Genomic DNA, 72,089 nt, shown 5'->3' on the forward strand with positions numbered 1-72,089 from the left:
GTCTCATATAATGTCCCAAAGATAGTCCAGGTAAGGAGAATACCTAGTATAGTATTCTATTCAAAAAAGAGAGAGAAAGATTTATGGCTAGTCAGTGGGAAGAATACTTGAGACATTGGGTTTTTCTTAATATATGGGTATCTTATTTTTTTTCAACATTTACCACCCAATATACAGACCCTCTTCCCAGGGATGAACCCTTCCCTTTTGACTCAGTCTCAGCTACACATGGAATAAGCAGTGGGAATGAGAACCCCCCAGACGCAGCAGGTTTCTCTGACAAGGGCATTTATCTGAAAAAGGAAACTGGTGATGCTACACTAGGGCCTCTAGAACCAGCTCTTCCCCTACCCTGTATACCTCTGTGGGGGGGGGGGGGGCATAAATCTCAAGGGATGAGTCAGCTGAACTGAGGAGAGAAGGGCCATGGTGATCACTCCCATGCTCTACAACCCTGTCTTCCAAAGCCCAATGTGATGTGGATTCCTGCCCTCACACCACCCCATGCTCAGTAGGCTTCATGGATGAAAAGTGGGGGATTGACTTCCCTCATCTTTCTGAAGAGGCCATTAAGATATGGCTGTTAGAGTATCATCTACAATGGGGATGTGTTAGATGCCTTCCCAAATGAGATCAGAAGTGAAGCAGGGATGCCCATTATCACCACAACTACTTAATATTATTCTAAAAATGGCAGTAGTAGCAAATAGAGAAGAAAAAGAAATTGAAGGGAACAAAGTAGACAATGAGGAAACAAACTGTCACACTTTGCAGGTGACATGATAGTTCAGTAACTGTAGAAAAGTTGCAGAATACAAATTAAACCCAGAAAAATCATCAGCATTCCTATATGTTTCCAACAAAACCCAGCAGTCAAAGGTTAGAAGCAGAAACTCCATTTAAAATTGCTCCAGACGAGATGAAATGCCTGGGAACCTACCTGCTGGGACAAAATCAGGAATTATTCAAATGTAACTAGAAAACTCTCTTTGCACAAATAAAACTAGATCTAAACCATTGGGAAAACATCAATTGCTCATGTGTAGTACAAGCCCATATAATAAAAATGACTATCCTACCTAAATTTATTTACTTATTTAGTGCTATACGTATCATACTACCAAAACAATTTTTATAAAAATTAGAAAAAATTATTACAAAGTTCATCTGGAAGAAGAAAAGATCAAGAATATCAAGTGAACTTATAAAATGAATGTGAAGGAGGGAGACCTGGCTTAACCAGATCTCAAAGTGTGCTATAAAGCAGAGATCATCAAAACTATATGGTATGGGCTTAGGGATAAAAGGGTGAATCAATGAAATACTTGAGGTAAATGACAACAGCAAGATAAGCTTTTGATAAACCCAAAGTTCCCATCCTTTGGGAAAAGAACCTAATGCTTGAAAGAATACTGACAGGAGACCTGGAAAACAGTATGGGAGAAAATAGGCTTAGATCAGCACCTTATACCTTATACCAACATTAACTCAGAGTGGGTAAATGACTAAATATGAAAAGGGAAACCATAAACAAATTAGGTGAACATACAACAGTATTCATCACAGGTCTGTGGGAAAAGAAGGAATTTAGGACCAAACATAAGACAGAGAACACTACAAAATGTAAAATGAATAATTCTGATAATATTAAATTTAAAAGTTTTTGTTCAAACACAACTAATGCAACCAACATTAGAAGGGAAGCAATATATTGGGAAAATTTTATGACAAAAATCGCTCACAAAGGTTGCATTTTTCAAATTTATGAGGAGCTAAGACAATTGAATGAAAAATCAAGCCATTCCTCAATTGAAAAATCGTCAAATGACATGAATGGGCAGTTTCCAGACAAATAAAACAAAATATCAATAAGCACATGAAAAGTGTTCTAAATATCTCATAATTAGAGAAATGCAAATCACAACAACTCTGAGGTATCACCTCAGACAAAGAATATTTGCTAATATTACAGTAGAGGAAAATACTAAATATTGGAGTGCATATGACAAAATAGGGGCAAATATACATTTCTGGTGGAGTTGTCAATTAATCCAGCCATTCCGGAAGGCAATTTGGAATTATTCCCAAAGGGCTTTCAAAGACTACCTGCCTTTTGATCCAGTAATACCACTGCAGGGCTAGTAACCCAAACAGATAAGACTGAAAAAATACATGTACAAAAATATTCATAACTGTACTTTTTGTAGTGCCAAAAATTGGAAAATGAGGGGGTGGCCCTCCATTGGAGAATGGCTGAACAAATTGTGGTATATGATAGTGATAGAATATTCTTATGCTATAAGAATAGATGATCTGGAGGCTTTCCATGTGAACTGGGAGAACCTCAATGAACTGATGCAGAGCAAAAGAAACAGAACCAGGAGAACATTGTACACAGAAAGTAAAACATTGTGGAAAAATCCAATGTAATAGACTTTGTACTAGTAGCAATTGTACTGGTAGCACTGCAACAAGCCAGGACACTCCTGAAGGAGGTATGTGAAAGAATGCGACCCACAATGAAAAAAAGAACTATGGCGGTAGAAATGCAAAGGCTAAACGTATGTAATCAATTATCACCTGCATAAATGTTACTGTGATTTAGGGTTTAGGCCTGAAAAAAACCACACTAGAGCAAAAATGAACAATAAGAAAATTAGTACCAGGTGACAACATTTGTACAAGCCAATGGGATTCCTTGGTGGCTCTGGGAAGAAGGAGGAAAGAGAGGAAGGAATGAAAATGAATTATGTAAACATAGAAAAATATTTAAAAATAAATAAATAGGGTATAAAAAATTTACATAACATTTTTAAAATCAATGAATTAATCAAGCTTATTCCAGGTCCTCCCATATGACTTTGTAACATTCTGAATGAATGAGTTATTTCCACTGACTGGTCAATGTTTCTTTAATTACAAAAAATCATTCACCTTTCCACAAAAAAAAAAAAAAAGACATGGGTGCTGGTTTTGTATTTTCCTTTTCTTGTTTTTGGCTGAAAAGTGTCAATATTTTTATAACTACAAAGAAGCTCAGTCATTAGGACACTGGAGGTGAACTCATCAAATGTAGTGTCAGACAATTAGTTTTGTTTCCCTGGCAAGTCAGTTAGCAACTCTACCTCACTTTCCTCATCTGTTAAATGGACACAATGATAGCTTCCCAGGGTTGTTGTATGGATCAAATGAGGGAATATTTAAAAAGTGCTCTGAGCCCATAACTACAATAAATGATATCAAGACAAAAACAGCAGAGCAAAGTCAATCAATCCAGTTCAACCCATGTCTCACTGGTCCCAGCCACATCGATTTAGAGCTAGAGAGGAACTTATAGGTCAGTGATTCTAGCATTCTCATGTTACAGATCAAGAGACTGAGACTTTGACAAGACCTGGAAAAGACTTGACTTGTTCATATCCATCAGTTAATGGCATCTGCCTCCAAAGATCCGATGACCCTCTACCTCTTGCCTCCAGAGTTACTCACTTCTCTGACAGGAGAAAAAGAATGCTGTGGAGCCCCAGCCAGGGCAGCTTTCTCTATGCTTCAGTTTCCCATACTGGAAAAAGGAGATACTAATATTACCCACTGCCCAGTGAAGGTTATAAAGATGAGATAATAAAATAATAAAATGAGATAATAATTAATCCTGGCACATAGTAGATATCATATAAAGGCTCCCTATTATTAACTGATTTTGCCTTTTGAATATTATCACAATAAGGTTCCTGTTACTCTGAATAAACACATTTGGGGTTTGCTGTATGACTGAGTACAGAGACAGCCAGGCCTGAAGAAGGGATGTCCAGGGTCCAAATTAGGCCACAGACACTTCCTGGCTGAGGCACTTGAGGCAACTCACTTAACCCCATTCCCTACAGCACTGCTCTCTTGAACCAATACTGAGTATCAATTCTGCGAAAGAAAGTTGAGGCTCTTTTAAAAATAATAATTGTTCATACATTTTGTCTTCGATGCTTTGGAAACAACATTGATGATCACATTTCATCTTTGTTTAGAAGACTTTTAAAGATTTTCTTCTTTTCTGTCATTTCTCTACTACATATCGACATTATTTTCCTGCCTTCGTTTCTCTGCATCAGATCATTCAGATGTCTCCAGATTTTCCTGCTTTCCTTTTATTTGTCACTTCATAAAGGCTCTTACTGTATCATTACCATCCATATGTCACAATTTAAGTCAGATCAGGACTATGAATTCTTGTACTTGGAATAAATTTCTCTGGAGAGAAAAGAGGTTTGGGAAAGAAGGAGGGAAATGGACAGGGAAGGTGATACTGACACAGAGTAAGAACTGCCTGACAATGGGTTCAGGCATATTGGGGGAGTGGGTAGATTCTTGCTGGGTTGGGGGTCTGGGAGAGGGGCATTATGGCAGGGACTTTAGATTGGCCCACCCTGGAAGTAATTGTGCCAAGGGACAGTTTACTATTGGCTTAAAAAATCAATAACATATCTAAGATTTAATGGATGGAATAGGGCTGATGGGGGAAACATTTGTCTCTACCAAGGCAGATGAACTACTTGACTGCTTTTAGCCTGAGATAGTTAAGCAAAAGATTGACATGATTTATATGAGAGGCAGAACCAGAACCCTGGACTTCCTGACTCCGAGGTCACCTGCCCATCCACTATATCATGCTGCCACTCCTCAGGGAGCCCAGAAGGAAAATCACCAAGCAACCCCGGGGAGCTCTGGCAGCTTTCAGCAGAAACACAAATGCCCACTTCCCAAAAAGCCATCAGTGTTCCTTCTCCTCCCTTTCCAACATGAACCTATCACTTACCATGGTGTCTTAGCAGCCTCTCTCTTCCCCAAGGCTATTGGTCTTACAGGGAGCCAGATCAGGATTATATAGAGGGTGATTGCAATCATTTCGCAATAACAAAGAGGAAATCTAACACCTCCAAAAAAAATGACAAATTCTATTGTATAAATAGGGGGCAGGAGGCCAAATGGAAAGAATGGGAGAGTATGAATTATTCCATGTATTATCAACTGGCTCTCCAACCTCACTAAAATGACCCTATATTTTTATATTAAATTTTATTTAATAGAACTATTATTAATTGTATTTAATTATATTTTTAAAATAAAATATTTAATGTAATTTAATGTTAAATTATCTGTTCCCAAAAAAATGTCGCCAGTATCGCCACATTGGAGGAAAATCATGGTCTCATGTGGTACAGGATTCTGCCTCTGAAAAACTTTTCAATGGTGTCTTGTGAGAACATGATCATCCTTTATGGTATTGCCCTGAGCAACTTGGGAGCTTCTCTCCAAACTTTCCATAATGCTCTCTAATGATCCAGAATTCATTCTAAAGAGAAATGATTCCCTAGAACTTCTTTCCCATGTCCTACCTCCAAGTGATTGCATGAGGCTCCTGTCTCCATGCCTATACTCAAAATGGCTTTTCTCCTCTTCTTATACTGTGGAAATCATTCCTTCCTTTCAATATACACCACTGATCTTGCCAGAAACTCTTCTTGATTTTCTCCTCTCTGAGAATGTCTAGATGCTTTTAGTTATGTAACCTTTGGTATATATCCTTGAGGATGCATATGACCATTTTGTTTGACTCCAGTATTCCTCCTCTTAGAAGGTGAATACCAACAGGGGAGAAACGGCTTAGGGTGTAGACGCTTCTGAGGCAGTAGGTAGTTCTGAGTTTGAAGAGTTAAGTCAAGAAGATCTGAATTCATATTTGGTCCCTGGCAAATGATGTGTGACCTGAGACATGTAACTTCACCTTCATTTGCCTCAGTTTCTCCAACTCTAAATGGGAATAATAACCACACCTACCTCACAGGTTTTCGGGGAGCATCAAATCAGATATTTATTATAAGTATTTAGGAAAGAATGTACTCCATATTAATTGCTATATAAATACTTACTCCCTTCCCTACCTTGCTGCTTCCCAGGAAAACAATTAGGTAGGAGCAAGATTGAGTGGGAATGGAGCAGGACAGAAAGTCTTTGTCTCAGGAAAGGGCCCAGAGGAGCCTTGTTTTGTGTCACACAGTTGGGTTTCCTTGGCAGCAAGCTGGAGACTGGACACTTTGGAGGATAGAAGATGGAGAGAAAGGTTAAGATTAGGGATGGAAGCAGAGTCAGCATCAGTGCCACCCAGGCTCTTGTTGGACCATAAAACTCATCTTCTCTGTACCCTGTTTGACTAGAAAAGTTCCATTATTTCTGCTTAAAATCTATACAAGGAAGACATATGCCACAGTTTCAGGATGCCTTTAGAAATAGAGGTAAATAATTCCAAGAATCATAGGCATCAGAGAGTTTTCAGGGCCCTCTGTGGCGGCTTCCTCTTTCTGTCCCTCTTTTTTCCTTCCTCCTCCTCATAGAAATTACCCTACAGAGATGCAGCCCCTCCTTTGCTGTGCCAAAGCCAGCCTGCAGCATCTCTCTCCGCTGCTGATCAGAAACTTGACTCCTTGGCCAACCATCAAAGCAGTTTTGTAGGACCGTGTCCTTCAGAGGAATTCAATAGATCATATTTAATAAGCATTTTATGACTTATAAAGATTTAACCTGGGATATCTCTGTGGGAAGCTTGTCCCTGCCTCCCCTTTTTCAATCCTCTTCCAAACAGAAATATTACTACAGAGATAGTGCTGATCCTGCTTGGCTCTTTCCTATGGCAAAGGCAACCTAGACTGTCCCTCACTGCTGCTGATCAGAAACTTGGCTCCTTTTCTGACCATCAGAGAGTTTGTCCAGGACCATGTATAAAGCAAACATTGATAGAGTAGTTTAAGACTTACAAATTTTTCTATGGAACATTTCATGTGATTCTTACAAAAACCCTGTATGACAAGTCCTCCTATTGTGCCTACTTGACAGATAGGGAAACTGAGGTTGAAAAAGGATTACAAACATTAAATGACTTGACTATACAGCTAAATCCTGAGGAAGAATTTGAACTCAGGTCTTCCTGCCTTGAAAAACTCCCTTCTGCCATCTTGCTGACTGAAATACAACAGGAAAGTTGGTATCTAAAGCTCTCTATTGCAGAATGTTGCATCTAGGTGTCTGTGCCCAGATCACTCATCCCTTGCCTTAGGAGTCTCCATATTTCTTAGATTCAGGAGGAAGTGGCCCTGCTCTTTTGGGTATCCAAGGGGGCAGAATTCCTTTGGAAGGCCTACCTGGTCTAAGTGGTGAGATTGAGAAATGGGCACAGACAAAAGAAATGAAATGCAAAGGAAGAAAAGCTGAAGAAAACACAGAGAATCCAGACCCAGACCCACTGTGGGAGGAAAGAAAATTCTATGGAAGGTCCAGGAAGGAGGCAGTTAGCCCCAAGCTGAATTCCACACAGTCACTTTGCTTGGGAGTGATCTGATCACACAACACTTCACTTCTCTCTGGCTGACCTCTTTGAAAGCAGAAAAGCTGAAGAAAGTCTTGGTTGTTAACATTCTCCACCTAACTTGAGCTGAAGAATGAGAGTCTTGCCCAGAAAAGACCTCAGCAGGATTACTGCTATTTCCCTCAGGGAAAATCAATTTGATTCCTTTGTGAAGAGACTTACACCAAACAGAAAGGGATGGAAATTAGAATTAGGAATGACCCCTCTTTCCCTCTCCCAGTTCTCCTCTTATTTCCTTCCACCAAGAAAATAAAGAGATCCTTTTCAACTAAAGAAGCTTTTCTCAAGACTTTGGAATTAGAGGGAGGAACTGACTCATCATCTCTGAGGCAAACTCCATTAGGATATTTAGGGAGGAGAAGAGGAAGAAAGGGTGTTCTCTGAAATCAGCTCCCTTCCTAAAAATCTGTTTTCTGGTGTAACATCATTCTGATTCCCCTATCATCTCTCACTCTTTCCCTCTAATACAGTGGCTCTCCTGCAAACAGAGGTCAAAGCTGATCCAGACCTCACCCTGGTCAGGAGTTGGCAGCTGGACACCCCTCAGGGCATACATTCATGTCTCAGAGAGGGTTCATGGCCTTTTTCAGGTTCTCACATCAAACTTGCTCTGCCTTCTTCATCATTCTGTTCACTTGCCTCAGCTCTTCTCCTGATTGGAGCAAACTCACCAGAAATCAAAAACATCATATGCACAGAGGGGAATTATGCTGTTTGGTGTCAGGTCAGCCATTCTATTGGCATTTAGGAAGCACCTACTGGGTGCTAGAAACTGTACTAAGTGACTTCTGAGAATACAAAGCAAAACAAAAACAGATTTCTGGCCCTGGAGGCACCTCCTAGTCCAATGAGGGAGAAATCATGCAAGCAACTGTGAAGATTGGATTTAGCTATTTCCTCATTGTAACAATGAAGATAGTTAGTTTAACAAAATCAGGAATATCTTGGGAACTCTAAATTACTCATTACTCCACGGTACTTAGACCATACTTTAGGGGAAGATAAAGTTATTATCTCCTGATTGAACAATGAAAGTACTTTGCTCTTTCCTTACAGTGAAGCTAGAACTTTAAGTTAAGTCTATTTTAAGATCTTAATACAAAAATGTGTTAAGTAACTATAAAGGCTAAATTAATCAGTAACTTACAAAAGGTGCACTTAACAAAGAAGTGTTAAGTAACTCTGAAGATATAATCTAATCAAAGAAGATGAGAACTAAAAAGAATGGGCACTTAGAGGAGGAGACACAAGACTGAAATATCTATATATTGGCTCATTTCCTGTCTCCGGGAACTTCTGTGGTGGGAGAGATGGCTGATAGCAATGTGTTGGGCCTTTTGGCATCTTAGTGTGGCTACAAGCTCTTGTCTGGTTCAGGGGTGAGTATATGGCTGAGCTTCACTCCTTTACTTTTCCAACTTTATCCTCTTAGAAGCCTCTAATCTTCTCCAGAGACCTAGAGGCAGGAATTTTAATTTCTGCCTGGCACAGGCTAGGAAGGAGAAATCCTATATTCTCTTCCTTCCTTCTCTTTAAATTCCTTCCGTCTATATTAATTAAATTACAATAAATTTCCAGACTGGAATTCCCAGTAATGTTCAGCCAGAAGTCCAGGTAAGGTCTTCAGCCAGAGTTCCACCAGTGCAGCCTTCTCCAAAGAAAAGGCAGGAATCTCAGTCTCTCACTCCAAACACCAGGAAGGAGAGACTCCTAGACCATGCTGGTCTCTTCTTTTATGCTCCTCTTTTCCACATCACTTCCTGTCACTCCCCCATCTTCACTCCAACAGCTATCAAGATCAGAGAAAAGGACTCTTGGATTCATTCCTCACATGTAAAGCTGGTGCTCTCTTCTGACATTGAGTGATTATCCTGTCACAAAATATTGTATTGGCTGCTTTTTTGAGATTTCTCTTTGCTTTTAAGCTTACATATTAATCTAATCTAAGATTTTCTGTTATACGATGTTACCTTCACTTAGTACCTTCTGGTTATTAGCTATATGCTCTCACATTGGCTATACTTGTACCCTCTTCTTATGATTACACTAGAGATAATGCCATTATCAAAGTCCACAGAGACATTGGACAAACTCTTTTCCATGGCAAATACATTGGTCCTATGGATGTTGGATCTGACACCAGATCCATCAGAGCTCTGTGTTGTCATGGGCAACAGTTCCAACTCACAGTAATGAGACATTACCACAGCTTGAACCATAGGAAGGTTACATGTTACCTAAACAGCCTTTTGCTCCTTATGCCTTTGTTAACTGTGTCACATAGACAATGATGGTGGATGGAATTCCTTCAAAATGGTTACATCCTGTATCAATGACCTTTGATGAATTTAACCATCTAAAGATCTCATGGATTTTAACAGATCTTCAGAAGCATTTTTGAGAGATCGAGGAGTACCACTACCTCTGATCATTCACCTTCCTTTGACTTGTGCATGACAAGAGGTACGGTCCACTAAGTAGCAATAACGACATGGGTGACAAAGTGAATTGCAAACACACCATTTCTTTCCCTACCTCCAAATTGATTTGTGCTAAAGGAAAGCTTAGAAATCCAATGGATGGGATGCACAAATACATCCTTTATACAGTGTTTACAGTCTCATTCCATTGAGGGAAGGAGTTCCCATAGGGCCTAGTGCCCCCTGGACAATTCTTTCTTTGAAACTCTTCACCTTACTCTACCCTTCCGCCAGGATAGTACAGTACTTATGGTTTGGCTTATGGTAGTCCACCTATATCTGTATATAAGCACTATAATGACCAAATAGATAAGTTCATGGACATAAATCCAAGTTCTTAGTGACATTCTTGACCCAAGCAGTCACAGCTAAATTCAATAGCATCCTCATCAGGGGTACAGGGTTTTGTTTTGTTTTTTCTTTTTTCTGGGCCCTCCTGCCAATTTTTTTTCCATTTGAATAAGTTTATTTAGTCAATTTAGAACATTATTCCTTGGTTACTATAATTACATTATTTCCCTCCTTCCCCTCCACCCACTCTTCCCACAGCCAACATGCAATTTGATTGGGTATTACATGTGTCCTTGATGAGAACCCATTTCCATGTTGTTTACACTAGGATGTTCATTTAGAGTCTACATCCCCAACAATATGGCTTCAACTCATGTATTAAAGCAGTTGTTTTTCCTTGGTGTTTTTACTCCCACTGTGTTTCCTCTGGATGTTGATAGTAGTTTTTTCTAGTAGTTTGCTCTGAGTTGTTCAGGGTCATTGCATTGCCACTAATGGAGAAGTCCATTACATTCAATTGTACCACAGTGTCTCAGTTTCTGTGTACAATGTTTTCCTGGTTCTGCTTCTCTCAATCTGCATCAGTTCCTGGAGGTCATTCCAATTCACATGGAATTTCTCCACTTTATTATTCCTTTGAGCACAATAGTATTCCATCACCAACATATACCACAATTTATTCAGCCTTTCCCCATTTGAAGGGTAGCCCCTCATTTTCCAATTTTTTGCCACCACAAAGAGCGCAGCTTTGAACATTCTTGTAAATGTCTTTTTCCTTATTATCTCTTTGGGATACAAACCCAGCAGTGCTATGGCTGGATCAAAGGGCAGACAGTCTTTTATCAACTTTGGGCATAGTTCCAAATTGCCCTCGAGAATGGTTGGATCAATTCACAACTCCACCAGCAACGAATTAATGTCCCTATTTTGCCACATTCCCTCGAGCATTCATTACTTTCCTTTGCTGTCATGTTAGTCAATCTGCTAGGTGTGAGGCGATACCTCAGACTTGTTTTGATTTGCATTTCTCTGATTATAAGAGATTTAGAGCACTTTTTTTTTAGCTTAAACATTATTTTATTTGGTCGTTTTCAAACATTATTCATTGGAAACAAAGGTCATTTTCTTTTCCTCCTCCACCCAACCACCACCACCTGCCCTCCAGCTTACACGCAATTCCACTGGATATCACATATGTCCTTGATTCAAACCCATTTCCATGTTGTTGGCATTTGCATCAGGGTGTTCATTTAGAGTCTCTCCTCAATCATGTACCCTCAACCCTTGTAGTCAAGCAGTTACTTTTCCTCTTTGTTTTTACTCCCACAATTTGTCCTCTGCTTCTGGATAATGATTTTCTCCTAGATCCCTGCAGAATGTTTAGTGATTTTGCATTGACACTAATGGAGAAGTCCATTACGTTCCATTGTACCATAGTGTATCAGTCTCTGTGTACAATCTTTTCCTGGTTCTGCTCCTTTCGCTCTACATCAGTTCCTGGAGGTCGTTCCAATTCACATGGAATTTCTCCACTTTATTATTCCTTTTAGCATAACACTATTCCATCACTAACATATACCACAATTTGTTCAGCCATTATCCAATTGAAGGGCATCTCATCCCATCATTTTCCAATTTTTGGCCACTACAAAGCGCAGCTATGAATATTCTTGTACAAGTCTTTTTCCTTATTATCTCTTTGGGGTACAAACCCAGCAGTGCTATGGCTGGATCAAAGGGCAGACAGTCTTTTAGCTCCCTTTGGGGAGAGTTCCGGATTGCCCTTCAGAATGGTTGGATCAATTTACAACTCCACCAGCAATGAATTAATGTACCAATTTTGCCACATCCCCTCCAACATTCATTACTTTCCATAGCTGTCATGTTAGCCAATCTGCTAGGTGTGAGGTGATACCTCAGTGTTGTTTTGATTTGCATTTCTCTGATTATAAGAGATTTAGAGCACTTTTTCATGTTCTAATTAAGAGTTTTGATTTCTTTATCTGAAAACTGCCTATTCATATCCCTTGCCCATTTTTCTATTGGAGAATGGCTTGATTTTTTTATACAACTGGTTTAGCTCTTTATAAATTTGAGTAATTAGACCTTTGTTAGACATTTTTGTAATGAAGATTGTTTCCAAATTTGTTGCTTACCTTCTAATTTTGGATGCCTTTGTTTGCACAAAAACTTTTTAATGTGATGTAGTCAAAATTATTGATTTTACATTTTGTGATTTTTTTTCTAGCTCTTCCTTGGTTTTAAAGTCTTTCCCTTCCCAAAGATCAGACAAGTATACTATTCTCTGTTTGCCTAATTTGCTTATAGTTTCCTTCTTTATATTCAGGTCATTCACCCATTCTGAGTTTATCTTGGTGTAGGGTGTGAGATGTGGATCCAAATATAATCTCTCCCATACTGTCTTCCAATTTTCCCAGCAGTTTTTATCAAAAAGTGAGTTTTGATCACAAAAATGGGTATCTTTGGGTTTATTATGAACTCTTCTGCTGAAGTCATTTACCCCAAGTCTATTCCACTGATCCTCCTTTCTGTCTCTTAGCCAGTACCAAATTGTTTTGATAATGACAGCTCTATAGTATAGTTTGAGATCTGGAACTGCAAGTACTCCTTCCTTTGCATTTTTTTTCATGATTTCCCTGAATATCCGTGATCTTTTGTTCTTCCAAATAAACTTTATTATGTTTTTTTTTCTAATTCTGAAAAGAAGTTTTTTTGGTACTTAAATGGGTATGGCACTAAATAAGTAAATTAATTTGGGTAGGATTTTCATTTTTATTATGTTAGCTTGTCCCACCCATGAGCAATCAAAGTTTTTCCAATTGTTTAGATCTAGGTTTAACTGTGTGGAGAGTGTTTTGTAGCTGTGTTCATATAGTTCCTATGTTTGTCTCGGCAGATAGAGTTCTATGTATTTTATATTGTCTAGGGTGATTTTAAATGGAATTTCTCTTTCTAATTCTTGCTGCTTAGATGTGTTGGAGATATATAGAAATGCTGATGACTTATGCGGGTTTATTTTGTATCCTGCAACTTTGATAAAGTTTTTAATTATTTCAACTAGCTTTTTTGTTGATTCTCTAGGATTCTTTAAGTATACATCATATCATCCACAAAGAGTTATAGGTTGGTCTCCTCAGTGCCAATTTTAATACCTTCAATTTCTTTTCCTTCTCTAATTACTACTGCTAGTGTTTCTAGAACAATGGTGAATAATAGGGGTGATAATGGGCATCTTTGTTTCACTCCTGATCTTATTGAGAAGGCTTCTAGTTTATCCCCTTAGCAGATGATGTTTGCTGATAGTTTCAGATATTTAGTGTTTATTATTTTTAGGAAAGGCCCTTCTGTTTCTACACTTTGTAGTGTTTTTAATGGGAATGGGAATTGCATTTTATCACAGGCTTTTTCTGCATCTATTGAGATAATCATGTGATTTTTGTCAGTTTGGTTGTTAATATGGTCAATTATGCAGATAGTTTCCCTAATGTTGAACCATCCTTGAATTCCTGGAATGAATCCTGCCTGGTCATAGTGAATAACCCTTGTGAAGACTTGCTGGAGTCTTTTTGCCAGTATTCTATTTAAGATTTTTGCATCTCTATTCATTAGGGAGATTGATCTATAGTTTTCTTTCTCTTTTTTTGACCTGCCTGGCTTTGGGATCAGGACCATGTTTGTATCGTAAAATGAATTTGGTAGAACTCCTTCTTGTCTTATTCTGTCAAATAGTTTGTATAATATTGGGATTAGTTGTTCTTTGAGTGTTTGATAGAATTCATTTGTGAATCCATCTGGACCTGGGGATGTTTTCTTAGGGAGTTCTTTGATGGCTTGTTCAAATTCTTTTTTCTGATATTGGGTTATTTAGGTAATTTATTTCTTCCTCTTTTAGTCTAGGCAATTTTTATTTTTGTAAGTATTCATCCATTTCACCTAGATTGCCATATTTGTTGCCATATAATTGAGCATAGTAATTTTTAATGATTGCCTTAATTTCCTCTTCATTAGAGGTGAGGTGCCCCTTTTCACCTTGGATACTGTCCATTTGGCTTTTTTCTTTCCTATTTTTAATTAGACTGACCAGTACTTTGTCTATTTTATTTGTTCTTTCAAAGTACCAACTTCTATTCTTATTTATTAAATCAATAGTTCTTTGACTTTCAATTTCATTGATTTCTCCTTTGAGTTTTAGGATCTCTAAGTTAGTCTTCATCTGAGGATTTTTAATTTGTTAACTTTCTAGTTTTTTAATTTGCATGCCTAATTCATCAAATTGTTGTCATTTCCTCCATACAAGGTGCAATATTTTATAAACCCCTAGTTAGATAATCTTTAGATAGAGAGGCTACGTATATAGAAGGATTCATTGAAGTGGCCTGACATGTTCATATGCCACAAACCCCAAGTGAGGAGATTTTAACAAGCTGGTCTCCCAAAGAATCAAAGGGATCCTACTGGGAAGAACATCCTCTCCTAGAATCATGCATCAGATGTTGTTCTGACTGCACCCCTGCTTTCCTGGAGATATGTCACTTCTGTCACCTAGGCTGGTCACATAGCTAGGTAACCTAGGTTACATGACTGAATTCTACCTAGATGTGGAAGCAGAGGTTTAAGATTCAAAGGACGAAGTACTCATGCTCTTTGCCTGGTGTTTGGCAAAAAAGACAGCTATGGAAGGCCAGGTGGGGAACAACAATGTGGGGACTGAGAAGGGGCTAAAATCTCTTATTTCCACCTACTTCTTATCCCTTACCTATCCAAGTGATTCTAATAAATTTTATAAGATTCTAAGGACCAGTCTCTTCATTTTAATTCTTACACTAAAAATTTGAGCTTTCTAATAGTAAAAGATGGTCCCTAGAGAGGAAATATCTTCCCCCATGGGGACCAGTAAGTAGAGGATTGATAACCACTAGTTAGGTTTCCTCAAATACAAAGCAATCACTTTTTATACAGTATCATACTCTTTTCTTATAAGTCTTGGAGACTCAGCTAATCTACATTAGGCTTAAAGTGCAAGGGAAAATAAATACACTATCTTTCACTTATTATTTCAAGGATACCAGCAAAATGTTAAGGCTGCCCATCTGTTGTCTCTCATTCTCACTATATGAATGAGATACCTCCCTCTATCCTCCTATGATAGTGACTGGAAGAGCAGCCTAGCCACTGTCGTGCCTCTACCAACAATATGGGTTCTTCTGGAGGTGAAAGGTGAACTAGGAGGACCAGTGATGCATTGGCAATCAAAGGGAACTTTATTGAAGGGAGTAATGATATTTATACACAGTTGGATTCCTACCTAAACATATCCATCCACATGATTTTATGTAATATGTTCATAGGAACATATAGCCAATCACAGAGAGTCTTGAGGATAACAAAGCATCCTCTCAAGATATTCATCTAGTGGGTACAATGTACTCTGTGATTGCAGTATTCGGGGATATCGATAAGATGCAGGAAAACATACATAAGAGGACATCTCATAACATGTTCTGCTGATGAAACATATTCCAGGTTCAGCCCTAGGTCATTTCTAGTTCATTCAGGTATCTTCAATGTATTTGATTCTTTACTCGGAGTCTCTATAATGTAGGGGACCTATCAATCCCTACAACATAAGGATCCTATCATTCCTACACGTACATGATATCTTTTGTCTTGCTACCCAACTGAAAGTCATCATTGGTAAATATACCACCTTGAACATGATATCCCTCTTTCCATTTTCTCCTACATTCTTTAGAATCCTGATTCTACCAGGTTTGTGGTGCCAGGATTCCCAAACACAGATCTGGGAGCTGAGTAGACATAAAAACAAAAACAAAAAAAATTCAGTCTAATAGCCCAAAGAGTACTTCCTAGGGATTACCTCTGAGAAAGAACATAATGAAATCGCCCACCACCATAATGACTTTGGATGTCGATTGCTATAAGGGAAAAGAGCAGAATTCCATTTCATTCTAGGGGAACATATATTTTCTTGAGTTATTCATTAGACAACAGGTTACAGGAGGTACTTATACAACTTTCAGGAGGCCGAGAGGTGGCACTCTGTGGTCTGAATCAGAGTGCCTGAGACATGACAAGACCTTCAAGAGAATGGAAATCCAAGGTCCAGCCCACATAGCTCACAGTCTTCTGTTCCGACTTCCAAGTAGAGAGTCATTATTTCATGTGAGCACAAGTTCCATTAGGAGATGGTGACTTTGGCAGCAAAAACAGAAGGAGGTAGAAGGACTAAATAATATATTTTGAGACTTTACAGCTTTGAGAGGGATTATTTTTCTCTACAGCTTTGTAAATACACTCTTCTGCATTGAAAACTTCCTTGCATTTCTTTTTGTCATATCCCATAGGCCTTAAAATACTGTTGGTAGAGGGAAAAAATGGGCAAATTTTAGGGTGGATTTATCGGAACTGAAGAACATTCATTAAGATTCTTATACTTATTCCAGACAGCCTCGGATTATGAACCACCCTCTTTCCCCAACCACAGCGGTTGTCATCCTAGCCCTCCAAACAAGCTGAGAGTTAAACAACAAACATGTCCTGAATCAGTTGGATATTAAGTATCTCATCTATAGAGAAGATTAATACAACTGAGATTACAAAAAAAAAAAAGCTAAATCTAAAATTCCATTTTTTTTTACCATATGACACTAATCTGAGACTAAATGATCAAGTAACTTGGTCAGGTCAAACAGATGATCACTTTTTGAGATTTAAATAGAAAGAAAATTACAGATCTTGGATTTCACATATTAACTGACCTTAGAAGTCATCAAGGCTAAACCTTTCTCCTCCTCCTCCACCTCCTCCTGCAATTCCCCCTGATTAGCCTCCTCCTCCTTCTTCCTGTTTCACTTCCTTTCCCACCTCTTCCCCTATTCCTCTTTCTTTTCCTTCTCCAAATTTCTGACAAATAAGGAATCTCAAACTGAGAACAGTCAAGGGATTTGGCCTGGGTCATCCAGATAATCATGTGATGAATTGCAATATAGAAAAGCATTATAGACACTAAATTCAAAGAGGAAAGGACTGTAGAATTAATGAACTCTAAACTCTTTTTTTAGAGGAGGAAACGGAGACTGACAGACAACAAAAGATTATCCCACTATCACACAGATAAAATGTATGTGTCTGAGCAAAGTTTTCAACTTGGGCCTTCCCAACACCCATCCCAATGCTCTATGCAGTGTTTCCATTGGGGAGGTTAACGTCTTGCTATACAGTGCCCTGATGCAATCACATTCAGAATGTCCTATTCCATTGCATATTTACAGGAGAACAAAGATGGCAACAACTAAAATGAGCCCTAAAAGGTCAATGCAGGAATCCCAGCCCTAAGAAGAAAAATATTTGGCTCAGGGAAGAGAGAAGAGACTTCCTCAGCTTGCTTGGCCTCAAGTTGCAGAACTGAAACCTCTGGATGAAGGTTTAGAAATGTCTGTTTTGAAGGGCAAAGTGAAGAAAGCTTCCAAACCCTGAAAGCTCTCCAGAAGGAGGAGGAGCTGCCCTCACTGAAGACCTTCAACAAAGGCCAAATGGCCACCTATTAGGGGAGGGCTTCTAGTTCCCAGACCAAATTTCCTCCATACTCTCAGAAGGCCCTTCCAACTCAGGGATGCTGCGATTTCATATTCATCTATTTAGGGTTCACGTTGAACTCACACGCTAGTGCAATCTATTCCTTTCGGGGAACAATGACACATTTCACAGTCATCAGTAATCCAGGAAGTGTCCCATTCATTAAAGTCATGATTACGATTTCTGCAATCTAAGAAAGAACATATGGAAAATCTTCTGTTAAATTCCAAATAATATCTTAAGAAAAGATTTTGATAAGTTATTAAGGTTATCTTGGATGATACATCAAAGTAATGGAAACATTGGAAAATCTGGGTCATTTTTTAAAAACCCTTACTTCCCATTTTAGAATCAATGATGTATATCCCTCCCAAGACAGAAGAGCAGTAAGTGCCAGATAATGGGGGTAAAGGGACTTGCCTAGGGTCACACACCTAGGAAGGTCTGAGGACAAATTTGAACCCACAATCTCCCACCTCTAGGCCTAGCACTATATATTCTAACACATCTACCTGCTCAAATTTGGGTCATTTTTAAAGACTTTCAAAGGAAGTTCTACAATTTCCCTTGGCAACATCCTCCAACACTTCACAACCCATCAAGTCTACAAGACATCTAAAGTCATTTAATAAGCCTTCATAGTAACAAGTGGAAATGTCCAATACTCTTCTTTGTAAGATATGTGATAACAGATCAACACTGGGACATAAACTCCATGAAAGAAAGTATTTTTCTAGGGTTTTTACTTTACATCTTTATTTTCTTCCCATGATGAATTTGGTCTTTGAAGATGCAACATTTTGCATCCAGGAGATGTTTAACAGATGCTTGCTGAATTGAGTGACTATTTAAGGGCATGAGACACAGAGAGGTCACTTGATTGACCCAGCTGTCCAAAGGTAGCCACAGACCAGATGTGGGATTTAAACTCTGGTCTTCCTGATCCAAATCCCAACACTCTAAATATTATACAATCCTTCCTTTTAGAAACATATCATACATAGAGGTCGTATCTTGACATTTTAGGATAGTAGGAAAGTGGGGAGGAAAGACCTTTTATGTGTGCTTCAAGACATACCTCTTTACTTCATCTCAGGAACATCTATAGATTTAAAACATTTTTCCCACGCTTTTGCCTACTATTTCCATTCCTTTGATCTTGGGTCCAATGGACAAACATACTCTATTCAAACTTGTCCCAGTCACTTTTTTTCATAGTAAACAAATCCTCCTAACCCTAGAAATACGAAATACTGGTTAAAGTTTTACCATTTCTTAGATCTTCCATATCGCTCTCCAACGGAATATCAATGCACTGAGCCTCATATAATATCCCAAAGATAGTCCAGGTAAGGAGAATACCTAGTATAGTATTCTATTCAAGAAAAAGAGAGAAAGATTTAAGGCTAGCCAGGTGGAAGAATAATTGAGTTATTGGGTTCTTTTTTCAATTTATGGCCATCTTATATTTTTTCCAACATTTATCACCCAATAAACAGACCCTCTTCCCAGGGATGAACCCTTCCCTTATGACTCAGTCTCAGCTACACATGGAATAAGCAGTGAGAATGAGAACCTCCAGAAACAGCAGGTTTCCCCTGATCTGGACATTTATCTGAAAAAGGGAACTGGTGATGCTACACTAGGGCCTCTAGAACCAGATTCTCCCCTACCCTGTATACCTCTGTGAGGTGGGGACAAATCTCAAGAGGTGGGGCAGCTGAACTGAAGATAGAAGGCTCTTGGAGATCACTTCCATGCTGTGCAATCCTGTCTTCCAAAGCCCAATGTGATGTGGATTCTTGCCCTCACACCACCCCATGCTCAGTAGGCTCCATGGATGAAAAGTGGAGGATCAACTTCTCTCATTTTTTTGAAGATGCCTTGAAATATTGCTGTTAGAGTATCATGTGCAATGGAGATATGTTAGATGCCTTCCCAAATAAGATCAGAAGTGAAGCAGGGATGCCCATTATCACCACTACTACTTAATATTGTACTAAAAATGGCAGCAGTTGCAATTAGAGAAGAAAAAGAAATTGAAGGGATCAAAGTAGGCAATGAGGAAACAAACTGTCACACTTTGCAGATGACATGATGGTTCAATAACTGTAGAAAAGTTGCAGGACACAAATTAAACCCAGAAAAATTATCAGCATTCCTATATGTTTCCAACAAAACCCAGCAGCTAAGAGTTAGAAGCAGAAACTCCATTTAAAATTGCTGCAGTGAAGATGAAATGCCTCGGAACCTACCTGGTCATATCTGGACAAAATCAGGAATTATTCAAATGTAACTAGAAAACCTTCTTCGCACAAATAAAACTAGATCTAAATAATTGGGAAAATATCAATTGCTCATGTGTAGTACACACCCATATAATAAAAATGACTATCCTCTTTAAATTCATTTACTTATTTAGTGCTATACGTATCATACTACCAAAATAATTTTTCATAAAAATTAGAAAAAATTATTACGAAGTTCATCTGGAAGAAGAAATGATCAAGAATATCAAGTGAACTTATAAAATGAATGTGAATGAGGGAGACCTGGCTTTACCAGATCTCAAACTGTACTATAAATCAGAGATGATCAAAACTAAATGGTACGGGCTTAGAGATAGAATTGTGAATCAGTGAAATACTTGAGGTAAATGACAGTAGCAAAATAGTGTTTGATAAACCCAAAGATCCCTTCTGTAGGGAAAAGAACCTAATGCATGAAAGAAAACTGACAGGAGACCTCGAAAACAGTATGGGAGAAAATAGGCTTAGATCAATATCTTATACCCTACTCCAAGATTAACTCAGAGTGGGTAAATGATTTAAATATGAAAAGGGAAAACATGAAAAAATTAGGTGAACATAGAACAGTATTCATCACAGATCTATGGGAAAAGAAGGAATTTAGGACCAAACATAAGACAGAGAACACTACAAAATGTAAAATGAATAATTCTGATAATATTAAATTTAAAAGTTTCTGTTCAAACACAACCAATGCAAACAAGATTAGAAGGGAAGCAATATATTGGGAAAATTTTTTATGACAAAAATCTCTCACAAAGGTCTCATTTCTCAAATTTATGAGGAGCTAAGACAATTGAATGAAAAATCAAGGCATTCCCCGATTGAAAAATGGTCAAATGACATGAATGAGCAGTTTCCAGACACATAAAACAAAATATCAATAAGCACATGGAAAAGTGTTCTAAATATCTCATAATTAGAGAAATGCAAATCACAACTCTGAGGTACAACCTCACACGAAGAATATTCACCTATATGACAGTAAAGGAAAATATTAATGTTGGAGGGGATGTGGCATAATAGGGGCAAATATACATTGCTGGTGGAGTTGTCAATTAATCCAGCCATTCTGGAAGGCAATTTGGAATTATTCCCAAAGGCCTTTCAAAGACTGCCTGCCTTTTGATCCAGTAATACCACTGCAGAGCTAGTAACCCAAACAGAGAAGACAGAAAAAGTACATGTACAAAAATATTCATAACTGTACTTTTTGTAGTGCTAAAAATTGGAAAATGAGGGGGTGACCCTCCATTGGAGAATGGCTGAACAAATTGTGGTATATGATAGTGACAGAATATTCTTATACTATAAGGATAGATGATCTGGAGGTTTTCCATGTGAACTGCGAGAACCTCAGTGAACTGATGCAGAGCAAAAGGAACAGAACCAGGAGAACATTGTACACAGAAAGTAAAACATTGTGGAAAAATCCAATGTAATAGACTTTGTACTACTAGCAATTGTACTGGTAGCAATGCAACAAGTCAGGACACTCCTGAAGGAGGTATGTGAAAGAATGCGACCCACAACGAGAGAAGGAACTATGGCGGTAGAAATGCAAAGGCTAAACGTATGTAATCAATTATCACATGAATAAATGTTACTGTGATTTAGGGTTTAAGCCTTAAAAAAACAGCACTAGAGCAAAAATGAATAAGAAAATTAGTATCATGTGATAACATTTGTACAAGCCAATGGGATTCCTTGGTGGCTCTGGGAAGAAGGAGGAAAGAGAGGAAGGAATGAAAATGAATTATGCAAACAAAGAAAAATATTTGAAAATAAATAAATGGGGTGGAAAAAATTTATATAACATTTTTTAAATCAATGAATTAATCAAACTTATTCCAGGTCTTCCCATATTCATTTGTAAGATTCTGAATAAATGAGCTATTTCTAATGGTTAATGTTTCTTTAAGTAAAAATACAAATCATTTACCTTTCCAAAAAAAAAAAAGACATGGGGCCTGATTTTGTATTTCCCTTTTCTTGTTTTTCGCTGAAAAGTGTCAGTATTTTTAAAATTACAAGGAAGCTCAGTCATTAGAATGCTGGAGGTGAAGTCATCAAATGTAGTGTCGGACAAAAAGTTGTGTGTTTCCTGACAACTCACTTAGCAACTCTATCTCACTTTCCTCATCTGTTAAATGGGCAAAATGATGGCACAAGACCCAAACAAGACTTGACTTGTTCATGGACACCAGCCACTATAATCACTGCCATGCTTCTCAGTCCTGTCTTCCAAAGCCCAAGGTGATGTGCACTCCTGCTCCCCGAGCTCTAGAACCACAAGGAGTGGCTCAGTAAGCTCCATGGATGAAAAGAGTGAGATCCACTTCTGTCATCTGTCTGAAGAAGCCCTTAAGTTCTGGGTGCTGGTTTTGTCTTTTCTTTTTCTTCTTGTTTTTGGCTGAAAAGCCTACAAGGAAGCTCACTCTTTAGGTCACTGTAGGTAAAGTCATCAAATATGGTCTCAGACAATTAGTTGTGCTTCCCCTGACAAGTCACTTAGAAACCCTGCCTCACTTTTCTAAGTCTGTCCAATGGGCACAATGATAGCTTCCCAGGGTTGTTGTGTGCATCAAATGAGAGAATATTCAAAAAATTCTCTGAGCTGTTAACTACAATAATGATAGCAAAACATAAAACAGCACAGCAAAGTCAACCAATCCAGTTAAACCCATTTTTCACTGGTCCCAGCCCCATCAATTTAGAGATAGAGAGGAAGTTCTAGGTTAGTGAGTCTAACATTCTCATGTTACAGATCAAGAAACTGAGGCCTTGACAAGACCCTGACAAGATTTGACTTATTCTTATCCAATAGCTAATGGCATCTGCCTCCAAATATCCAATGCCCCTCTACCTCTTGCCTCCAGAATCACTCACTTTTCTGACAGGAGAAAAAGAATGCTGTGTAGCCCCAGCCAGGGCACTTTTGTCTCTATTTGCTTCAGTTTTCTACACTTTAAAAGGGAGATGATAATAGCAGCTACTCTCAGTGTGGGTTATAAGGATCAAATGAGATAATAATTATGTCTGGCATATAGTAGATATCATATAAAGGCTACCTATTATTACCATATGTAGCCTATTGAATATTATCACAGTAAGATTCCTATTACTCTGAATAAACACATTTGGGGTTTGCTGTATGACTCAGTAGATAGAGCCAGGCCTGGAGAAGGGAGGTCCTGGGTGCAAATCAGACCACAGACACTTCCTGGCTGAGGCATTTGAGGCAACTCACTTAACCCCAATTGCCTACAGCTCGGCTCACTTGGAACCAATACTGAGTATCAATTCTGAGACAGAAAGTTGAGGCTCTTTTAAAAATAATTGCTCATACATTTTGTCTTCTATACTTTGAAAACAACATTGATGATCGCATTTCATCTTTGTTTAGAAGACTTTTTAGAATTTTCTTCTTTTCTGTCATTTCTCTACTACTTATCGACATTATTTTCCTGCCATCGTCACTCTGCATCTGATCATTCAGATTTCTCCAGATTTTCCTGCTTCCCTTGTATTCGTCACTTCATAAAGGCTCTCATTCCATTCATATGTCATAATTGAAGTCAGATCAGGACTATGAATTCTTCTACTAGGAACGTATTTCTCTGGAGAGAAAAGAGGTTTGGGATAAAAGGAGGGAAATGGACAGGGAAGGTGATACCGACACAGAGTAAGAACTGCCTACAATGGGTCCAGGCATATTGGGGAAGTGGGCAGATTCTTGCTGGGCTGGGGGTCTGGAAGAGGGGCATTATGGTAAGGACTTTAGGTAAGGTCTATCCTGGCCAATTGAAAGTTTACAATTGCTTTTTTAAAAAAAATAACATATATAATATTCAATGGATAATAGAGGACTGAGGGGGAACTATCTCTGCCAAGATAAATGAAATATTTGGCTGCTTTTAGCCTAAGATAGTAAAGCAGGATATTGACAAATGATACATATGAGAGGTAGGACTAGAATCCTGGACTTCTTGACTCCCAGGACAGCTGCCCATCCACTATATCATGCTGCCTCTCTTCAGGGAGCCCAGGAGGAAAATCAACAAGCAGCCCCAGGGAGCACTGGAAGCTTTCAGCAGAAACACAAATGCCCTCATCCCAAAAAACCAGCAGTGTTCCTTTTCTTCCCTTTCCAACATGAACCTGTCACTTACCATGGTGTCTTAGCAGCCTCTCTCTTCCACAGGGCTATTGGTCTTGCAGGGAGCCTTGTCAGGATTATATAGAGGGTGATTGTAATCATTTCGCAATAACAAAGAGGAAATCTAACACATCCAAAAAAATGACAAATTCTATTGTATAAATAGGGGGCAGGAGGCCAAATGGAAAGAATGGGAGAGTTTGAATTATTCATGTATTATCAACTGGCTCTCTAACCTCATGAAAATTAGCCTATATTTTAATATTAAATTTTATTTGTTAAATATTTTTACATGTATTTAAATTTATTAAATTAAAATATTTAATGAAATTTAATACTAATTAATCTATGTCCATAAAAATATCAAAATGCCATTTTCACCACATTGGATCAAAATGATGGTCTCATTTGGTGCAGGATTCTGGCTCTGACAAAACTTCTAAGGGATATTTTCTGAGAACGTGATCATCCTTCATGTTATGGCCCTCAACAAATTAGGAGCTTCTCTCCAACATTCCATACTGCTCTCTGATGATCCAGAATTGATTCTAAAGAGAAATCATTCCCTAGAGCCTCTTTCCCATGTCCTACAACCAAGGCATTGCATGAGGCACATGTCCCCAATGTCTATAATAGAAATGCCTTTTCTCCTCTCCTTATCCTCTAGAAAACCCTCCTTCCTTTCAAGATACACCACTGATCCCGCAAGAAGCTCTTCTTGAATTCCACCCCTCTGAGAATGTCTAGATTCTTTTACTTATGTACCCTTTGGTATGTATCCTTGAGGATGCATATGACCATTTTGCTTGTCTCCAGTAATCCTCCTCTTAGAATTTGAACACGACCAGGGGAGAAACAGTTTAGAGTGTATATACTTCTGAAGCATTAGGTGGTTGTGAGTTTGAAGGGTTAAGTCAAGAAGATCTGAATTCAAAATTTTGTCCCTGACAAATGATGTGTGACCTGAGACAAATCACTTCACCATCATTTGCCTCAGTTTCCCCTACTCTAAATGGGATTAATAAACACACCTACCTCACAGGGTTTGGGGGAGCACCAAATCCGATATTTATTATAAGCATTTAGAAAGGATGTGTTCCACAGTAACTGCTACATAAATACTTATTCCCTTCTCTAACTCACTGCTCCGGAGGAGAACAATTAGGTAGAAACAAGGTTGAGTGGGAATGGAGCAGGACAGGAAGGCTTTCTCTCAGGAAAGGGCCCAGACGAGTCTTGGTTTGTGTCACACAGTTGGGTTTCCTGGGCAGCAAGCTGGGGACTGGACACTTTGGAGGAGAGAAGTTGGAGAGAGAGGTTAAGATTAGGGATGGAAGCAGAGTCAGCATCAGTGCCACCTAGGCCCTTGTTGGACCTTAGAGCTCGTCTTCTCTGTACCCTGTTTGACTAGAAAAGTTCCATTATTTCTGCTTAAAATCTCTACAAGGAAGACATATGCCACAGTTTCAGGATGCCTTTAGAAATAGAGGTGAATACTTCCAAGAATCATAAGCATCAGAGAGCTTCCAGGACCTCTGGGTGGTCTTCCTGTCTCTGTCCCTCTTTTTTCCTTCCTCCTCCTCATAGAAATTACCCTACAGAGATGCAGCCCCTCCTTTGCTGTGCCAAAGCCAGCCTGCAGCATCTCTCACTGCTGCTGATCAGAAACTGGACTCCTTGGCCAACCATCAAAGCAGTTTTGTAGGATCGTGTCCTTCAGTGGAATTCAATAGCTCATATTTAATAAACATTTTATGACTTAAAGCCTTTACCTGGGATATCTCTGTGGGGAGCTTGTCCCTGCCTTTGCTTTTTCATTCCTCTTCCCAATAGAAACACTACTACAAAGATAGCACCCCTCCTTCTTGGCTCTTTCCTATGGCAAAGGCAACCTAGACTGTCCCTCACTGCTGCTGATCAGAAACTTGGCTCCTTTTCTGACCACCAGAGAGTTTGTCCAGGACCATGTATAAAGCAAACATTGATAGAGCAGTTTAAGACTTACAAATCTTTCTATGGAACATTTCATGTGATTCTTACAAAAACCCTGTATGACAAGTCTTCCTATTGTGCCTACTTGACAGATAGGGAAACTGAGGTTGAAAAAGGATTACAAACATTAAATGACTTGGCTACACAGCTAAATCCTGAGGCAAAATTTGAACTCAGGTCTTCTTGTCTCCAAAACTCCCCTGGGCCATCTGCTGACTGAAATACAACAGGAAAGTTGGTATCTAAAGCTCTCTATTGCAGAATGTTGCACCTAGGTGTCTGTGCCCAGATCACTCACCCCTTGTCTTAGGAGTCTCCATATTTCTTAGATTCAGGAGGGAATGGCCCTGCTCTTTTGGGTATCCAAGGGGGCAGAGTTTCTTTGGAAGGTCTGCCTGGTCTAAGTGGTGAGATTGAGAGAAATAGGCACAGACAAAAGAAAAAAAAATGCAAAGGAAGAAAAGCTGAAGAAAACACAGAGAATCCAGACCCAGACCCACTGTGGGAGGAAAGAAAATTCTATGGAAGGTCCAGGAAGGAGGCAGTTAGCCCCAAGCTGAATTCCACACAGTCACTTTTGCTTGGGAGTGATCTGATCACACAACACTTCACTTCTCTCTGGCTGACCTCTTTGAAAGCAGAAAAGCTGAAGAAAGTCTTGGTTGTTAACATTCTCCACCTAACTTGAGCTGAAGAATGAGAGTCTTGCCCAGAAAAGACCTCAGCAGGATTACTGCTATTTCCCTCAGGGAAAATCAATTTGATTCCTTTGTGAAGAGGCTTACATGAAAGCCTTCAAAAAGAGATAGAAATTAGAATTAGGGAAGATCCCTCTCTCTCTCTCCCAGTTCTCCTCTTATTTCCTTCCACCAAAAAAATAAATAAATCCTTTTCAAACAAGGAAGCTGTTCACAAGATTTTTCTAATTAGAAGGAGGAACTGACTCATCATCTGTGAGACAAACTCCATTAGGATGCTTAGTGAGGAGAAGAGGAAGAAAGGGTGCTCTCTGAAATCAGCTCCATTCCTGAAAACCTGTTTTCTGGTGTAACATCTTTCTGATTCCCCTATCATCTCTCCCTATTCCCCTCTAATACAGTGGCTCACCTGCAAAGACAGGTCAAGGCTGAACCAGACCTCCCCCTGGTCAGGAGTTGGCAGCTGGATGCAGCTCAGGGCATACATTCATGTCTGAGAGAGGGTTCATGGCCTTCTTCAGTTTCTCACATCAAACTTGCTCTGCCTTATTCATCATTCTGTTCACTTGCCTCAGCTCTTCTCCTGATTGGAGCAAACTCACCAGAAATCAAAAACATCATATGCACAGAGGGGAATTATGCTGTTTGGTGTCAGGTCAGCCATTCTATTGGCATTTAGGAAGCACCTACTGGGTGCTAGAAACTGTGCTAAGTGAGTGCTGAGAATGCAAAGCACAACAAACAGATTTCTGGCCCTCAAGGCATCTCCCAATCCAATGAGGGAGAAATCATGCAAGCAACTCTACACAAACAAGACACATAGTGCAGGATAAATTGGAGATCTCCCTCATAGTGGAGCAATCTGTGTGAAGGGAATCCCTCCCAAGATCATACATGGGTCAGACTTGCATCCTTGCACTCAAGCATGGCTCACTGGACACTGATGGAGGCATGTGACCCAGAAAACATCAGGTTAGGATCCAGGGTAAAGGAGAAGCTATCAAAGAGGATTTTCCAGGAAGTATGGTCTCTCTACTCAGGTCCCACTCAGACCTGGGTGAAAGAAAAGTAGATGAGAGAGCCATATGGAGAAGCAATCACTGGGGATTGTTAGAAATGGGCTTTACTGTTTGTCTGTTTGCCTTCTCATATTCAAGTAAATATTAGTAAACTCTATGGAAATTCAAGACCAGAGTTTAATGTAGTTTTGACAACTAGCAGCTGGGGCAATGGGGAAAGGCTTTCTACAGAAGATGGGATTGGAAATGAGCCTTGAAGAAAATCAGGGTAACTAAGAGGTTGAAGGGAGAAGCCTTTCAGGGAGGAAGCCAGCTCAGAGAAACAGATCTGGAATACAGAGGGGTCAGACAAAAGGGCAAGGAGAACATGAGAGTGGATTCCAGAGCTGTGGAGGGCAGGAATGTTAACTTGGGAATAGCACAGAACTCCTAAAGTAGTCAGAAAAACCAAGACTTTAGTCAGAAAAGGGATAGATCCAATAATCAGTCACTATAAACCCAGCACCAAAAGCTACACAGGGCATACACCCAGGGGACTCTGGGAATATATCCCTGGGAGAATGCACGTCACTTGATGATTTCTCCAAAGAACAGAAGAACTTGGGAAACTTAGTAGAAACACAGAAGAAAAAGAACTGCTTGATCACATGGGCCATGGGGACATGATTGGGGATAGAGACTCAAAATGATCAGTCTAGTGTAAATATTAATAATATGGAAATAGATCTTGATCAATGACACTCATAAAACCCAGGGGAATTGTATGGTGGCTACAGGAGCTAGTGCGGGAATGGTGGGAAAGAACATGAATCATGTAATCCATGTAACCATGGAAAAATTATCTTAATTAATCAATTAAATAAAAAAATTTTTAAAGAACCTGGAGAACTTCTATACCTTTTGGGGAACTAAGGATCAACTAGTATGACTGATTGACATTACCATGATTACAATGTAATGGGAAGTCCAAGACAGAATTATCAGTGAAAGGCTGATGCTTTACAATGGATACAAAAGGGTCCAGCCAATGGCTAAGCCTCCAGGGAGAGGATTTTCATACAATGGGAGAAACTACTAACATAAAAGAAACCTGGGCCAAAATCCTGGGGATCAGACTGAACAATGACCTCAAGTTCTTCCTCTCTTAGTTATCTACTAAGTTCAGAGTGAATCATGTAATGGGCCTATTTTAGATTCTCTTTCTGAGATACTGTGTGAGGAATATTCAGGAGAAATATTCACACTCAAAAGATTCAGTCACATTATTACTCCCAGGAAGGATAGTGCGTGGTTCCCTCACTGCAGTCCCACAGATACACCTCAGGGGTAGAGAAAGTGGGTCCCACGTCTAATGGGCCACTGCCTTTAGAGCTGATTGTGTTTCTAGGCAAAGTTGCAGTAACTGACTGAGTCAGGGGAGTGCTATGGGGCAGACATTCAAGCACAAGGACATGGTGACTAGGAAATGTGTGGATTCAATATCTAGGGGGACCCTAACCCAGTCCAATCCCAAAAAGACTCACCATGGCAGTTGTAAGGTTTAAATTCAGGTTTTTATGCTAAATATGAGTTATAAAGTATTGTTGTGGTCACTGATTTTAAAACATTAGAGCTTAAGTCAGAACTCTTTTACCAGCTTTTATTTACAAAAAGGTGGAAAGAGAGAAAGTGGAAAAATGTAAATAAAGAGAAAGTTTCCTAACAAGTCTACCAGCCTTTCCCTGGGGAAGTCTGGCCCTTGTCTCCCCCTGGATTTCCCAGGAATCCTCAGCCAGAAGTTCAAGTAAGGTCTTCAGTCAGAGTTCCACCAGTGCAGCCTTCTCCAAAGAAAAGGCAGGAATCTCAGTCTCTCACTCCAAACACCAGGAAGGAGAGACTCCTAGACCATGCTGGTCTCCTCTTTTATGCTCCTCTTTTCCACATCACTTCCTGTCTCTCCCCCATCTTCATTCCAACAGCTATCAAAGTCAGAGAAAAGGACTCTTGGATTCATTGCTCACATGTAAAGCTGGTGCTCTCTGCTGACACTGAGTGAGTATTCTGTCACAAAATATTGTATTGGCTGCTTTTTTGAGATTTCTCTTTGCTTTTAAGTTTACGTATTAATCTTATCTAAGGTGTTCTGTTATACAATGTTACCTTCATTTAGTATCTTCTGGTTATTGGCTCTGTTACATTGTCTATACTTGTAGCCTCTTCTTATGATTACACTAGAGATAATGCCATTATCTAAGTCCACAGACAAGTTGGACAAACTCTTTTCCATGACAAAACCTATTAGTCCCTATGGATGTTGGATCAGTCACCAGATCCATCAGAGCTCTGTGTTGTCATGGGCAACAATTCCACTTCACAGTAATGAGACATTACCACAGCTTGAACCATAGGAAGGTTACATGTTACCTAAACAGCCTTTTGCTCCTTATGCCTTAGTTAACTGTGTCACATAGATAATGATGCATGAACTCCATCAAAATGGTTACATCCTGTATCAGTGACCTTTGATGGATTTAAGCATCTAAAGATCTCATGGATTTTAACAGATCTTCAGAAGCATTTTTGAGAGATCGAGGAGTACCACTACCTCTGATCATTCACCTACCTTTGACTTGTGTGTGACAAGAGGTAGGGTACCCTAAGTAGTAATAACTACATGGATAACAAAGTGAAGTGCAACCACACCATTTCTTTCCCTACCTCCAAATTGATTTGTGCTAAAGGAAAGCTTAGAAATCCAATGGATGGGATGTATAAATACATACCGTATGCAGTGGTTACAGTCTCATCCCAGTGGAGGATGGATTTCCCATAGGGTCTAGTGCCCCCTGGACAGTTTTTTGCTTGTAACTCTTCACCTTACTCTACCTTTCCCCCAGGATAGTACTTGTGTATTTCCTTATGTTATTCCACCTATATCTGTACATGAGTGCCATACTGGCAGAATAGACAAGTTTGTGTCCAGAAATCCAGGTTCTTAGTGACATTCTTGACACAAGCAGTCACAGCTAAATTCAGTAGCATCCTCATCAGTGGTACAGGGTTTTTGTTTTTGTTTTTTGTTGTTTGTTCTTTCTGGGCCCTCCTGCCAAATTTTAGAATGATGGTAGAGATAGACTCGACTAGAAATATGTCAGCTGATATTGAAAGATTGGCTCAAGATACAGCTCAGGCCATCTCCCAGACTACTAATGCCATCTCTTTCCTACAGGAAGAGATTAACTTCTTAGCAAAAGCAGTTCTACAAATCAGCTAGCCCTTGGCATGCTTACAGCCTCACTGGGAAGTGTGTGTGCCTCTATTCATCAATCTTCTTGTTCTTATGTAAATACATCTGGAGAAACTGTGGCAAATATCTATGAGCTTCAAAGGATTTTAATTGACACACAGCAAGTTGCTATAGAGACTCATATGACTTCTGATGGTAACTGGTTTATTTGCTACTGTCATCATATGGGCTCTTGTGATTTGGAGAATTGTGGCACTGAGAATCCGTAGTAGCTGTTGTACATCTTTTTATAAAAAGCTTTTACCTGTGTTAGTTTTTAATCAGTCCCCCTAATTCCCACCCTTATTTTACTTCCCTTTCTACCCCCTTCCCTTCTTATTCCCTCCCTTTTTTCCCCTGTAGTCTTTCTAAAATTAACCCCCCCTCCTTCCCTTGTACTACTTCCCTCCCCACCAGTCTATTTGTTACCCTTCTACTCCCCTATAGGGCGCAAATCTATTCTCTGCCCCCAATGGATTGGATTGTTTTTCCCCCTTTGAGTCAATTTCAAAGCAAGTAAAAGTGGAGTATTTCCTGTCTCCGACCTCTTTACCCTTCCAGTGTATTGATGTTCTCCCTCCTGCCACCATGAGCTTCTTTGTGACATATAAATTTACCCCCATTTTTAGAAAGACTACAAGGAAAATAAGGGGGGATAAGAAGAGAGGGGGATAGAAAGGGAAGTAAAACAAGGGTGGGAACTAGGGGGAATGATTATAAACAAACATTGGTGTAGAAGGAAATAGTAAAAAAAGAAAAGGCAGGACCAGGAGTAGAAATCAAAATGCTGGGTAATACACAGCTAGTAATCAAAACTCTGAATGTGAATGGAATGAACTCACCCATAAAACACAAGCAAATAGCAGAGTGGATTAGAATCCAAAACCCTACCATATGATGTCTACAAGAAACACACATGAGGAAGGTAGATACGCATAGGGTGAAAGTAAGAGGGTGGAGCCAAATCTATTGGGCATCAACTGATAAAAAGAAGATAGGAGTCGCAATCATGATATCTGACAAAGCCAAAGTAAAAATAAATCTAGTTAAAAGAGATAGGGAAGGTAATTACATCCTGATAAGAGGCAGTATAGACAATGAGGAAATATCTGTACTCAACATGTATGCACCAAATGGCATAGCATCCAAATTTCTAAAGGAGAAACTAGAGGAGCTCAAGGACAAAATAGATAGAAAAATTATACTAGTGGGAGACCTGAACCTTCCTCTATCTGAACTAGATAAATCAAATCAAAAAAATAAATTAGAAAGAGGTGAGAGAAGTTAATAAAATCTTAGAAAAATTAGAGTTAATAGACATGTGGAGAAAAATAAATAGGAACAAAAAGGAATATACCGTCTTTTCTGTAGCACATGGTACATTCACAAAAATTGACCATGTATTAGGGCATAAAAACATTGCAAACAAGTGCAAAAGAGCAGAAATAATTAATGCAACTTTCTCAGATCAAAATGCAATGAAAATAATAATTAGTAAGGGAACATGGAGAGGTAAATCAAAAATTAATTGGAAATTAAACAATATGATTCTCCAAAACCAGTTAGTTAAAGAACAAATCATAGAAACAATTAATAACTTCATTGAAGAAAATGACAATGATGAGATATCCTTTCAAAACCTATGAGATGTAGCCAAAGCAGCACTCAGGGACAAATTTATATCCTTGAGTTCATATATTAACAAATTAAGAAGGGCAGAGGTCAATAAATTGGGCATGCAAATTAAAAAATTAGAAAGTTAACAAATTTAAAATCCTCAGATAAAGACTAAATTAGAGATCCTAAAACTCAAAGGAGAAATTAATAAAATTGAAAGTCAAATGACTATTGATTTAATAAATAAGACTAGAAGGTGGTACTTTGAAAAAACAAATAAAATAGACAAAGTACTAATCAGTCTAATTAAAAAAAGGAAAGAAAAAAGTCAAATGGATAGTATCCAAGATGAAAAGGGACACCTCATGTCTAATGAAGAGAAAATTAAGGCAATCATTAAAAACTATTATGCCCAATTATATGGCAACAAATATGGCAATCTAGGTGATATGGATGAATACTTACAAAAATAAAAATGGCCTAGACTAAAAGAGGAAGAAACAAATTACCTAAATAACCCCATATCAGAAAAAGAAATTGAACAAGCCATCAAAGAACTCCCTAAGAAAACATCCCCAGGTCCAGATGGATTCACAAAAGAATTCTATCAAACATTCAAAGAACAACTAATCCCAATATTAAACAAACTATTTGACAGAATAAGCCAAGAAGGAATTCTACCAAATTCATTTTACGACACAAACATGGTACTGATCCCAAAGCCAGGCAGGTCAAAAACAGAAAACTATAGATCAATCACCCTAATGAATAGAGATGCAAAAATCTTTAATAGAATCCTAGCAATAAGACTCTAGCAAGTCATCACAAGAGTCATCCACTATGACCAGGCAGGATTCATACCAGGAATACAAGGATGGTTCAATATTAGGAAAACCATCCATATAATTGACCATATTAACAACCAAACTGACAAAAATCACATGATTATCTCAATAGATGCAAAAAAAGCCTTTGATAAAATACAACACCCATTCCTATTGAAAACACTAGAAAATATAGGAATAGAAGGGCCTTTCTAAAAATAATAAACAGTATATATACCTAAAACCATCAGCAAACATCATCTGCAATGGCGATAAACTAGAAGCCTTCCCATTTAAGATCAGGAGTGAAACAAGGATGCCCATTATCACCTCTATTATTTAACATTGTACTAGAAACACTAGCAGTAGCAATTAGAGAAGAAAAAGAAATTGAAGGTATTAAAATTGGCAATGAGGAGACCAAGCTATCACTCTTTGCGGATGATATGATGGTTTACTTAAGGAATTCTAGAGAATCAACCAAAAAGTTACTCAAAATAATCAACAACTTTAGCAAAGTTGCAGGATACAAAATAAACCCACATAAGTCATCAGCATTTTTATATATCTCTAACCCATTTCAGCAGCAAGAATTAGAAAGAGAAATACCATTTAAAATCAGCTTTGACAAAATAAAATACTTAGGAATCAATCTCCTGAGACAAACACAGAAACTATATGAACACAACAACAAAACACTCTCAACACAGTTAAAACTAGATCTAAACAATTGGAAAAACATTAACTGCTCATGGGTAGGACGAGCCAATATAATAAAAAAAGACCATCCTACCCAAACTCATTTGTCTATTTAGTGCCAGACCCATTGAACTTCCAAAAAAATTTTTTACTGATTTAGAAAAAACCATAACTAAGTTCATTTGGAAGAACAACGGATCAAGGATATCCAGGAAAACAATGAAGAAAAATACAAAGGAAGGGGGCCTTGCAGTCCCAGAACTCAGACTATATTATAAATCAGCAGTCATCAAAACAATTTGGTACTGGCTAAGAGAGAAAAGAGGATCAGTGGAAGAGACTTGGCATAAATGACCTCTGTAAGACAGTCTATGACAAACCCAAAGACCCCAGCTTTTGGGACAAACATCCACTATTTAATAAAAACTGCTGGGAAAATTGGAAGACAGTGTGGGAGAGATTAGGTTTGGATCAACACCTCACACCCTACACCAAGATAAATTCAGAATGGGTGAATGACTTGAACATAAAGAAGGAAACTATAAGTAAATTAGATGAACACAGAATACTATACATATCAGACCTTTGGGAAGGGAAAGATTTTAAAACCAAGCAAGACTTAGAAAGAGTCACAAAATGTAAAATAAATAATTTTGACTACATCAAATTAAAAAGCAAAAGTACAAACAAAATCAATGTAACTAAAATCAGAAGGGAAACAACAAATTGGGAAACAATCTTCATAAAAACCTCTGACAAAGGTTTAATTACTCAAATTTACAAAGAGCTAAATCAATTGTACAAAAAATCAAGCCATTCTCCAATTGAGAAATGGGCAAGGGACATGAATAGGCAGTTTTCAGATGAAGAAATCAAAACTATTAATAAGCACATGAAAAACTATTCTAAATATCTTATAATCAGAGAGATGCAAATCAAAACAACTCTGAGGTATCACCTAGCAGATTGGTTAACATGACAGCAGAGGAAAGCAGTGAATGCTGGAGGGGATGTGGCAAAGTCGGTACATTACTTCATTGCTGGTGGGGTTGTGAATTGATCCAACCATTCTGGAGGGCAATTTGGAACTATGCCCAAAGGGAGCTAAAAGACTGTCTGCCCTTTGATCCAGCCATAGCACTGCTGGGTTTGTACCCCAAAGAGATAATAAGGAAAAAGACTTGTACAAGAATATTCATAGCTGCGCTGTTTGTGGTGGCCAAAAATTGGAAAATAATGGGATGCCCTTCAATTGGAGAATGGCTGAACAAATTGTGGTATATGTTGGTGATGGAATATTATTGTGCTAAAAGAAATAACAAAGTGGAGGGATTCCATGGAGTCTGGAACAACCTCCAGGAAGTGAGGCACAGTGAAAGGAGCAGAACCAGAAAATCATTATACACAGAGACTGATACACTGTGGTACAATCGAAGATAATGGACTTCTCCATTAGAGTCAATGCAATGTCCCTGAACAATCTGCAGGGATCTAGGAGAAAAAAAAATACTATCCACAAGCAGAGGACAAACTGTGGGAGTAAAAACAATGAGGAAAAGCAACTGCTTGACTTCAGGGGTTGAGGGGATATGAGGAGAGACTCTAAATGAACACTAATGCAAATACCAACAACATGGAAATGGGTTCGAATCAAGGACACATGTGATATCCAGTGGAATCATGCCACGACTGTGGGAGAGGTGGTGGGAGGGGGGAGGAGGAAAAGAACATGGTCTTTGTTTCCAATGAATAATGTTTGAAAATGACCAAATAAAATAATGTGAAAATAAATAAATAAACACAGAAGAAAAACAACTGCTTGAATACATGAGTCCAAGGGAAATGGTTTGGGATGTAGAATCTAAATGAACAACCTAGTGCAAACAACAACATGGAAATAGGTTCTGATCAAGGACACAAGTAATACCCAATGAAATTGCAAGTCAGCAGCTAGAAAGGTGGGTGGAGGGGAAGGAAGGAAATAAAGTGATTATTGTAACCAAGGGGCGGGGGGGGGGGGACCTTTTACCTGGTAAAAAAAAATATGTACATTCCCACCATGGATCATGGACAAATTAGAGAAGAAATAGAGCTTCCTTTTGAGTGATGAATCTTTTTGTTATGCCTCTGTTTCTCTGACACTTTGGCAAATGGGATGTGCAATATAAATTTCTGGGGGTGCTATCATTATTCTTCCTCAATATTTTCAATATAATATTTGATTTTTTTGAGTACATGGAATCAGTATTAATGTTTTTATTTTATTTTGAAAGATAGCCCAAATACCAATGCATACCCAAAAGTTTTAGACTATGGAAACCTGACATTAATTGTTAAGTATTATAGAACCTTAACTAATATTAGCGTCTCATTTCAGAAGAAAAGACTACTAAGGAGGCACTGCACAGTGCAAAGAAGCACAAGGTCAAAGAGACCAACAATCCCTTTGGGATTGAGGAGGATCTATGCCAAGACAACGGACTTGTTTTGAAATTTGAGGCAGCCCCTGTTTTGACAAATTAATTTGTTGGACTTCCCTGTGCCAAGTTTCTACAAGTTGTGAATCTTAAAAATTCTCAGACCCTATTTCAGAACATTTGGTTAAGACCATTCCCCATTTTAAACAATGAAGGGACTTAGATCAGGAATGTGAGACCTCTACTCCACCCATACTTAAGCATACTTTAGGGAAGATAAAATTGTAAACTCCTTGCTGAACAATGAAAAATACTTAACCCATACTTATAGTAAGGCAAAAGTTCATAAGCTGTGCCTATTTTTAGATCTAATACAAAAGGGTGCTAAGTACCTATAAAGGTCAGGCAACTTGTGAACTTGCAAAGGGCAAAGAGGTGAGAACTTACTCAGAGGTTTTTAGTCTACTCAGGTGTGAATTACTCAAAAGTTTAGTCTATTCAGGTATGAATTAAGAATGGTCTGTCCTTTGGAAAATGTCTACTGTGATTGGTAGATGTGAGAACTTAGGGGAGGTGACATAGGAGAAAATTCCCTTTAAAAGGAGGTCAAAAAAAAAGGTCTCTGGAGATTCAGCTGGAAAAAGCTGAATTGGAGGAGGCAGCTGGCCAAAGCTGCCTTGAAGGGCTTGATGGCTGAACTTGATTGAACTAGCTGAAGCTGAACTGGTGTCTCTCTGAACACTAAAATCTTGGACAAATCTTGTGGTGAGTTGATAAAAGACTGACTGATCTCTATATTAGGGTTTTCAGCCTAGGCTAGCTCATGCTGGCCTAGGCTGATCTAGCCTTTTTCTCTTTGTTTCCTTTTTCTCTCTCTCTCCCTTTCCTTAATTCCTCATTTGTATTAATTAAAATCTCCATAAAACCCAGCTGATTTGGGTACATTTCATATTTGGGAATTTTTCCCTGGCAACCACTTTAATTTAAAACAAGACAGTGTCTTGAAACCATATTTTCTGCAGTCACAATTTAATGCAACCACTCTTTATCTGCCACAGTTTATGGCTTCCACTATTTTAACTCTCACAAAGTACTTTGTTTTGGCTTTCATTTTGGTTCACCCTAACTAAGATTAAATATATAATCAGACCAACGAATCATACTTCCCTTTTTGCCTCATACTTTTGTCCCCTTTTCCTTTTATTCAATGGGAATTTTCTACAGTCCTGACTACAAAAGGGAAAGGGCAATATTGTTGTGCTAGTCTTACATGCTTGAAGGAGATTAGTCACTTTAATTGGACCTTGCTGGTGATTCAAGGACCTATAATGGTTTATTCATAATTTTATACATGTAGGATTTTTATTTATATGTATTTTAATCAGTATTTAATTTTTTCTCTTTTATTTGGATTTTGGGCTTGGGGCTTTAGTTTTTTGACAATTGATACATATACCTCATAGCTCTCCCATGTATCCTGGAGGTGATTTGACTGTTGGTCAACACTTTCCTGAGGGGGGTGGTTGTATAATTATCCTAAAATTCAAGGTTTAAGACCATTTAAATCAATTTTAGGAAAAGAAAATCGCCAACACCTTGAATCCAGAAAAGTGGATCTTCTGGAAAAATGGCATAAGGATATTTACAGAAATCACACATTTCATTAAGAGATCCAGAGGGAATTCTGGGATATAATTACCTGAACGAAAGGGGGTTGAGCCTATCAGTTATTCTGAATCTAAACTCTTCTGCCAAAGGGGAGTGTCCCCTATTTTTCTGAATACATCTATCAATCTTTTTTTGTTGTTTTCTTTTTCTTTTCTTTCTCTCTTATTCATCAAATTGTTGTCATTCCCTCCATAAAAGGTGCAATACTTTATACACCTCTAGTTAGATAATCTTTAGATAGAGAGGCTACATATATAGAAGGTTCATTGGAGTGGCCTGACATGTTCATATGCCATAAATGCCAAGTGAAGAGATTTTAGCATGCTGGTCTCCCAAAAAATCAAAGGTGTCCTACTGTGAAGAACATCCTCTCCTAGGATCATGCATCAGATGTTGTCCTGACTGCACCCCTGCTTTCTTGGAGCTATATCACTTATGTCACCTAGGCTGGTAACTTAGCTAGGTAACCTAGGTTACATGACTGAATTCTACCTAGATGTGGAAATAGAGTTTTAAAAGATTCAAAGGAGGAAGTGTTCATGCTCTTTACCTGGTGATTGGCAAAAAACAGAGCTATGGTAGGCCAGGTGGGGAACAACAATGTGGGGACTTAAATGAGGCTAAAATCTCATATTTCTACCTATTTCTCATCCCTTACCTACCCAAGTGATTCTAATAAATTTTATAAAATTCTAAGGACCAGTCTCTTCATTTTAATTCTTACACTAACAATTTGAGCTTTCTAATAGTAGAAGATGGTCCCTAGAGAGGTAATATCTTCCCCCATGGGGACCAGTAAGTAGAGGATTGATAACCACTAGTTGGGTTTCCTCAAATACAAAGTAATCACTTACTATACACTGTATAGTATACAGTATCACACTGTCTGTGATTGTAGTATTCAGTGATATCGATAAGATGCAGGAAAACATACATAAGAGGACATCTCTTAAAATGTCCTGCTTAGATGAAACATGTCCTATGTTCAGCCCTATGTTGTTTCTAGTTCGTTCAGGTATCTTAAATGTAGTTGATCCTTTACTTGGGGTCTCTATAATGTAGGGTACCTATCAATCCCTACATCTTAAGGATCCTATTACTCCTACACGTACTTGATATCTTTTGTGACATTACCCAACTGAAAGTCATCATCATTGGTAAATATACCACCTTGAACATGGTAACTATCTTTCTATTTTCTCCTACATTCCTTGGAATCCTGATTCTACTATAAAAATGGAGACTTAAACCTGGGACTCCACTCCCCAGAAGTCCTTGGACACTTCCCAAGATGCTTTGTAATCTCACTGAGATCCTCACCTGGGCGGGATCAAAAGTCCTATTTAACTGGTTGTAAAAGCCTACTGAGTCTCTTTCCTGTTTCCACTTCCAAGCAGACGCGTCTGTCTACCTAGCAAGAAAGATGTGAGTGGTTGTGAATGGGCTCTCTGGGCCTAGACACGTGTTTTTCTTACTTGTATTTTCTTAAACTCTTAATCTTAAATAAACTTCTAAAAATATAATACTTCTAGAGAAACTAATTTCTACCTGCCACAGTTTGGTCCCCTAAATTTTAATCATAACAGTTGGTTACCTAATGGGACAAAAGGCTCTCAATTTTTTTTAAAGGATAGCCTAGATAATGATTTCTAAGCCACGTTTTTCCAAGCCTTTTTAACAAGCCTTTTGACTCATCTCGGCCCTGCTCCAGCTCCCAGCCCTGCTTTCCTGCGTTCCTGTCCTGGCCCTGTCCACCCTAGTGTTCTCTTGCTCATCTGGTCCAGCCAATTCCGGTCCAGCAAAAACTGGCCTCTGACCCAGACCCAGACCCAGGACCAAAGCTGCTGGTAGCAGACAAAGTTTCTTCAGGATCAAAAACCAGCTGGTAAAAAATGGGAGTATTAGCCTCCACATGGGTGGAGAATCAAAGGAGGGGAGAAAAAAAAGGGAAAGAAGAAGAAAGACTTTTTCAAACAGAAACTTACAAGCAATGGGCTATTTAAAAGGATATATTTTAACTATATTGATTTTACATGTGATCCAGGGGCAAACTTCAGCTCCCTTTTTAGCAAAATTTGAAATTCCTAAAATCCACTCTTACTATGGGGAGGAAACTGTGACTCAGTGAACTGAGAGCCAGGCCTAGAGACGGGAGGTCCTGGGTTAAAATCTGGCCTCAGACACTTCCTGGCGGTGTGGCTCTGAGCAGGTCATTTAGGCCCCATTGCCTAGCCCATACCAATTTCTTGCCTTCCAACAATAGGCATCTAAATGGATAAACACCCAAGGAAATTTAAAGAGACTGGAGGTTATATTTTTAAGGCATTTCAGACTCCAATGGTTTATACAGATCTCTATATTCTATTGCATTTTACTGTTTGCTTTGTTTTGGATTTAGCTTTGTGATTTTCAGTTCATATATTATTGCATTCAATATTATTCTATTACACCTTTTGTTTTAATGTACTGAGTTTTAACTACTGTTAAATTCTGTTGCTTTTCCCCTATAACCATATTGTACAAATATCATTGTAATAAGCCCATATAAAACACAGCTTTTCTATTTTTGACTTTGTAAATTGTCACATAGAGGATAGATGGACTCCATCAGAATTAGTTACAATTGCTATAACAACCTTTGGAAATTTTAATGTGCTAAATATCTCAACTGATCTTAAGGGTTTTTTAAACATGATTTTTAGATTTTTTTTTAACAATCTCTGGTCATTTTGCCTGCCCCTAATATGAGGTGTAAGGCCCATTCTAGTAGCTGAAGTACAATACATTTTATAACCCCCAACCTTCCCGCATTTCTAAATATGTGAATGGAAGTTGGGCAGTTAATCTCAGGGCCTTTGTAGCCCTAAAAAGCCTCAAAAAAAGGAGCATCCCTCATTTATACACTTCAGCTCACTACTTTACTTCCACCAGAATGATATCTAGATTTCTTGATGATGTTCTTAACCCAAGATGAGTTTTACTTTGTTTAAAAGTGTTTATTACCAAGGTTGAAATATTTGCTACATTTGTAAAAACTTGTGACAAATATCCATCGGTTCATAGGCTTTTTAAAATGCCATACAGCAACTTATGATAGTGTGTTTGTTTCCTATTGTAATTAATTGGGCCATTGAGAATTTGGGGGATATTGATATCTACATATTTGTAATACTGTTCTTTATTAAAAAAAAAAAACCTTGCTCAATTCATTTTCTCATACTCACAGTGGATCATGGCCAGATATAAAGAGGAAATGGATATCATTCTTGGTGAAAAAGTCTTGTATTCTATATTTTCTTAGCTGACACAGAGAGTCGATGATTATAAGCTATATTTTTGAATTTTTAAAACTCTTTTATTATGTTTTTCTTGCATGTGAAATATACTATTTTAGTATTTTTATTTTTTTCTCCTTTTTATATTTGAAGCACATGTCACCAGTATTAAGATTTCTTTAACTTTTTGATTTTGCAGTAATATAAGTTTAAAATACACTTGCTAATGCATGCCCCAAAAGCTTGAGACTATAAAAATGATGCCACTAATTATTTAAAAAAAATTAAATTATGGGACTCTGCTTAATAATGCTGTCTGATTCTAGGACAAGATATACACAAAAGAGCCATTGCACAGGACCAAGGAAAAACCAATCCAGGATGGATTGATGCACTTCTTAGCCAATACAAAGGTCTTGAACCTAGTGTGATGACTCGAAGTTACTATGTTTAACATTGTTATGACATAGGCTTTCCTTGTATCCACACTCACTCTGAAATTACTTACAGACAAGTATCCCCAAACCTTGGATCCTACCTGGCTCCTGTAAATCTGGTCCCTTTTTTCTGTCTCTCATAGTGTGGTACCTTTCGGTAGTCCTGGCTACTGACTGGGTAAATGAATCATTGCTTAGATCATTTTAATTGGGCCATGATTCAAGGACCTGTTATAGATTTATTTTTCTTTTACTTAGAATTTTTATACATAAGACTTTGATAGTCTATATTTTCTTCCAGAAATTTTTCTTTTTTATTTGGATTTTTGTGATGTCTTTTTAATATCTCTTGCCAATTGATTCATATACCTTATAACTCAGCCATGCATCCCTAAGTGATCCTGTGTTTTTCAATCACCCACAACATGGGGAAATGTAAAAAATATTATTTAAATTGCAAAGTTTAAATTCCTTTTGAGAAGAATTTTAGGTAAAGAAATACGTTAACTCTCTGAATTCAGAAATTGAACTGTTGGAGAAAACACCATGAAGAAGCCTTCAGACCACAAGCTGCACAAGAAGATCAAGAATGAACTTTCGGTGTAATTGATTGAACATTTATTTTGAATGTACACTCTTATGCCAAAGGGGACTACCCCCTAACTGGCTTTTTGTCAATGCATCCAGAATTATAGGTTTTGTTCTTTTTTTTCTCTTATCCTCAAATTATTGTAATCTTTAAGTTGATTATGTTTTCATGATCCTTTTGGGGAAAAAATGTTGTTTTTTTTTCAAAAATGATCACACAGGGAATTGTAAAAATGGAGACTTGAACCCAGGACTCCAATCCCCCGAAGTCTTGGACACTTCCCAGGATGCTTTGTAATCTCACTGAGATCCTCACCTGGGCAGGATCAAAAGTTCTATTTAACTAGTTGTAAAAGCCTGCTGAGTCTCTTTCCTGTTTCCTCTTCCAAGCAAACGCGTCTGTCTACCTAGCAAGAAAGATGTGAGTGGTTGTGAATGGACTCTCTGTGCCTAGACACGTGCTTTTCTTACTTGTATTTTCTTAAACTCTAAATCTTAAATAAATCTCTAAAATTATAATGCTTCTAGAGAAACTAATTTCTACCTGCCACAGTTTGGCCCTCTAAATTTTAATCATAACACTACCAGGTTTGTGGTGCCAGGATTCTCAAACACAGATCAGGGAGGTGAGTAGATACAAAAAAAAAAGGCATTGAACCTTTGAGCCCCAAAGAGTACTTCCTAGGGATTACCTCAGAGAAAGACTATAATAAAAGCTCCCAGAACCATAATGACTTTGGATGTTAATTGCTGTAAGGGAAAAGAACAGAATTTCATTTCATGGTAGAGAAACAAATATTTTATTGAGATATTCATTAAACAACAGCTTACGAACATATTTGTACAACTTGGATGTCTAAAGGATTTCAGGTGGCAGAGAGGTGACACTTTGTGATCTGAATCAGGGTGCCTGAGACTTGACAAGACCTTCAGGAGAATGGAAATCCAAGATCTAGCCCACATAGCTCACAGCCTTCTGTTATTCTGACTTCTAAGTAGAGAGTCATTGCTTGAAAAGAGGACAAGTTCCACTGGGAGGTGATGTCTTTGGCAGCAAAAACAGAAGGAGGTAGAATGACTAATCAACATATTCTGTGTATGCACATGGTATAGAGGGATTACGTTTATGTACAGCTTTGTAACTACAATATTCTTTTTCAAAAACTTCTTTGCATGTATTTTTGTCATAACCAATAGGCCTTGCAATACTGTGGGTAGAAAAAAAAATGGGCAAAGATTAGGGTGGATTTATAGGAACTGAAGGACAATTTATTAAGCTTCTTACACTTATTCCAGACAACCTCTGATCATGAACCACCCTCTCTCCCTAACCACATCTGGAGTCATCCTAACCCTCCAACAAGCTGAGAGTTAAACAACAAACAGGCCCTGAATCACTTGACTAATAATTTTCTCATCAATAGAGAAGATTAATATAATTGAGATTACAAAAAAAAAGAAAGAAGCTAAATCCAAAATTCCTTTTTTTGTTTTATGTATGACACTAATCTGAGATTAAGTGGTCAAGAGACTTGGTCAGGTCAAACGTATGATCACTTTTTGATATTTAAATAGAAAGAGAATAATACAGATCTTGGATTTCACATATTAACTGACCTTAGTAGTAATAAACTCTAAACCTTCCTCCTCCTCCTCCTTTACCTCCACCCTCACTTCCTCCTCCTTAGTTTCCCCCTCTTCCTTTGCCTCCTCTTCTCCTCTTCTTCATTCTTTTCCTTCTCCAAATTTTTGACAAATAAGGAATCTGAAACTGAGAACAGTCAAGGGACTTGGCCAAAGTCACCCAGATAATCATGTGATGAATTGGAATTTAAATAGGAAAGTATTATAGACACTAAATTCAAAAAGGAAAGAACTATAGAAGTAATCAACTCTAAACTCCTTTTTAAGAGGAGGAAAACAGACTGACAGACAAAAAAATATTATCCTACTATCACACAGATAAAATGTATCTGTCTGAAGAGAATTTTCAACTTGGGCCTTCACAACACCCATCCCAATGCTCTTGCATTGATTCCATTGGGGAGGTTAAAGTCTTGCTATACACTGCCCTGATGCAATCACATCCAGAATGTCCTATTCCATTGCATATTTACAGGAGAACAAAAATGGCAACAACTAAAACCTGCCCTAAAAGGGTCAATGCAGGAATCCTAGCCAAAGAGGGGAAATGTTTGGCTCAGGGAAGAGAGAAGAGACTTGCTCAGCTTGCTTGGCCTCAAGGAGCAGAACTGAGACCTCTGGATAAAGGTTTAGAAGAGTCTTTTTTGAAGGGCAAAGTGAAGAAAGCTTCCAAACCCTGAAAGCTCTCCAGAAGGAGGAGGAGCTGCCCTCACTGAAGACCTTCAACAAAGGCCAAATGACCACTTATTAAGGGAGGGCTTCTCGTTCCCAGACCAATTTTCCTCCATGGACTCAGAAGGCCCTTCCACAGGGATTCTGTGATTTCATATTCATCTATTTAGGGTTCACTTTGAACTCACGCGCTAGAGCATTTCATTCCTTCTATCAAACAATGACATATTTCACAGTCCTCAGTAATCCAGGAGAAGTTAAATTCATGAATTTCACCATGACGATCTTTGCAATCTAAGACAGAACATATGGTAAATCTTCTGTTAAACTGCAAATAATACCTTTAGAAAAGATTGTGATAAGTTCTTAAGGTTATCAAAGTAATGGAAACATTGGAAAATCTGGGGCATTTTTTAAAAACTCTTACCTTCCATTTTAGAATCAATAATGTATATCCATTCAAAGACACAAGACCAGTAAGTGCCAGATAATGGGGGTAAAGGGACTTGCCTAGGGTCACACACCTAGGAAGGTCTGAGGACAAATTTGAACCCAAGATCTCCCACCTCTAAGCCTAGCACTAAAATTTCTAAGACATCTACCTGCTCAAACCTGGGTCACTTTTAAAGACTTTCAAAGGAAGTTCTACAATTTCCCTTGGCAACATCCTCCAACACTTCACAGCCCATCAAGTCCACAATACCCCTAAAATCATTTAATAAGCCTTCATAGTAACAAGTGGAAATGTCCAATACTATTCTTTGGAAGATATGTGATATCAGATCAACACTGGGACATAAACTCCATGAAGGAAAGAATTTTTCTTATGGTTTCTTTTTTCTTTCCATCTTAATTTTCTTCCCATGATGAATTTGGTCTTTGAAGATGCAACATTTTGCATACAGGAGATGTTTAACAGATGCTTGCTGAATTGAGTGACTATTTAAGGGCCTGAGACACAGAGAGGTCACTTGATTGATCCAGCAGCCCAAAGGTAGCCACAGACCAGAGGTGCAATTTAAACTCTGGTCTTCCTGATCCAAATCCCAACACTCTAAATATTATACAATCCTTCCTTTTAGAAATATATCATACATAGAGGTCTTATCTTGACATTTTAGGATAGAAGGAAAGTGGGCAGGAAAGACCTTTTATGTGTGCTTCAAGACATACCTCTTTACTTCATCTCAGGAACATCTATAGATTTAAAACACTTTTCCCACCCTTTTGCCTACTTATTATTTCCATCCCTTTGATCTTGGGTCCAATGGACAGATATACTCTATTCAAACTTGTCCCAGTCACTTTTTTTCATAGTAAACAAATCCTCCTAACCCTAGAAATAGGAAATAGTGGTCAAAGATTTACCATATGATTGAAACTCCATATTGACCTCCTCATATAATGTCCCAAAGATAGTCCAGGAAAGGAGAATACCTAGTATAGTGTTCTATTTTAAAAAAAGAGAGAGAACGTTTTAAGACTAGTCAGGTGGAAGAATAATTGAGTTATTGGGGATTTTTTAATTTATGGCCATCTTGTATTTTTTCAAAATTTATCACCCAATAAACAGACCCTCTTCCCAGGAATGAACCCATCCCTTATGACTCAGTCTCAGCTACACATGGAATAAGTAGTGAGAATTAGAACCTCTAGGACCATCAGGTTTCCCCCAATCTGGGCATTTATCTAAAAAAGGGAACTGGTGATGCCACACTATAGCCTCTAGAACCAGCTCTGCCCCTACCCTGTATACCCCTGTGTTGTGTACATAAATCTGAAAGGATGGGTCAGCTGGATGAGGAAGATTAGGGCCATGGTGATCACTTCCATGCTGTGCAATCCTGTCTTCCAAAGTCCAATGTGATGTGGTCTCTTGCCCTCACCCTGCCCCAATGCTCTAAAAGCACAAGGAATATGTCCGTGATCTCCATGTATGAAAAGCATGAGATCTACTGCCCTCATTTGTCTGAAGAGGCCTTTAAAATATTGCTGTTAGAGTATCATCTGCAATAAAGATATGGTAGATGACTTGCCAATGAGATCAGAAGTGAAGCAGAAATGCCCATTATCACCACTACTACTCAATATTGTACTAAAAATGGCAGCAGTTGCAATTAGAGAAGCAAAAGAAATTGAAGTGACCAAAGTAGGCAATGAGGAAACAAAACTGTCACACTTTGCAGATGACATGATGGTTCAATAATTTTAGCAAAGTTGCAGGATACAAATTAAACCCACAACAATCATCAGCATTCCTATATGTTTCCAACAAAACCCAGTAGCAAGACTCAGAAAGAGAAAGTCCATTTTTTAAATTGTTCTAGACAAGATACAACACTTGGGAATCTACCTGCCAAGACAAAATCAAGAATTATAAAAACAACAACAAAATCCTCTTCACACAAATAAAACTAGATCTAAACAATTGGGAAAACATCAATTGCTCATGTGTAGTACAAGCCCATATAATAAAAATGACTATCCTCCCTAAATTGATTTACTTATTCAGTGCTATACATATCATACTACCAAAACAATTTTTATAAAAATTAGAAAAAATTATTACAAAGTTCATCTGGAAGAACAAAAGATCAAGAATATCAAGTGAACTTATAGAATAGATGTGAAGGAGGCAGACCTAGCTTTACCAGATCTCAAATTCTACTATAAAGCAGAGATCATCAAAACTATATGGTACTATCTTAGAGATAGAATGGTGAGTCAATGAAATACTTGAGGTAAATGACAGTAGCAAGATAGTGTTTAATAAACCCAAAATTCCCATCCTTTGGGAAAAGAACCCAATACTTGAAAGAAAACTGCCAGGAGAACTGGAAAACACTATGGGAGAAAATAGGCTTACATCAACATCTTATACCCTATACCAAGATTAACTGAGAGTAGGTAAATGACTCAAATATAAAAAGGGAAACCATAAATTAATTAGGTGAATATAGAACAGTATACGTCTCAGATCTATGGGAAAAGAAGGGATTTAAAACCCAAAAGAAAACAGAATACTGTAAAATGCAAAATGAATAATTCTGATAATATTAAATTTAAAAGTTTCTGTAGAAACACAACCAATGCAACCAAAATTATAAGGGAAGCAATAGATTGGGGGAAAAAATTTTATAACAAAAATCACTACCAAAGGTCTCAGTTCTCAAATTTATAAGAAGCTAAGACAATTGAATGAAAAATCAAGGCATTCCCCAATTGAAAAATGGTCAAAGACATGAATGGGAAGTTTTCAGACACATAAAACAAAATATCAATAAGCACATAGAAAAGTGCTTCTAAATATCTCATAATTAGAGAAATGTGAATCACAAAAACTCTGAGGTATCACCTCACACAAAGAATATTTGCCAATATTATAATATAGGAAAACAGTAAATGTTGGAGGGGATGTGGCAAAATATGGGCAATTATACATTTCTGGTGGAGTTGTGAATTAATCCACCCATTCTGGAAGGCAATTTGGAATTATTCCCAAAGGCCTTTCAAAGACTGCCTGCCTTTTGATCCAGTAATACCATTGCAGGGCTTGTAACCCAAACAGATAAGAGTGAAAAATACATGTACAAAAATATTCATAAATGTACTTTTTGTAATGCCAAAAATTGGAAAACTGAGGGAGTGTTCCTGCATTGGAGAATGGCTGAACAAATTGTGGTATATGATGGTGATAGAATATTCTTATGCTATAAGGATAGATGATCTGGAAGTTTTCCTTGTGAACTGGGAGAACCTCAATGAACTGATGCAGAGCAAAAGGAACAGAACCAGGAGAACATTGTACACAGAAAGTAAAACATTGTGGAAAAATCCAATGTAATAGACTTTGTACTAGTAGCAATTGTACTGGTAGCAATGCAACAAGTCAGGACACTCCTGAAGGAGGTATGTGAAAGAATGCGACCCACAATGAGAGAAGGAACTATGGTGGTAGAAATGCAAAGGCTAAACATATGTAATCAATTATCACATGTATAAATGTTACTGTGATTTAGGGTTTAGGCCTTAAAAAAATTGCTCTAGAGCAAAAATGAATAATATGAAAATTAGTACCAGGTGACAACATTTGTACAAGCCAATAGGATTCCTTGGTGGCTCTGGGAAGGAGGAAAGAGAGGAAGGAATGAAAATGAAATATGTAAACAAAGAAAAATATTTGAAAATAAATAAATGAAATGAGGTGGAAAAAATTTACATAACATTTTTAAAATCAATGAATTAATCAAGCTTATTCCAGGTCCTCCCATATTCTTTTGTAAGATTCTGAATAAATGAGCAATTTCTATTGGTTAATGTTTCTTTAAGTATAAGAAAATCATTTACCTTTTGACAAAAAAAAAAAAGACACGGGTGCTGGTTTTGTATTTTCCTTTTCTTGTTTTTGGCTAAAAAGTCTAGGTATTTTTAAAACTACAAGGAAGCTCAGTCATTAGGATGCTGGAGGTGAAGTCATCAAATGTAGTGTCAGACAATTAGTTGTGCGTTCCCTGACAAGTCAGTTAGCAAATCTACCTCACTTTCCTCATCTGTTAAATGGGCACAATGATAGCTTCCCAGGGTTGTTGTGTAGATCAAATGAGGGAATATTCAAAAAGTGCTCTGAGCCCATAACTACAATAATTATAGCAAGACAAAAATAGCACAGCAAAGTCAATCAACCCAGGTCAACCCATGCCTCTCTGGTCCCAGCCCCATCAGTATAGAGTTAGAGAGGAACTTCTAGTCAGTGATTCTAGCATTCTTATGTTACAGATCAAGAAACTGAGGCCTTGACGAGACCTGGACAAGACTTGACTTGTTCATGGACACCAGCTAATGGAATCTGCCTCCAAAGATCCAATGTCCTTCTACCTCTTGCCTCCAGAGTCATTCACTTCTCTGACAGGAGAAAAAGAATGCTGTGGAGCCCCAGCCAGGGCAATTTTGTCTCTGTTTGCTTCAGTTTCCTACACTAGAAAATGGAGATACTAATATTACCCACTGCGCAGTGAGGGTTATAAAGATGAGATAATAAAATGAGATAATAATTAATCCTGGCACATATTAGATATCATATAAAGGCTCCCTATTATTAACTGCTTTTGCCTATTGAATATTATCACAATAAGGTTCCTAGTACTCTGAATAAACACATTTGGGGTTTACTGTATGAATCAGTAGAGAGAGAGCCAGATCTGGAGAAGGAAGGTCCTGGGTGCAAATCACTTCCTAGTGATTTGGCCACAGACACTTCCTAGCTGAGGCACAGGAGGCAATTCACTTAACCCCAATTGCCTACAGCTCGGCTCACTTGGAACCAATACTAAGTATCAATTCTGAGACAGAAAGTTGAGGCTCCTTTTTTTTTTTTTTAAACCCTCACCTTCCGTCTTGGAGTCAATACTGTGTATTGGCTCCAAGGCAGAAGAGTGGTAAGGGCTGGGCAATGGGGGTCAAGTGACTTACCCAGGGTCACACAGCTGGGAAGTGTCTGAGGCCAGATTTGAACCTAGGACCTCCTGTCTCTAGGGCTAGCTCTCAATCCACTGAGCTACCCAGCTGCCCCCAAGGCTCTTTTAAAAATAATAATGGTTCATACATTTTGTCTTCTATGCTTTGGAAACAACATTGATGATCGCATTTCATCTTTGTTTAGAAGACTTTTAAAGATTTTCTTCTTTTCTGTCATTTCTCTACTACCTATCGACTTTATTTTCCTGCCTTCGTCACTCTGCATCAGATCATTCAGATTTCTCCAGATTTTCCTGCTCCCCTTGTATTTGTCACTTCATAAAGGCTCTTACTGTATCATTCCATTCACATGCCACAATTTAGATCAGATCAGGACTATGAATTCTTGTACTTGGAACAAATTTCTTTAGAGAGAAAAGAGGTTTGAGAAAGGAGGGAAATCAACAGGGAAGGTGATACTGACACAGAGAAAGAACTGCCTGACAATGGGTTCAGGCATATTGGGGGAGTGGGTAGATTCTTGCTGGGTTGGGGGTCTGGGAGAGGGGCATTATGGCAGGGACTTTAGATTGGCCCACCCTGGAAGTAATTGTGCCAAGGGACAGTTTACAATTGATTTTTAAAAAAACAATAACATATCTAAGATTTAATGGATGGTAGAGGGTAGCGGGGGGTGGGGCTGGGGGCAGATGAACTACTTGACAGCTTTTAGCCTGAGATAGTTAAGCAGGAGATTGACATGATATATATATATATATATATGAGAGGCAGGACCAGAACCCTGGACTTCCTGACTCCCAGGTCAGCTGCCCATCCACTATATCATGCTGCCTCTCTTCAGGGAGCCCAGGAGGAAAATCACCAAGCAGCCCCAGGGAGCACTGGAAGCTTTCAGCAGAAACACAAATACCCTCATCCCAAAAAACCAGCAGTGTTCCTTCTCTTCCCTTTTCCAACATGAACCTGTCACTTACCATGGTGTCTTAGCAGCCTCTCTCTTCCCCAAGGCTCTTGGTCTTACAGGGAGCCAAGTCAGGATTATATAGACGGTGATTGGAATCATTTTGCAATAACAAAGAGGAAACCTAACACATCCAAAAAACTGACAAATACTGTTGTATAAATAGAGGGCAGGAGGCCAAGTGGAAAGAATGGGAGAGTTTGAATTATTCCATGTATTATCATCTGGCTCTCCAATCTCACTAAAATTACCCTATATTTTAATATTAAATTTGATTTAATAGATCTATTATTTATTGTATTTAATTAAATGTTTTTAAATAAAATATTTAATGTAATTTAATATTGAATTATCTATTCCCAGAAAAATATCTAAATGCCTGTATCTCCACATTGGATCAAAATGATGGTCTCACATGGTGTAGGATTCTGCCTCTAAAGAGCTTTTAAAGGGTGTCTTGTGAGAACATGATCATCCTTCATGGTATTGCCCTCAGCAACTTGGGAGCTTCTCTCCAAACATTCCATACTTCTCTCTAATGATGCAGAATTCATTCTGAAAAGTTTCAGTAGATCCTCTTTCCTATTTCCTACCTCCAAGCCATTGCATGAGGCTCCTGTCCCCAATGTCTATACTAGAACTGCCTTTTCTCCTCTCCTTAACCTCTAGAAACCCCTCCTTCCATTCAAGATATACCACTGATCCTGGCAGAAGCTCTTCTCGATTTTCTCCCCTCTGAGAATGTCTAGATTCTTTTAGTTATATACCCTTTGGTATGTATCCTTGAAGATGCATATGACCATTTTGCTTGTCTCCAGTATTCCTCCTCTTAGAATGTGAGCACCACCAGAGGAAAAACAGTTTAGAGTGTAGATACTTCTGAGGCATTAGGTGGTTGTGAGTTTGAAGGGTTAAGTCAAGAAGATCTGAATTCAAAATTTTGTCCCTGACAAATGATGTGTGACCTGAGACAAGTCACTTCACCATCATTTGCCTCAGTTTCCCCAACTCTAAATGAGATTAATAAACACACCTACCTCACAGGGTTTGGGGGAACACCAAATCAGATATTTATTATAAGTATTTAGGAAAGAATGTGCTCCATAGTAATTGCTATATAAATACTTATTCCCTTCCCTACCTTGCTGCTTCCCAGGAAAACAATTAGGTACGAGCAAGGTTGAGTGGGAAGGGAGCAGGATAGGAAGGCTTTCTCTCAGGAAAGGGCCCAGAGGAGTCTTGGTTTGTGTCACACAGTTGGGTTTCCTGGGCAGCAAGCTGGGGACTGGACACTTTGGAGGAGAGAAGTTGGAGAGAAAGGTTAAGATTAGGGATGGAAGCAGAGTCAGCATCAGAGCCACCTAGGCCCTTGTTGGACCTTAGGGCTCATCTTCTCTGTACCCTGTTTGACTAGAAAAGTTCCATTATTTCTGCTTAAAATCTCTACAAAGAAGACATATGCCACACCTTCAGGAAGCCTTTAGAAATAGAGGTGAAATCTTCCAGCAACCACAGGCATCAGAGAGCTTCCAGGACCCTCTGTGGGGGCTTCCTGTCTCTGTCCCTCTTTTTTCCTTCCTCCTCCTCATAGAAATTACCCTACAGAGATGCAGCCCCTCCTTTGCTGTGCCAAAGCCAGCCTGCAGCATCTCTCACTGCTGCTGATCAGAAACTGGACTCCTTGGCCAACCATCAAAGCAGTTTTGTAGGATCGTGTCCTTCAGTGGAATTTAATAGCTCCTATTTAATAAGATTTTATGACTTAAAGCCTTTACCTGGGATATCTCTGTGGGGGGTTTGTCCCTCCCTCCCCTTTTCATTCCTCTTCCCAACAGAAACACTACTACAAAGATAGCACCCCTCTTTTTTGGCTATTTTCTATGGCAAAGGCAACTTAGACTGTCTCTCACTGCTGCTGATCAGAAACTTGGCCCCTTTTCTGACCACCAGAGAGTTTGTCCAGGACCATGTATAAAGCAAACATTGATAGAGCAGTTTACGACTTACAAAGCTTTCCATGGGACATTTCATGTGATTCTTACAAAAATCCTTTGAGACAAGTCCTCGTATTGTACCTGATTGACAGATAGGTAAACTGAGGTTTAAAAGGGTCACAAACATTAAATACCTTACCCAGTGACCCAGCTAATAACAGCCTGAGGCAGAATTTGAACTCAGGTCTTCCTGTCTCTATAATCTCCCCTGTGCCACCTTGCTGACTGAAATACAATAGGAAAGCTGGTATTTAAAACTCTCTATTGCAGAATTTTGCACCTTGGTGTCTAATGCCCAGATCACTTTCTCCATGGCTCAGGAGTTTTTATATTTCTTAGATTCTGGAGGAAATGGACCTACTCTTTTGGATCTCCAAGGTGGCAGAATTCCTTTGGAAGGTCTGGCTGGTCTAAGTGGCTCTACTGTAAAGTGGACCAGGGGTAACTACCTTCAGCCTCCACACCTTTACTTTCACCTTCAGCCTCTGCTGGCATCTGGGGAAGATCTGGCCTCTGGGCACATTAATAAAGCTGGTCAGCTCCATCAGCCTAATCTAATTAGAAAGGTCCAAACTTAGAGATTCACCAAACAAACAGGGAAGCAAGAATAAACAAATAAAGAGGGCAAAAGAATAAAAAAATATGAGTAAACAACAGAAAAAGAAAAATAGAAATTACAATCAGCAGCTTCTATTCAGGTAATGAACAAAGAACAAATGGAACAGAGAAGGACCAAGGAATACCAAGCAGAAACTAAGGAACTCCAACAATTTGGACTCAGGCTCTGAAAGAACTCAAAATACAATTCAAAAAACAATTGAGATGTTGAAGAAAATTGGGAAATGAACTTAAAACACAAAATAGGTCATCTGGAAAGAGAGGTACATGAACTAAAACAGGAAAATTTGACAAAACAGGTCCTAGGTTCAGCCCTAGGTCATATCTAGTTCATTTGGGTGTCTACAATATATTCAATATTTTATTTGGGGGCCCAATAACTTAGGGGCCCTATCACTACTACACTTACCTGATATCTTTTCTGATGCTACCCAACTGAAAGTCATTGTCATTGGTACCACCCTGAACATGGTAGCTCTCTTTCTATTTTCTCCTAGATTATTTGGAATCTTGATTCTACCAGATTTGTGGTCCCAGGATTCTCAAACACAGATCTGGGAGGTAACTAGAAACAAAAATAACCATTGAACCTTTGAGCCCCAAAGAGTAGAGCCTGGGGTTTACCTCAGAGAAAGAAGATTTTTTAAAAAAAAGCTCCCACTACTATACTGAGTTTGGATGACAATTGCTGCAAAGGAAAACAGCAGAATTCTATTTCATGCTAGAGGAACATATTTTTTCTTGAGATATTCATTAGACAACAGGCTACAGGAGGTACGTGTACAACTTAGGTGCCTAAAGGATTTCAGGAGGCAAAGAGGTGACACTTTGTGGTCTGAATCAGGGTGCCTGGGACTTGACAAGACCTTCAAGGCTGAGAGGGATTTCCACATATCTCTCTGCCCAAAACTTCCTGGCATTTATTTTTGTCATTCCGGAGAGGCATGGAATTCATGTTGGTAAGGAAAATGGGTAAATATTAGAGAGGACTTATGGGAACTGAAGAACAATTTATTCAGACTCTTACCCTTATACCAGACAGCCTCTGATCATGAACCATCCTCTCTCCTCAACCACACCTGGAGTCATCCTAATCCTCCCACAAGTATAGATGGAGAGCCCAATAGGTGCTAGGTGCTACTTGGTATACCCTAAAGCTGAGAGTTAAACATCAAACTTGTCCTGAGACACATGGCTTATAATTTTCTGATCTTAGATTTGAATAGAGAAAACTAATAGAACTGAGATTACAAAAAGGAAAGAAACTAAGTCTAAACATCCTTTTTTTTTTCATGTATGACACTAATCTGAGACTAAGTGGTCAAGTGACTTGGTCAGGTCACATAGATGATCAATTTTTGAGATTTAAATAGAAAAAGTATTACAGACCTTAGATTTCAAATATTAATGGGCCTTCAAGGTCATCAAGTCTAAACCTTCCTTTTACTCCTCCCTCTTCTTCCTGTTTCACTTTCTTTCCCTCCTCTTCCCCCTCATCCTCACTCTTCTCCTTCTTGAACTTTTTAACAAATAAGGAATCTGAGACTGAGAACAGTCAAGTGACATGACCAGGGTCACACAGATAATCAGGTGATGAATTGGAATTTAAATAGGAAAGTATTATAGATGTTACATTTAAAAAGAAAGGGACTTTAGAAGTAATCAGCTCTAAACTCCTCTTTTTTAAGAGGAGGAAACAGAGACTGACAGACATCAAATGATTATTCCACTGCCACACAGATAAAATGTATGTGTCTGAGCAAAGTTTTCAACTCAGGCCTTCACAATCCCAATTCCATTGCTCTATGCATTGATTCCATTGGGGAGGTTAAAGTCTTGCTGTACCCTGCCCTGAAGTAATCACATCCAGAATGTCCTATTCCATTGCATATTTACAGGAGAACAAAAATGGCAACAACTAAAACCTGCCCTAAAAGGGTCAATGCAGGAATCCCAGCCAAAGAGGGGAAATGTTTGGCTCAGGAAAGAGAGAAGAGACTTGCTCAGCTTGCTTGGCCTCAAGGAGCAGAACTGAGACCTCTGGATAAAGGTTTAGAAGAGTCTCTTTTGAAATGCAAAGTGAAGAAAGCTTCCAAACCCTGAAAGCTCTCCAGAAGGAGGAGGAGCTGCCCTCACTGAAGACCTTCAACAAAGGCCAAATGGCCACTCATTAGGGGAGGGCTTCTCGTTCCCAGACCAATTCTACTTCATGGCCCCAGAAGGCCCTTCCCACTCGGGGAGGTTGTGATTTTTAGTCTGTCCATCTAGAGTTCCCTTTGCACTCATGTTCTACACCACTCCATTCCTTTTTCATTACATACACAGTTGTCAAAGTCATCAGAAGTCCAGAAAGAGTTAAATTCATGAAATACACCATGAGGATCTTTGCAACCTAAGAGAGTACATATGGCAAATCTTCTGTTAAACTACAAAAAATGCCTCTAAAAAAAAGATGTTTCCAAGTTCTTAAAGTTCTTAATCTTGAACGGGACATGAAAGCATCCTGACAATGGAAAATCTGGGCCATTTTTAAAAAACACTTACTTTCCATCTTAGAATCAATACTGTGTATCCCTTCCAAGACATAAGAGCAGTAAGTGCTAGATAATGGGGGTTAAGAGACTTCCACAAGGTCACACAGCTAGGAAATATCTGAGGACAAACTTGAAACAAAGATCTCCCATCCTTAGGTCTAGCACTCTATCCTCTGAGCCACCTAGCAGCTACAATCTGGGCCATTTTAATGACTTCTAAAGGAAGTTCTACAGTTTTCCTTGGCAACTACCTCCAATACTTCACAGCCCATCAAGCCTACAACAACCCTAAAATCATTTAATGAGCCTTCATAGTGATAACTGGAAATATCCAATACTTTTATTCGGAAGATATGTGATCATAGAAGGATATTGGAGAAGAAAGACCTTTTATGTGTGTTTCAACAGTTGCCTCTTTTCTCCATCTCAGGCACATCTATAAATTAAATCCACTTTTCCCACCCTTTGCCTACTATTTCTATCCCATGGATCTTGGGTCCAGTGGACACAGATACACTATTCAAGCCTGTCCCAGTCACTTTCTTCATAGTAAGCAAATCTTTGAATCCCTAGAAATGGGAAATAGTGGACAAAGATTTACCTTTTGGTTGCTTCCCTACAGTGGATTTCAAAGGATTAATGGTGCACTGATCATCACATAAAGTCACAATAGTCCAGGTAAGGAGAACACCTAGTATAACATTCTATTTCTTAAAAAAAGGAAGATGTTAGCTTAGTCAGGTGGAAGAATAACTGAGTTGTTTGTTTGTTTGTTTGTTTTTAAAAAAAAATTTTTTTTAAATTTATGACCATCTTCTCTTTTTTTCAACTTTTACTACCTAATATATAGATCCTCTTGCCAGCAATGAACCCATCCTTTATGACAGTCTCAGTGACACATGGAAGAAGCAGTGGAAATAGAACCCTGTGGCCCAGCAGGTTTTCCTTGAATGGATCTGGGCATTCATCTGAAAAATGGAACCAGCTCTTCCCCTAACCTGTCCACCCCTGTGTGGTAGGCACAAGTCTCCAGGGATGGGCAGATGGACTGAGGAGAGAAGGGCCATGTTGATCACTCTCATGCTGCTCAATTCTGTCTTCCAAATCTCAAGGTGCTGTGGTCTCCTGCCCCCCATGCTCTAGAACCACAAGGAGAGGGTCAGTAATCTCCAAGGATGATAAGAGTGAGATGCACTTCTCTCATCAATCTGAAGAGGCCTTTAACATGAGACTGCTAGAGTATCATCTGCAATGGGGATAACTTAGATGCCTTCCTAATAAGATCAGGAGTGAAGCAGGGATGCTCATCATCACCACTATGATTTAATATTGTATCAGAAATGCTAGCAGTAGCAATAAGAGAAGAAAAAGAAATCAAAGGGATCAGAGTAGGCAATGAGGAAACAAAACTATCACTCTTTGCAGATAACATGATGGTTCAACAACTTTAGCAAAGTTGCAGGGAACAAATTCAACCAACATAAATCATCAGCATTCCTATGTTTCCAACAAAACCCAGCAGCAAGAGTTAAAAACAGAAACTCCATTTAAAATTACTTTAGACAAGATAAAATACCTGGGAATCTACTTGTCAAGACAAATTCAGGAATTATATGAACATAACATCAAAACACCTTTCACACAAATAAAACTAGATCTAAACAAATGGGAAAAAATATTAATTGCTCATGGGTAGGATGAGCTCATATAATAAAAATGACAATCCTACCTATATTACTTATTCAGGGCTATACCTGTCAAATCACCAAAACACTTTTTCTTAATTTAAAAAACTATTACAAAGTTCATCTGGAAGAAAAAAAGATCAAGGATATCAAGGGAAATTATAAAATAAATGTGAAGGAGGGAGACCTAGCTTTACCAGATCTCAAACTACACTACTGTAAAGATTAAAATTTAGGGAATATGGGAGACTCAGGCAGGAAGAAATTAGTTTCTCTCTGCAAGGAGTATTATATTTTTTAGAGGTTTATTGAAGATTAAGGATTAAAGAAAATACAGGATAAGAAACACATGTCCAGGCCATAGAGTGACCTAGACACAACCTCACCTACATTATGAAAAAAGCCAGGCCTGCCCCAAAACAGAAGTCCAAGAGTCTGAGCGCCCTCAAAAGCCTTTGAATCAGCTTAAATACCTTCTCAATCTCAGCCCAGGTGAGATTACAAGGCATTCTGGGGAAGTGGAGCAAAGGCTTGTGGGGATTGTAGTCCTGTATTCGAGTCTATTTTTTACACTACAAAACAGTGATCATCAAAACTATAAGGCTTAGAGATAGAAGGTTGGATGAGTGGAATAGACTTGAGGTAAATGACAGTAGCAAGATAGTGTTTGATAAACCAAAGATCCCATCTTTTGGGCCAAGAACACACTACTTTAAAAAACTGCTGGGAGAAGTAGAAAAAAGGATGGGAGACATTAGGCTTAGATTAACATCTTACACACTTTACCAAGATAAACTCAGAGTGGATAAATGACTTAAATGAAAAAAGGGAAACCATAAACAAATTAAGTGAACATAGAATAGTATACCTGTTAGATCTATGGAAAAGGAAGGAATTGAAGACCAAGCAGGAGATAGAGAATACTATAAAATGTAAAATGAATAATTTTGAAGATACTAAATGTAAGAGTTTCTGTACAAACAAAACCAATGCAACAAAATTTAGAAGGGAAGCAGTTAATTAGGGGAAATTTTGTATAATAAAAATCTCTGACAAAGGTCTCATTTCTCAAATTTATAAGAAACTAAGTCAATTTTACAAAAAAACAAGCCATTCCTCAATTGACAAAAGGTCAAAGGGCATGTATAGGCACTTTTCAGATAAATAAATCACAACTATCAATAACCAGATGAAAAAGTGTTCTAAATCTTTCATAATTAGAATAATGCAAATTAAAACAAAACTGAGGTGCCACCTCACACAAAGCAGATTTGTCAACATGTCAGTAAAGGAAAATAATACATGTTGGAGGGGATGTGGCAAAATAGAGACACTCATACATTGCTGGAGTTGTGAATTAATCCAGCCATTTTGGAAGTCAATTTGAAATTATGCCCAAAGGGCTTCCAAAAACTGGCTGCCCTTTGATCTAGCAATACTAGTACAGGACTAGTAACTCAAATTGATAAGAGAAAAAAATACATGTACAAAAATATTCATAACTGCATTTTTCTGGTGCCAAAAATTGGAAAATTAGGGGGTGACCCTCCATTGGAGAATGGCTGAACAAGTTGTGGTATATGATGGTGATAGAATACTCTTATGCTGTAAGGATGGATGATCTGGATGGAGGCTTTCCATGTGAACTGGGAGAACCTCAAAAAACTGATGCAGAGAGAAAGGAGTAGAACCAGGAGAATATTGTACACAGAAAGTGAAGCAATGTGGAACTATCCAATATAAGTGACTTTTTACGAGTAGCAATTCTACAAGCAGCAATGCAACAAGCCAGGATACTCCTGAAGGCGTTATGTGAAAGAATGCTATGCACAATGAGAGAAAGAACTATGGCAGTAGAAATGCAAAAACAAAACATATGTAATGAGGCAGGTGAACTATCTGGCTACTTTTAGCCTGAGATAGTTAATCAGGAGATTGACAAATGATACATAAGAGAGGCAGGGCCAGGACCCTGGACTTCCTGACTCCCAGGTCAGCTGCCCATGCACTATATTATGCGGCCAAGATTAGGGATGGAAGCAGAGTCAGAGTCAGTACCACTTAGGCCCCAGTTTGACCTTAGAGCTCATTTTCTCTATACTCTGTTTCACTGGGAAAGTTCCATTATTTCTGTTCAAAATCTCTACAAGTAAGAGATATGTAACAGCTTCAGGAAGCTTTTAGAAACAGGTGTAAGTACTTCCAGCAACCATAAGCATTAGAGAGCTTCCAGGGCCCTCTGTGGGGGCTTCCTGTTGTTGACCGTCTTTTTTCTTTCTTCCTCTCCATAAAAATTACCCTACAGAGATGCAGCCCCTCCTTTGCTGTGCCAAAGCCAGCCTGCAGCTTCTCTCATTACTGCTGATCAGAAACTTGGCTCCTTTGCCACCCATCAAAGCAGTTTTGTAGGACTGTGTCCACATTGGAGAAATATAATAGCTCATATTTATTAAGCATTTTATGACTTTGCCTGGGATATCTCTGTGGGGAGCTTGTCCCTGCCTCCCCTTTTTCTTTCCTCTTCCCAACAGAAATACTAGTACAGAGATAGCGCCCCTCTTTCTGGGCTCTTTCCTATGGCAAAGGCAACCTAGACTGTCTCTCACTGCTGCTGATCAGAAGCTTGGCTCCATTTCTGACCACCAGAGAGTTTGTCCAGGACCATGTATAAAGCAAACATTGAAAGAGCAGTTTAAGACTTACAAAGCTTTCCATGGGACATTTCATGGGATCTTTACAAAAACCCTGTGAGTCAAGTCCTCCTATTGTGTCACCTTGACAGGTAGGGAAACAGAGGTTAAAAAAGGATTACACACATTAAATTACTTACCCAAAGCTAGACAACTGATAACAACCAGAGGAATAATTTGAACACATTGATGACTGAAATACAAAAGAAAAGCTGGTATATAATTTTGCCTAATATTGCACCTTGGTGTCTAGTGCCCCGATCACTTTCCCCTTGTCTTAGGAGTCTCCATATTTCTTAGATTCTGGAGGCAATGGCCCTGCTCTTTTGGGTCTCCAAGGAGGCAGAGTTCCTTTGGAAGGTCTGCCTGGTCTGAATGGCTCACCTGCAAAGACAGGTCAAGGCTGATCCAGACCTCCCCCTGGTCAAGAGTTGGCAGCTGGACTCCACTCTGGGCATACATTCATGTCTCAGAGAGGGTTCATGGCCTTTTTCAGGTTCTCACATCAAACTTGCTCTGCCTTCTTCATCATTCTGTTCACTTGCCTCAGCTCTTCTCCTGATTGGAGCAAACTCACCAGAAATCAAAAACATCATATGCACAGAGGGGAATTATGCTGTTTGGTGTCAGGTCAGTCATTCTATTGGCATTTAGGAAGCACCTACTGGGTGCTAGAAACTGTGCTAAGTGAGTGCTGAGAATGCAAAGCAAAACAAAGAGATTTCTGGCCCTCAAGGCACCTACCAGTCCAATAAGAGAGAAATCATGCAAGCAACTCTACACAAACAAGATAGATAGTGCGTGATAAGTTGGAGATCTCCCTCAGAGTGGAGCAATCTGTGTGAAGGGAATCCCTCCCCACACATGGGTATGACTTGTATCCTTGCACTCCAGCATGGCTCACTGGACACTGATGGAGGCATGTGACCCAGAAAACATCAGGTTAGGATCCAGGGTAAAGGAGAAGATATCAAAGAGGATGTTCCAGGAAGTATGGTCTCTCTACTCAGGTCCCACTCAGAGCTGGGTGAAAGAAAAGTAGATGAGAGAGCCATGTGGAGAAGCACTCACTGGGGCTTGTTAGAAATGGGCTTTTCTCTCTAATTCAAGGAAGTATTAATAAACTCTATGGAAATTCAGGGACAGGATTTAATTTAGTTTTAACAACTAGCAGCTGGGGCAATGGGGAAAGGCTTCCTACAGAAGATGGGATTGGAAGTGAGCCTTGAAGAAAATCAGGGCAACTAAGAGGTGGAGGAAAGAAGCCCTGCAGGACTGGGAGGTAGCCAGCTCAGAGAAACAGAACTGGGAAACAGAGGTCATAGAGAAGGGCAAGGAGGCCAGGAGATTGGATTCCAGAGGCTGTGGAGGACTGGAATGTTAACCTGGGAATAACACAGAACTCCTAAAGAAGTCAGAAAAAACAAGGCTTTAGTCAGAAAAGGGATAGATCTAATACTCAGCCACCACACCAAACCCAGTACCAAAAGCTACAAAGGGCATACACTCAGGGGATTCTGGGAATGTATCCCTGGGAGAATGCACCTCACTTGATGATTTCTCCAAAGAACAGAAGAACTTGGGGAACTTTGTAGAAACACAGAAGAAAAACACCTGCTTGATCACATGGGCCATGGGGATATGATTGGGGATGGAGACTCTAAATGATCAGTCTAGTGCAAATATTAATAATATGAAAATAGATTTTGATCAATGACATGTGTAAAACCCAGTGGAATTGTGTGTTGGCTAAAGGAGTGATGTTGGGAAGTGGTGGTAAAGAACATGAATCATGTAATCCATGTAACCATGGGGAAATTATCGTAATTAATCAATTAAATAAAATTTAAAAAAAAAGAACTTGGAGAACTTATATACCATTTGGGAAACTAAGGACCAGGAATTATGATTTATTGACATTATCATGGTTTCAAGGAAATGAGAAGTCCAAGACAGGATTATCAGGGAGAGACTGATGCTTTATAATGGATACAAAAGGGAAGGGTGCAGCCAAAGCCTGGGCCTCCAGGGAGAGGACTTTCATACAAAGTTAGAAACTACTAAGACAAAAGGGTTCTTAACATTAGATTAGGTCTGCTACCCCATCTAGCTGGGATAATCACATATTTTAAACTCTATTCTTCACTCAGAAACTGAGTCTGAGACTCCCCTGGGGATGAATTCTTATGGGATAGAGGCAAACTTGGAGTCTCCAGATTTCAAGTACATAGGAACATAGGCAAGGGACAGCTATGGAGGGCTTTCCAGGCCAGGCTGAACATTTCAGGCCCCACATTATCTGTTGACAGATTGTGGCTGCTATAGAAACCTGGGCCAAAATCCTGGGGATCAGACTGAACAATGACCTCAAGTTCTTCCTCTCTTAGTTATCTACCAAGTTCAGAGTACATCATGTTTGGACCTATTTTAGATTCTCTTTCTGAGATCCTGTGTGAGGAATATTCAGAAGAAATATTCACACTCAAAAGATTCAGTCACATTATTACTCCCAGGAAGGATAGTGTGTGACTCCCTCACTGCAGTCCCACAGATACACCTCAGGGATAAAGAAAGTGGGTCCCACCTCTCCTGGGCCACTGCCTTTAGAGCTGATTGTGTTTCTAGGCAAATTTGCAGTGACTGACTGAGTCAGGGGAGTACTTAGGGGCAGACATTCAAGCACAAGGACATGGTGACTAGGAAATGTGTGAATTCAATAGGGGACCCAACCCAGTCCAATCCCAAAAAGACTCACCATGGCAGTTGTAAGGTTTAAATTCAGGATTTATGCTAAATATGAGTTATAAGGTATTGTTATAGTCAAAGATTTTAAAACATAGAGCTTAAGTCAGAATGCTTTTAGCAGCTTTTATTTTCAAAGAGGTGAAAAGAGTGAAAGTGGAAAAATGTAAATAAAGAGACAGTTTCCTAACAAGTCTACCAGCCTTTCCCTGGGGAAGTCTGACCTTTGACTCCACCTGGATTTCCCAGGAATCCTCAGCCAGAAGTCCAAGTAAGGTCTTCAGCTAGAGTTCCACCAGTGCAGCCTTCTCCAAAGAAAAGGCAGGAATCTCAGTCTCTCACTCCAAACACCAGGAAGGAGAGACTCCTAGACCATGCTGGCCTCTTCTTTTATGCTCCTCTTTTCCACATCACTTGCTATTACTTCCTGTCAAAATTAGAAAAAAAAATGACTCTTGCTCACATGTAATACTGGTGCTCTCTAATGACACTAAGTGACTATCCTGTCAAAAAATATTATATCTGCTGCTTTTTTTTAGATTTCATTTTCCTTTTAAGTTTCCATATTAATCTAATTTAAGATGTTCTGTTATACAATGTTACCTTCACTTAGTACCTTCTGGGTATTAGCTATATGCCCTCACATTGGCTATACTTGTACCCTCTTCTTATGATTACACTAGAGATAATGCTATTATCAAAGTCCACAGAGACATTGGACAAACTCTTTTCCATGGCAAATACATTGGTCCTATGGATGTTGGATCTGACACCAGATCCATCAGAGCTCTGTGTTGTCATGGGCAACAACTTAACTTCACAGTAATGAGACATTACCACAGCTTGAACCATAGGAAGGTTATTTTGCTCCCTTTGCCTTTAACTGTGTCACATAGATGATGGTGGATGGACTCCATCAAAATGGTTACATCCTGTATCAGTGACCTTTGATGAATTTAAGCTTCAAAAGATCTCATGGATTCTAACAGATCTTCAGAAGCACTTTTGAGATATCTAGGATCATTCACCTACCTTTGACTTGTGTGTGACAAGAGGTAGGGTCCCTAAATAGAAATAACAACATGGGTGACAAAGTGAAGTGCAACCACACCATTTCTTTCCCTACCTCCAAATTGATTTGTGCTAAAGGAAAGCTTAGAAATCCAATGTATGGGATGCATAAATACATGCCTTATACAGTGGTTACAGTCCCATTCCAGTGTAGGAAGGATTTCCCATAGGGCCTGGTGCCCCCTGGACAATTATTTCTTTGTAACTCTTCAGCTCCCCCAGGATAGTACAGTACTTGTGGTTTGGCTTATGTTATTCCACTTATATCTGTACATGAGTGCCATACTGGCTGAATAGACAAGTTCATGGCCAGAAATCCAGGTTCTTAGTGACATTCTTGACCCAAGCAGTCACAGCTAAATTCAGTAGCATCCTCATCAGTGGTACAAGGTTTTTGTTTTTGTTTTTTGTTTGTTTGTTTTTTCTGTGCCCTCCTGCCAAATTTTAGAATGATGGTAGTGATAGATTCTACTAGAAATACCTCAGCTGAGGTTGAAAGTGTGACAAGGAAATCACTTTTAAAAGACTGATATATATTAATTTAAGGTCGCCAAGGAATTCAGCTATGTAATTCCTAAATGAAAACTCAAGTCAGCCGTCAACCTTTTATGGAGTTTTAATTACAAACAGGAGGAAGAAAGGAATTAGAGATAGAGAGATAGAGGTAGAGAGAAAGGGGAGAAAAGGGAATAGGGCTTAAATACCCCTTCTGTTTAGGCTGGGCCAAAAGGCCCAAGCCCTTAGATAGCTGGGGCAAAGAAAGGAGATCAGTCCCTATTACTCACGTGACCAAAATGGAGAAACAGTCTCAGAGCCCCCACCTTCAGCTTCCTTCAGAGCAAGCTTCTCAGAGCACCCTGCAACCACTCCGACAAACTCCTAAACCCCCCCCCCGTCTTCAGACCCCCCCTATCCTTAAGGAAACCATCCAAGTTCCCTCCCCTCAGTTCTCACATCTACCAATCACCTGTCCATCAATTTCCCTGTGCCAATGGAGGCTCTAGCTTAACCCAGGACCGCCCAGAGGTCTCTGGCCTTGCACATGTCTGTTGAAGGTCATATTTTCAAATAATTAAATCTTTGATCCTTTGCTACAGCCCTTCCTAAATCCTGTTAGGACTGAGTAGGGTGGAGATTGATTCCAAGTATCTCCATTGTATCAATTCTAAAATCAATCATGACTCAAAGAAATTCCTGTTCTATGCTTAAGCATAGGTCAAAGTCCTTTCCATTGTTCAGCAAAAGGTTTCTGTCCTAAAGTAATCTTAAGAAGGGAGGAGGGGGAAACTCTCATGCCAATGGGGTTCACATTCCAATAGCCAAGACCCACTATCAATAGGAAATTTTTCAAGTATGAAATTTCCCAATGGTGAAATTTCCAACATTTATAAGTCTAAGAAATTTTGAGGTTTACAAAAGATTGGCTCAAGATACAGCTCAGGCCATCTCCCAGACTACTAAGGCCATCTCTTTCCTACAGGAAGAGATTGACTCCTTAGCAAAAACAGTTCTTCAAATCAACTGGCCCTTGACATGCTTATAGCCTCATTTGGAGGTGCATGTGCCTTTATTACTCAACCTTGTTGTTCTTATGTATATATAGAGCTGGAGAAACTGTGGCAAATATCCATGACCTTCAAAGGATTTTAAATGACACACAGCAAGTTGCTATGGAGACTCATATAGATACTCCTGATGGTAACTGGTTTGTTTGCTACTGTCATCAAATGGGCTCTTATGATTTTGGGAATTGTGATACTGAGAATCTGTATTAGCTGCTGTATTACTTGTCATAAAAAGCTTTTTACCTGCTGAAAAAATTTTGTACATTCCCACCATGAATCATGGCCAAATTAGAGAAGAAATGAAACTCTCTTTTGAGTCATGAATCCTTTTGTTATGCCTGTTTGACTGATACTTTAGAAAATGGGATGTGCATTATAAATTTCTGGGGTTTTTATCATTGTTTTTACTCAATATTTTCAATACACTTATTTTTTTTTTACTTGAGCACATGGAATCATTATTAATGTTTTTTTAATATAAGTCTATAATATCTATTAGCCCAAATATCAATGCATACCCAAAAGTTTTAGACTATGGAAACCTGCCATTGATTGTTAAGTATTATAGAACCGTAACTAATATTAGCATCTGCTTTCAGAAGAAAGGATTACTAAGGAGCTACTGCACAGTGCAAAGAAGCACAAGGTCAAAGAGATCAACTATCCCTTTGGGATTGAGGAGGATCTATGCCAATACAGAGAATTTGTTTTGAGTTTTAAGGAAGCAGCTGTTTTGACAAATTCATATGTTGGACTTCCCTGTACCAAGTTTCTACAAGTACCTTGGTTTGGCATTCAATTTGGCTCACCCTCCCTAAGATTAAATGTATAATCAGATGAAAGAATCACACTTCCCTTTTTGCTTCATACTTTTGTCCCCTTTTTCTCTTATACAATGGGAATTTTCTATAATCCTGACTACAAATGGGAAAGGGCAATATTGTTGCACTAGTCTTACATGCTTGAAGGAGATTAGCCACTTTAATTGAACCTTGCTAGTTATTCAAGGGCCTGTTACATTGTAATAGATAATGTTGGGGGGTATATTTGGTGGTTAATTGATAGCTAACAGATCAGGTAGTTATCTTATTTCTTTTGTCTATCCTCCTCCCTCTATTCCTCCCTTCCTTCCATTTCCTCCCTCTTCCAGCCTCCCTCTTCAGCCTATTCAGCTTCCCTCCCCTTTGCCTTCTTCTTCCTACTAAATCACTCAGAATGAGTTTGTGGTGTCTCAAATGAAAATACTTTGTCTTATTTTATGTAAAGGTTTATTTAGGAAAGACAGGAAAAGATGGAGAATGGAGGTAAGAGGGTTAAGGATTTCCCTAGACTACAGATTGGCCTCCAGTTGGAGGATTTGGGGATAGAGTTCAACTTGAGAGGAATGATTGATAGGTCTGGCTTTCAGTCACTATAACCAATAGAGCAAGTCAGAGAGATTATTCCAAGTCCAAGAGATAAATCAGCTCCTCTTTCCCTGGTTTATGAGAACCAGCAGAAGTCAAGTCCAGAGTTCAGCCACAGTTGGCTTTTGCCTTCAACTGTTTCCTGGTAATATTCCAAATGGAACTTTGGTTTGATTGACAGGTCACCATTCAGCCACTGCTTCTTGTCTTGCTGCAAGCCTTTCCTAATTCCTCTCTTTCACAACACGTAGGACATTGATATATAGATATAGATATAGATATAGATATAGATATAGATATAGATATAGATATAGATATAGATATAGATATAGATATAGATTTAATCAGTATTTAATTTTTTTTCTCTTGTATTTGGATTTTTGTTTTGGGGCTTTCAGTTTTTGAGAATTAGTACGTATACCTCAGAGTTCTGCTATGTATCCTGGGGGTGATTTGAGTGTTGCTCAACACCTTCTTGAGGGAGGATTGTATAATTATCCTAAAATCCAAGGTTTAAGACCATTTAAAGCAATTTTAGAAAAAGAAAATCACCCACACTCTGAATCAAGAAAAGTGGATCTTCTAGAGAAGATGTCGTAAGGATGGCTACAGAAACCATACACTATATGAAGCAATCCAGAGTGGATTTTGGGATGTAATGAACTGAACAAAAGGGGGTTGAGTCTATCATTTCTTCTGAATGTAAACTCTTATACAAAGAAGAGTGCCCCCTAATTGGCTTTTTCTGAATGTGACTATCAATCTTTTTTGTTGTTGTTTTCTTTCTCCTTTTTCTTTTCTTTCTTCCTTATTCCTCAAATTATTTTTATTCCCTCCATACAAGGTGCAATATTTTATAAACCCCTAGTTAGATAATCTTTAGATAGAGAGGCTACATATGTAGAAGGATTCATTGGAGTGGCCTGACATGTTCATATGCCACAAACCCCAAGTGAGGAGATTTTAACAAGCTGGTCTCCCAAAGAATCAAAGTGATCCTACTGTGAAGGTCATTCTCTCCTAGAATCATGCATCAGATGTCCTGCCTGCACCCTTGCTTTCCTGGAGCTTTATCACTTATGTCACCTAGCCTGGTCACTTAGCTTGAAACCTAGATTACATGACTGAATTTTAACTAGATGTGGAAGCTGTAATAATTAAAATAATTGAGGCCATAAACTGTAGTGATTAAAATAGTGGAAGACTTAAATTGTGGTAGATATAAGAGTGGATGAGTAAATTGTGACCACAGAAAATATGTTTCAAGACAGTGTCTTGTTTTAAATTAAATATAAGGTAGTCGCCAGTGGAAAATTCCCAATTATTCAATAAACCCAAGTCAGCTGGGTTTTATAGAGATTTTAATTAATACAAATGTGGAATTAAGAAAGGGAGAGAGAGAGAGAAAGGAAATAATGAGAAAAGGGCTATACCAGCCTAGGCCGGCATGAGCCAGCCTAGGAAGAGAGGGATCAGTCAGTCTTTTATCACTCACCACAAGATCTGTCCAAGCAAGGATTCAGAGGGACAGAGTCTCCTCAGAGGGAGTTGCAGCCAGAGTCAGCCTCCCTCAGACTGTCTTCAAGAGACTCCTCAAGAGACTGTTTCCAGAGCTCTCTCCCAAAAGCCTCCTTAGAGACTGTTTTGTCATCTCCTTATGTAGGGAATTTTCTCCTATGTCACCTCCCCTAAGTTCTCCCATCTACCAATCACAGTAGACGTTTTTCAAAGGACAGACCATTTTTAGTTCACACCTGAGTAGACTAAACTTTTGAGTAATTCACACCTCAGTAGACTAAAAACCTCTGAGTAAGTTCTCACCTCTTTGCCCTTTGCAAGTTCACAAGTTGCCTGACCTTTATAGGTACTTAGCACCCTTTTGTATTAGTCCTAAAATAGGCATGGCTTAAAGAACTTTTTGTCTTACTATAAGTATGGGTTTAAGTACTTTTCATTGTTCAGCAAAGAGTTTACAACTTTATCTTCCCCTAGGGCAGACTTAAGTAGGGATGGAGTAGAGGTCTCATATTCCTGATCTAAGTAGAGTTCTCACATTCCTGATCTAAGTACCTTCACTGCCCAAATGGAGAATGGTCTCAATGGGGAATGGTCCCAATGGGGATTTTTTTTAAGGTTTACAATCCTAACTTTATGATGAAGTAGGGTCTGCGAATTTTCAAGGTTTACAAAGCAGAGGCTAAAAAGATTCAAAGGAGAAAGTGTTCATGCTCTTTGCCTGGTGACTGGCATAAAAAAAAAGAAGAAAAAACAGCTATGGAAGGCCAGGTGAGGAACAACCACATGGGAACTTAGATGAGGCTAAAATCTCTTATATTTCTCTCTATTTCTCATTGCTTACCTATCCAAGTGATTCTAATAACCTTTATAAAATCCTAATGACCAGTCTCTTCATTTTAATTCTTACACTAACAATTTGAATTTTCTAAAAGTGGAAGATGATCCCTAGAGAGGTAATATCTTCCCCCATGGGGACCAGGAAGCAGAGGATTGATAACTACTAGCTAGTGTGAATGTTAAAAATAGTAAATGCGAAAAACTGTAAAGGTTTTGGACAAAGTGGTAAAGATAATTTTTAGTATTTTGACTTAAAATCTAAAATACATGGTCACCATGGGAAATTCCCAAAATATGAAAATACCCAAGTCAGCTGGGATTTTATGGAGATTTTAATTAATATAAATGAAGGAATTAAGGGAAGGAGAGAGAGAGAGAGAGAGAGAGAGAGAGAGAGAGAGAGAGAGAGAGAGAGAGAGAATAGCCAAGCAGTAGAAAAGAGCCAAGGCCAAAAGGGCCTAGGCCTGAGCCCAAGAGAGAGCGAGTTAGTCTTTATCACTCACCATAAGATCATATCTAACCAAGCTCCAGTCCTCACTTCAACTCTTAACTCTAACTCACTCCACTATGAACTCCCACTACTCTAACCTCCTGAACCGACTTCCAATCCAAAACTGAATTACCTGAACTGACTTCTCCTTTTAAAGAAATTTTCTCTTATGTCACCTCCCCTAAATTTCCACATCTACCAATCACAGTAGATGCTTTTTCCCAGGACTGCCCATTCTTAGTTCTTATCTTCTTTTGTTCTCACCTTCTCTGGTTAGACTAAAACTTCACACCTCTTATGTTAAGCTTGCCTTTTGTAAGTTGCTTGACCTTTTAGTGATTAATTTAACCTTTATTGGTATAGCACCTTTTTGTAGTAGCTCTAAAAATAGACCTAGCTTAAGGTTCTAGCTTTACTACAAGTATGAGTTGTTAGGGACTTTTTATTGTTCAATCAGGAGTTTGCAACTTTATCTTCCCCTAAGGCACTGTCTGAGAAGGGTGGAGTAATTTTAAAAGTTCTCAATACATTCCTGATCAAGTACCTCCACTGTTAAAAATAGGGAATAGCTAGACAAAATCTTCTAAAGTACAGTCTGAGTAGTTTTAAGATTCACACTAGGTTTCCTCAAATCCAAATCAATCACTTTTTATATGGTATCATACTATTTTCCTAGAAGCCTTAGAGACTTACCCAAGTTTCATTTGGCTTAGAGTGGAATGGGAAATAAATACACTATCATTCACTTATTATTTCAAGGATACCAGTGAAATGTTAAGGCTGGCGATCTGTTGTCTCTCATTCTCACTATATGAATGAGATACCTCCCTCTGTACTCCTATTATAGTGACAGGAAGAGCAGCCTAGCCACTGTCCTGCCTATACCAATAATCTGGATCTTCTGGAGGTGATGAGATGAACAAAGAACCAGGAGTACCAGTGATTCATTGGCAATCAAAGGCAACTTAATTAGGGGAGTGATGATCTATATAGGCAGTTGGGTTCCTACTCAAACAAATCCATCCACATGGGTACATGTAATATTTTCATAGGAACAGATAGCCAATCACCAAGTGTCTTGAGGAGAACAATGCATCATGTCAAGATATTGATCTATTGGGTACAATCTGCACAGTGATTGAAGGATTCAGGGACATCCATAAGATACAGAAAAACTTACAAAAGAGGACATGTCTTCTGCTAGTTGTGAATCTTAAAATTTCTCAGACTTGGGAATCTTAAAAATTCTCAGACTCTACCTTGGAACATTTGGTTAGGACCATTCCCTATTTAAAAACAATGAAGGGACTTTGGTCAGGAATGTAGGTGGGAACTCTAACATTACTCCACCCATACTTAGGCATATTTTAGGGGAAGATAAAGTTCTAAACTCCTGATTGAACAATGAAAAGTCCCCA

At 38.7% G+C, this 72,089-nt stretch overlaps 1 long non-coding RNA gene across 1 annotated transcript; it reads right to left on the minus strand.

The window, feature by feature from the left end:
• Positions 1 to 15,801: 15,801 nt before the first annotated feature.
• On the minus strand, positions 15,802 to 19,631 carry LOC103106597 (uncharacterized). The gene is made up of 3 exons (XR_008918167.1): positions 19,072 to 19,631; positions 17,887 to 17,992; positions 15,802 to 16,582 (listed from the first exon to the last, which is right to left on the minus strand). It is a non-coding gene; the product is annotated as an uncharacterized LOC103106597 (long non-coding RNA).
• Positions 19,632 to 72,089: the final 52,458 nt, after the last annotated feature.

Source organism: Monodelphis domestica, chromosome 1 (assembly GCF_027887165.1).
Source record: "Monodelphis domestica isolate mMonDom1 chromosome 1, mMonDom1.pri, whole genome shotgun sequence".
Lineage (NCBI taxonomy): Eukaryota > Metazoa > Chordata > Mammalia > Didelphimorphia > Didelphidae > Monodelphis > Monodelphis domestica.